Below are 72,089 nucleotides of genomic sequence, written 5' to 3'. Positions count from 1 at the left end.
TATGAGCAACTGTTACACTTTCTCCCCAATTTTTCTTGCAGCATCTTTAATTTTGAAGGTTTCCTACAATTCCAGAGATGCAGTGACATAATTTTAGACAAGAAAAACAAACCCATCAATGTCAGAAAGGATTTGAACCAAGAAGTTAATTTAAAACTAGGAGGAAAGTCAAAGACTCAGAGTGAGGGAAACAGAGAAAGAGAGACTGAAGGAAGGAAGAAGGTTAGGGAGGTTGCAGATGTTTCCTCTAATTTAATGTAACACCAGATAACTTTCTTCTAAAGATCTGACACCGGAATTTCTCAGATTTAATATGTGTGACACCAGCAACAAGAATGTAAATCAAAGCCCTTTGAGTTACAGTGACATAGCCACCAAGTTGCTGTCATAGCTAATTCTGCACACTCAGGCACCCACAGAGGATGAACTCAGGGGTACATCCAGTCTTCTCTAGTCTCTGTTAACTCAGTCCCGCCACATGTTGGATTACCAGAGTACCTGACATGCCTGAATAATGTCTGGAGCATTATCACAAAGATCAAAGCTGTTATTATGTTCTTGGGGTTTTCCAAGCATTGTGCCAAGAACAGAGCCTCCCTATCCTAGGTTCCTGTGTTCACCAAACCAAGCAGCTATTTAATAAGAAGTGAAATGGACTCATCCACATATTGAAAATGTTGCCACACATTTGAATATACTTTATAAATATACATAATAGTGTCACAAGTAAAATGTTTATATTAACAAAGCAAAAGTTTTGCAAGAATTTATAAAAGTACAGACTCTGGTTTTCTTTCCCTAAGCACAGGATCTTGTTTTCCTTTCCATAATTTTTCAGGTGAAATTAACTAAGGCTAAAACCTGGGTCAAGGAAACAGAAGTTAACACAGACTTCACTTTCCAGAATTATCTTCTAAGGACTTCTTTGCTCTCCCACTACCACTCATCTTTGCAGGCTGTTTGAGTCACTAGAAACACGGTTCTGATCCTCCTACATGCAACCTGTACCTCCTCCCCTGCCCTAGCTTCATCCTCCACCATCTACAAGACAGCCTCCAACTTCTCAAAAAAGAAGCAGCACTCACAAAAGGACTGTGGAGCACATATTTTCTTTCATTTGGCATCTTACCAGCTAAAACTTCCTCTTGGCTCCGGTGTCTTCTGATTGATCTATGGCTAACTGTCACCCTTCCAAGGGTATAAGTGAAACACCGGCCAAGTGCTAGGTTAGAGGTGGCTTGTTTTCTCAAAGCTCATGGTTTGTGCCATATATTCCACTACCAGTCCTGCAGAGCTGGCTCATACTGACTCACAAGAACCAATTGTTAAATTTTCAATAATTTTGCAAGTTGGTTGTTTAACCACTGGTAGCTAAAAATTCACCATGGTGGAGGTATTTAGACCATGGGAACTGGTAAAAACTACCAATCGGGGCTTTTTTGTTTGTTTGTTTTGTTTGGGGATTTTTTTGAGAGCTAATTTACCAGCACATCACTGTCTCTATCTGTGCCTTGAAAGAGATTTATCATTCTGAAATTCACATCTGAATATACCCCTACTAGATACAGCTATGAATTTCAGGCTTTGTTTTTCTTTTATAACTCAGATTCCTCCCACACTGAGAGGCACTCCCCTAAATGCAGGAACATAACTGGCTAACCCTTTCTGCCCTGCAGTGTGCTGAGCCCCCTCTCTTGTCCAGCCACTGTTAAATCTCCAACCACAGAGACCAGCCATCTCCCGAGTGGAAACCACCACCTTTTTCTCTTTGATGCTATATTCACCCCCAGGTCAATATCCCTCATCTATCAACCAAGAAACAAGGAGCTGCTGACAGTTCTGAAGAGAGTATTAAACAAAACGTTTAATGAAAACTATAAACGCACATACTGAAGAAACTCAAATAACCTCAACCAATAGGAAGAAAGATGAAAACCATAAGGGTCATTATAATAAAATTTCTTAAAACCAGTGATAAACAGAAATCTTAAAGCACCCAGAGAGAAAAAGACACATTATGTACAGAACCAACAGAATAAGAATTGCAAGAGACTTCTCAACAAAAAACAATGCAATCCAGGAGAAAATGGGTAGATAACTTTAGAGTACAAAAAGAAAAACTTGCCAACTTAGAGTTCTATATACAGCAAAAACAACTTTTCCATAAAAAAGGTGACATAATGTTAACAAAATTGGCAAAGTAAGTACTCTTGAAAATAAGTTTTACATCCATAAAAGCAATGAAAACACTGGATATTTTTTGTCAGAATTGTGGAAATTAAATAAAGCCTTTCAGCAATCTGGGGAGCATTTATTTGAGAAAAAATGGCTGAATCTTAGTAAAAAAATTGGTGAGATTTCTGTCTTTTTAACTTGTTTACTCCTATCTTCCTTTCTGTTCTGCTGTAGCCTTAAAAACCAACAGCCTGTAATGAAGGTGAAAAATAGGAGCTGGGCATTGAAGGAGCAGGACAGGATAGGATTTCCTTCAAAGCCCCATGCCCAGAGAATTACCGTTATTTGTTCGTTGATTGCCTGGAAGAGCCCACTAGCGATACTGTCTACATGATCTGACTCTGTGCTCATCCAGTACCAATAGGCCCCAGAAGAATTTGAAAAAAAAAAATCAAAGGCAATTGTAGAACATCACGGCTGCCAATGGTAATAGATAATAGTTGGGGGAAAACTGGCTGACCAAAAAGCTTAAAAAGAAAACATGAAGAATGAGATGTCCATGGCAGATTTGAAAAGTTCAAACATATTCCTGGGACTCTTGAAAGCCACGTGCATTGACAGGACTCTGTACATCCCCTGAGGTGTGTGCTTGCTCAGAAATGACCAGAGAAAGCCCTAAGCGTGCACTTCTGGCTAACACTGAGGCTCAACACAAGCAGGAAGTGAACGCTGAAGTAGAGTTGTACACTGCCGGACTGAAAGTTGAAGGACTGTCCCAATATGCAAACTGAGGCCCACAAAGAAGACTGGAAGTATTGGTTACAGGCACTTAAAGAAAACTCTCCAAAACATTAGCTGACCAATAAGCTACCTAAACAGACTTCAGCAGTGACTTATGACAAAGAATACAGACTTTTCAAAATCAGTCCAAGACAGTCACTAAAAACTAACAACAATAAGAAACAACTACAACAACAAACCCAGTGGACAAAGAAAAATCTGATGTCCCAATATTCTAAGCTGTATTATTTAAAGTGTCCAGTTTTCAACCAAAAATATTAAGTATGCAAAGAAATAAGGAAGTCAGACATATTCACAGGGCAAAAAAAACCCCACTCTACAGATCTATCTGTGAGGAAGCCCTCATGTTGGGCTTACTGGACAAAGAATTTAAATAAGCTCTTCTAAATAGATGTTCAAAGACCTAAAGGATATTATTTCTAAAAACTACAGAACAGTATGAGAATGATACCTAACCAAAGAGAACATCAGTAAAGAGACAGAAATTATTAAATAAAAAATGAACCAAATAAAAATTCTAGAAATGAAAAGTACCATATCTGAAATGAAAAACTTACTCAAGGAGCTAAACAGCAGTTGATGAAGCAGAAGAGTGAGCAAACTTGAAGGCAGATCAATTGGACTGTACAGTCTGAAGAATACAAAGAATAAAGAAAAATGAACAGAGACCTGTGGAATATCATCAAGTATACTCATATATGCATATGGGAGTCCTCGCAGAGAGGAGAAGAGAAAGGGGCAGAAAGAATACTTGAAAAAATAATAGCCAAACACTTCCCAAATTTGATAAAAAACATTAATCAATACATCCAGGAAGTTCAATAAGCTCCAAGTTGAATAAACTCAAAGAGATCTACATGTAAACACATCATAACCTAACTATCAAAAGACAAAGAAACAATCTTGAAAGCAGGAAGAAGTGATTCAGCAGGTATAAGGGACTCTGGATATGATTAACAGCTGATTTCACATCATAAAAAATGGAGACCAGAGACATCATAATTATAGTGGTGTGAGAGAATCACTTTATCTCTCCCCTTCAGTCTACACTGAGTAAAATATCCATAACCCAACAAAGGCTGTGTTGTTCAACACACCAGATGCCAGAGATATCTACACATCTGTACATAAAAAAGTCTGACGATGGGAGCACATACAGGAGGCTAAATGGGGGAAGAGTAGAGGTGATATCCAGGACCCTGGAACCCCAGCAGTGGCAGCTGACCCAGCTGCTCCTAGCCCCAGGGAAACTGACAGGCAGTGGCAAAGTCATGTGTGTGACTCCAGCCAGCTGGCTGCAGTGGCACCTGTGGTCACGGGGAGCAGAGCAGCAGCAAAGGTGGAGCCCCATGATCCTAGGCCCCTGGACACAGTTTAGACCCTGTAGCAGCAGCAGAGGCACACACAGAACTCCAACAACCCAAATTCAGTGGCGCCTGTGACCACAAAGTAATGGGCAATAGCAGAAGCAATGTCTCATGAACCCAGCTCCCTCCATCCCCTTCCCTTCCCACCTCCATGGCAGTGAAAATTCCAACCCAAAAGCGGTGGAGCTGTTAGCCATCCCTGTACCCCCAGCAGTGAACTCAGAGACCACAGTGACTTTGGCAACAGAAAGCCATCAGTGACCCCCAGGGACACAGGTGGAAATGATGAGTACTGGAGACACCACAAAAACAGGTGGTGGAAGGTGGAACATGCAGATCCTCAAATATAGGCAGAAGGAGCTTAGTCAAGAGAATCAAAAAACTAGTAATATAGTGCCACCTACTGAAAAACAAACGAACAAAAAAGCCCCTAGTAAGTTTGACTCAAAACAAACAAAGCTGTGCTAAACAAGAAAAGTGTTTGCTACAACAAATGCACCAGCACAAGAATAACTCAGCAAGCACCACGGCAGCCATGGTAACATAGTATCAAAAAAGAAACTAATTCTCTAGAAACCAAACATAAAGTCATGGAAGACTGTGATCCAACCAGTAAAGAATTCAAAATAGCTGTCTTGAAGGAATCCAACAGGCTACAAAAAAACGTCAGACAGGCAGTTTCAGGAGCTCAGGAATAAAATCAATGAACAAAAGGAACATTTTACCCAAAAGACTTAAACTCTAAAAAAAAAAAAGAAAAATTCTGGAGCTCAAAAAATGAGATGAAGAATGCGCTAGAAATCATTGGAAGCAAGCAGACCATATGGAAGAGAAAATTAGAAAGCTCAAAGATACAAACCTACAAATGATGCAGGGAGAGAAATAAGATTTTTTTTAAAATGTATACATTCAATGAAACTTATTTGACTCCATTAGAAAGAGTAACATAAGGAGGCTCAGAGCAAAATGGCGGGGTGAGCTGACCCGGGATTCTCTCCCCTCCGAAATACAACAAAAGATTGGAAGAACTGAATTTCAGAGAATAAACATAATGCCAGCTCGTTAGAGACCTACAATACCAAGAAGGCGGAGATCATAAACCTAGCTTTACACCCTCGGAGGCGCTGGAACGGTAGGAGAGAACATCACTCCCTCCCCTAGAGTCTGCGATCGCTGTGGTGGGTCGGGAAGGAGCAGGGGAGGGGCCGCGCGACCGGGGGATCATCCAGGACTCCTGCCGCTGATTCAGTGGAGACCCGCGGACGGGGGAGAAAGCTTCCGTCCGCGAGGACCCTATAAATCAAGGGCCTTGGGAGACCAGAGAACAGAACTGATCTGAACCCAGACCGGTGCATGTGAGTAACAGCCACCCCCCCCCCCAGCAAAGCCAGTGGGCGCAGCCATCTTGCCCCAAGGCGGAGAGCTCATAACACGCCACTCTCGACCCCCATCTAGTGGCGACAGGCTGTAACTGCAACTGAATTCTACCACCATGAGAAAAAACCACTCCTCTACCATCCAGCAATTTATAAAAGCCCCAGACCAGAAGGAAAACAATAAAAACACAGAATTAAGTCCTGAGGACTTGGAATTAGGTAAACTAAGTGATAATGAATTCAGAGCAGCTATAATCAAAAAACTCAATGAGGTAGAGAGAAAGATAGAGAAACAAGTCGAGTTCTGGAGTTACTTCACAAAAGAGATTGAAATCATAAAGAAGAATCAAACAGAATTACTTGAGATGAAAACACAATGGACCAGATAAAACAGAATACGGATTCCCTGAATGCCCGTGTAGACAACCTAGAGGAGCAAATCAGCATAATCGAGGACAGACAGGCTGAATGGCGCCAGAAAGAGGAAGAAAGAGAACTAAGAATTAAAAAAAAAATGAGGAAAATCTCCGAAAGATAATGGATTCAATGAGGAGTAAGAACATAAGGATCATAGGAATTCCCGAGAATATGGAAAAGGAAAATGGAGCAGAAAGTGTGCTTAACAAAATTATTGAAGAGAACTTCCCAAATCTAGGGATCAATGGAGAAATGTGTGTAGAGGAGGGTTTTAGATCTCCTAGATTTGTCAATGTAAAAAGACCCACCGCAAGGCACATAATAGTAAAGTTGGCAAATAGGAATGATAAGGAAAGAATACTCAGGGAAGTAAGGAAAAAAAAGAGAATAACCTATAAAGGAGCCCCTATCAGACTGTCAGCGGATTTCTCTACAGAAACCCTACAAGCTAGGAGAGAATGGAGTGATATATTCAAAGCTTTAAAGGATAAAAACCTTCAGCCAAGAATACTCTATCCAGCAAGAATTTCCTTCAGATATGAGGGAGAAATTAAATCTTTTCCAGACAAACAAAAGTTAAGGGAATTTGTAACTAAAAGCCCTCCATTACAAGAAATCCTCAAGAAGGCTCTCATACTTGAAAAAAGAAAAAAGGGAGAAAGGGGACACAATCCACAGACTAGGGAGACCGATGGATAGAACCAGAACAGGATAGCAAATATTCAACTATAGCATTAGGGTAAAAATAAGGAAACTACCAAAACAAGGACGATCTTAGCACTCTAACTACAAATTAATAAGACGAGTTGGAATAAAAAATGAAAATAATTATTTAGGAGGGGAAGAGCAAAGGGTCTAAATCAGTATTGGTTGAGTAAGAAAGAGACCACCAGAGAATAGGCTATATTATACACGAGATTCTAAATACAAACTTCAAGGTAGACACTAAAATAAAGTACAGAACAGAGTCACAAATCATAGATAAGGAAAAATCTAAGAAACCCAGCATAAGAAATTGCAGTATTAAATGGGTAGTCTAAAGCACACAGGAAAAGAAACACAGGAAAACAAGATAATGAGCGACAGATTGACAGCATTAAGTCCACATGCATCAATAATCACTCTCAATGTGAATGGATTGAACTCTCCAATAAAAAGACACAGAGTGGCAAAATGGATTAAAGAACAAGATCCAACAATTTGTTGCCTCCAGGAAACACACCTCAGCCCCAAGGACAAACACAGACTCAGGGTGAAGGGGTGGAGGACAATACTTCAAGCAAATAGCAAGGAAAAAAAAGGCAGGTGTTGCAATTCTCATATCAGACCAAGTGGATTTCAAAATAAGACAGGTAAAGAGAGACACAGAGGGACAATATATAATGATCAAAGGGACACTTCATCAAGAAGAAATAACGCTTATAAATATCTATGCACCCAACACAGGAGCACCAAGATTCATAAAGCAACTATTAACAGACCTAAAGGAAGATGTTAAAAACAACACAATAATAGTAGGGGACCTCAACACCCCACTCACATCAATGGACAGATCATCCAGACAGAAAACCAACAAGGAAATAGTGGAGCTGAATGAAAAACTAAAACAATTGGACTTAATAGACATATATAGATCACTCCACCCTGAAGGAGCTGAATACACATTCTTCTCAAGTACACATGGAACATTCTCTAGGATAGACCATATGTTGGGAAACAAGGCAAGCCTCTACAAATTTAAAAAAATTGAAATAATAACAAGCATCTTCTCAGATCATAGTGCTATAAGGCTAGAAATTAATTGCAAGAAAAAAGTTGAGAAAGGCACAAAGATGTGGAAACTAAACAACACACTACTGAACAAGCAATGGATCATTGAAGAAATTAAAGAAGAAATAAAAAAATACCTGGAAACAAATGAAAATGATAGCATGCCATACCAACTCATATGGGATACAGCAAAAGCTGTCTTAAGAGGAAAATTCATCGCAATACAGGCACATCTTAACAAACAAGAAAAATCCCAAATAAGCAACCTTAAAGCACACCTAACTGAACTAGAGAAAAAAGAACAAATGAAGCCCAAAGTCAGCAGAAGGAGAGAAATAATAAAAAATCAGAGCAGAAATAAATACTATTGAAACGACAAAGGCAGTAGAAAGGATCAATGCGACAAAGAGCTGGTTTTTTGAGAAGATAAATAAAATTGACAAACCACTAGCCAGACTTACAAAGAAAAAAAGGGAGAAAGCTCAAATAAACAAAGTCAGAAATGAGCGAGGAGAAATAACAACAGACTCTGCAGAAATACAACAGATTATAAGAGAATACTACAAAAAACTATATGCCAACAGAATGGATAACCTAGAGGAAATGGATAAATTCCTGGACTCCTACAGCTCACTCAAGAAGAGGCAGACAATTTGAACAGACCAAACACAAGGAAAGAGATTGAAACAGCAATCAAAAACATCCCAAAGAATAAAACCCCAGGACCAGATGGCTTTCCTGGGGAATTCTACCAAACTTTCAGAGAGGATTTAATACCTATCCTTTTCAAGCTATTCCAAAAAATTAGGGAAGATGGAACACTTCCTAACACATTCTATGAGGCCAACATCACGCTGATACCAAAACCTGACAAGGACACCACGAAAAAAGAGAACTACAGGCCAATATCACTGATGAACATAGATGCAAAAATTCTAAACAAAATTTTGGCAACCAGAATTCAGCAATTCATCAAAAGAATCATACATCAGGATCAGGTGGGATTCATACCAGGGACACAGGGATGGTTCAACATCCGCAAATCAATCAACGTGATACACCACATCAACAAACTGAGGAATAAAAACCACATGATCATCTCAATAGATGCAGAGAAGGCATTTGACAAGATCCAACAGCCATTTATGATAAAAACTCTGAACAAAATGGGCATAGAAGGAAACTACCTCAACATAATAAAGGCCACATACGACAAACCCATAGCCAACATCATACTCAATGGGCAAAAACTGAACCCCATCCCCCTGAAAACAGGAATGAGACAAGGATGCCCTCTATCACCACTCTTATTTAACATAGTACTGGAGGTCCTGGCCAGAGCAATCAGGAAAGAAAATGGAATAAAAGGAATCCAAATAGGGAGGGAAGAAGTGAAACTCTCGCTGTTTGCAGATGACATGATCTTATATATAGAAAACCCCAAAGAATCCATTGGAAAAGTGTTAGAAGTAATCAACAACTACAGCAAAGTTGCAGGGTATAAAATCAATTTGCATAAATCAGTAGCATTTCTATACTCCAGTAATGAACCAACAGAAAAAGAACTCAAGAATACAATACCATTCACAATCGCAACAAAAAGAATAAAATACCTTGGGGTAAATTTAACTAAGGAAGTGAAGGACCTATATAATGAAAATTACAAGGCCTTTCTGAGAGAATTGGATGATGACATAAGGAGATGGAAAGACATTCCATGTACATGGATTGGAAGAATAAACATAGTTAAAATGTCCATTCTACCTAAAGCAATCTACAGATTCAACGCCATCCCAATCAGAATCCCAATGACATTCTTTACAGAATTAGAACAAAGAAGCCTAAAATTCATATGGGGCAACAAAAGACCCCGAATTTCTAAAGCAATCCTGAGAAAAAAGAACAAAACGGGAGGCATCACAATCCCTGACTTCAAAACATACTACAAAGCTACAGTAATCAAAACAGCATGGTACTAGTACAAAAACAGGTGCACAGATCAATGGAACCGAATTGAAAGCCCAGAAATAAAACCACACATCTATGGACAGCTTATCTTTGACAAAGGAGCTGAGGGCATACAATGGAGAAAAGAAAGTCTTTTCAACAAATGGTGCTGGGAAAACTGGAAAGCCACATGTAAAAGGATGAAAATTGACCATTCTTTTTCACCATTCACCAAAATAAACTCAAAATGGATCAAAAACCTAAAGGTGAGACCTGAAACCATAAGGCTTCTGGAAGAAAACGTAGGCAGTACACTCTTTGACATCAGTATTAAAAGGATCTTTTCGGACACCATGCCTTCTCAGAGAAGGGAAACAATAGAAATAATAAACAAATGGGACCTCATCAGATTAAAGAGCTTCTTCAAGGCAAATGAAAACAGGATTGAAACAAAAAAAACAACCCACTAACTGGGAAAAAATATTTGCAAGTCATATATCTGACAAAGGCTTAATATCCTTAATATATAAAGAACTCTCACAACTCAACCACAAAACATCAAACAACCCAATCAAAAAATGGGCTGGAGACATGAACAGACATTTCTCCAAAGAAGATATACTGATGGCCAATAGGCACATGAAAACATGCTCATCATCGCTGATCATCAGGGAAATGCAAATCAAAACTACACTAAGATATCACCTTACATCCATTAGAATGACAAAAATATCTAAAACTAATAGCAACAAATGTTGGAGAGGTTGCGGAGAAAAAGGAACCCTCATACACTGCTGGTGGGAATGCAGACTGGTGCAGCCACTATGGAAAACAGTATGGAGATTCCTCAAAAAACTAAAAATAGAATTACCGTACGATCCAGCCATCCCACTACTGGGTATTTATCCAAAGAGCCTGAAGTCAGCAATCCCAAAAGTCCTGTGCACCCCAATGTTTATTGCAGCACTGTTTACGATAGCCAAGACGTGGAAGCAACCTAAGTGCCCATCAACAGACGAATGGATAAAGAAGATGTGGTACATATATACAATGGAATACTACTCAGCTGCAAAACAGAACAAAATCATTCCATTTGCAATAACATGGATGGACCTTGAGAGAATTATGTTAAGTGAAATAAGCCAGCGAGAGAAAGATAATCTGTGTATGACACCACTCATATGAGGAATTTATGGACTAAGAACAGTTTAGTGGATACCAGGGGAAAGGTGGGGTGGGGGGTGGGCACAAAGGGTGAAGTGGTGCACCTACAACATGACTGACAAACATTAATGTACAATTGAAATTTCACAAGATTGTAACCTATCAATAACTCAATAAAAAAAATAATAAAGAAAGAAAGAAAGAGTAACATAAGGGTAAAGAATATCCTAGAAGGAGAAGAGAGAAAGAAGGGAGCAGAGAGCTTATTTAAAGAAATAGTAGCTGAGAACTTAACCTTGGTAAGGAAATGGATATACAATCTATGAAGCTAACAGAAAATCCAGTTATCTCAATGCAAAACTTTTCTCCAAAACACATGAAAATAAAACTGTCAAAAGTCAATGACAAAAAATAATGCTAAAGGCAGCCAGGGGAAAAAAAACCCAATAACCTACAAGAGAACCCCTATTAGGCTATTAGCAGATTTCTCAGCAGAAACTCCACAGGCCAGAAAAGAGTGGAATGATATATTCAAAAGATTTAAAGATAAAAACTGTCAGCCAAGAACACTGTATCCAGCTAAATTACTGTTCAGATATGAAAAAGAAATAAAGCTTTCCTAGACAAAAAAAAAAAAAAAGAGGGAGTTCATTGCCACTACCTATCTTACAAGAAATATTGAAAAAAGCAGCTCTCCTACATGAAACAAAAAGGCAAAGGTATCAAAAGATTTGAGCAAGGTGACAAATGGACACAGAAGCATAAAACTGTGAGATTCTTGGGAAGACGGCAGCATAGAAGGACACTGAACTCAGCCTCCTCCCATGGACGCAACAAACTTACAACTACCCTTGGAACAATTACCCCTGAAAGAGAACAAAAAACTGGACACAAGAACCCTTACAACAATTTACAGCACTGACTGACGTGGAAGAGGGAGAAATACACTTCTAGAGAGGAAAAAGTCACATTCTAGCCACAGCACTTCATGGCTATGAGCAATCTTCAGGTACAAAGCTTTCCTGGAGGGCCAGGGGATCTGAATGGGAGAGCTTTACCACAATAAGCAGCTTTTGAACTCTGCACAACCAAGACAAGTGTCATAATATCTGGCTTTGTTGGCTATTAAAAACAATGGGGAACACCCCCAGTAAAGCTATCAAAAACAAGGAAAAGAAAATCCTTCTTTTAAAGGGCCCACACACAAATTCACCCATTCTGGAAAACAACACAAAATCACCAGAAAGAAAGGGACACAGTCCTTTGGTGAAAGAGACTCACTTGACAGGCTCTGGGTGTATCTCAGGGAGGCAGGAGTCAGCTGGAACCACCTCCCCAGGGACTGAGGCATCAGCAGCAGCCATTATTGTGACCTAGAACAGGCGTGCTGACAAAGATGATGGCAGACGCCATTGGAGTTCTTCCCCTGACCTGTTAGCACAGGGGTTTGCCCCACCCACTAGAGCACAAATTTAATCCAGCTTAGCCAGAGCAAGCAGCCCACCCAAGGAACTGGCCACATCCACCAGAAAGTCCTCAGGCAACCTGTGGACCTGCATAGGCAGGGTGTCTGAGACCCCTACAGCAGGACAAGTGGGCCCACCTCTGTGAGGCAGGGCATACACAAGGGGCAGGTCTGCATTGGGGATCGTGTGGGGCCCTTGCAGAAAGGCGACTGGATCTGCTTCAGCAGAGAAGGGCATGCAAATGGGGCAGGACTATGTTGATGGGGTGCATGGGCCTACAAATAGTGGGGCTTGTCAGCTGCAGCACATTTATGCTTCTCAAGCAGCCACATAGGGATCTGTTCCACCTTCCAACTACTCCTGAAACAACTCTGCTGCCACACATGGGGCTGGCCCAACCCAGCTGCACTTTTAAAAGAGCTGACAAAACCATCCGTACATGTGAGCCCATGAGCATAGCAACCAGCCATGCTGGGGACCTAGTCATTTAACAAACTGCAGAAGAAATGTGCTATTTAGACCTTGCACGCAACTGTGCTGGGGCTCCCCTCACCCAATAGTGACTGAAGGGAAAATAGCAGTCACATGCAGCTGAGCATTACAAACAGCTGGCCAGGGGGATAGCCTAGCTTCCCTGGCACCTGCAGCAAAAGCAACCCCATCACAATAGAAGAACACACGTAGCCCACACAGTGGACACTCTTGGAACAAGTGAACTGAGAAGAGGGAAGCACACTGCTCGTCCTCATAAGACATCTCATAAGGCCACATCTCCAAGATCGGGAGACATAGCTGATCTACCTCACACATAGATATAAGCAGACAGAAATAGGTAAAATGAGGAAACAAAAGAATATGTTCCAAATATGAGAACAAGAAGAACTCTCAGAAAAAGAATTAAACAAAACAGAGATAAACAATCTACCTAGTAAAGAGTACAAACTAATAGTCACAATGATGCTCACTGATCTGGGGAGAAGAAGAGATGAACACACTGAGAACTTCAACAAAGAATTGGAAAATATAAAAACAATCAATCAGAACTGAAGAATACAACAAGAGAAATGAAAAGTTCACTAAAGGAAATCAATAACAGAGCAAATGATACAGAAGAACAGATCAGTGAGCTGGATGAAAGACTAGAGGAAATCACCCAACCTGAACGGAAAAAAGAAAAAAGAATTAAAAAGAATGAGGACAGTCTAAGGGACCTCAAGGATAACATCAAGCATACTATCTAATACCTGTATTATAGGTGTCCTAGAAGGAGAAGCGACAAAGGGGCAGAGAATCTATTTGAAGAAATAATAGCTGAAAACTTTCCTACCATAAGGAAAGACACAGACATCCAGGTACAGGAGGCACAGACAGCACCAAACAAGATAAACCCAAAAAGGCCCACACGAAGACACATTATAATTAAAATGTCAAGAATTAAAGATAAAGAGAGAATCCTGAAAGCTGCAAGAGAAAGGCAGCAAGTTATATCCAAAGGAAACCCCAGAATGCTATGAGCTGACTTCCCAGCAAAAACCTTACAGGATAGAAGGGAGTGGCATGATATACTTAAAGTGCTGAAAGGAAAACACCTACGGCCAAGAATACTCTACCCAGCTAGGTTGCCACTCAGAATGGAAGGAGAGATAAAGGGTTTTCCAGCACAGTGTCAAGAGGGGGGCTTAGGCAGACTCTGAACCCACCTCCTCCCATGGAGACAACAAATTTACAACTACTCTTCAAACAATTACCCCTGAGAGAGAACTGAAAACTGGATAAAAAGAACCCCCACAACAAGGGCAGTGCTGACTGAGGTGGAAGAGGCAGAAATTACTTTCTGGTAAGAAAAAGTCACCTTTGCAAGATGCAGCACTTCATGGCCAGCTGGGATCAATCCTAAGGTATGAAGATTTCTTTGGGGGAGGGGGGGCCTGAGCAGAGGAGCGTTATCGCTATAAATAGACTTTTGACTCAGCATAATCAAGATGATTGTCACAATATCTGGCTTTGCTGGCTACAAACAACAATGGGGAATACCCCCAGAAAAGCTATTGGACATAAGGGGAAAAAAGCCTGCTCTTAAAGGGCCCATGCACAAGAACATACAATGGAGAAAGGGAAGTCTCATCAATAGTGTTGGAAAAACTGGACAGCCACATGCAAAAGAATTTAAGTAGACCATTGTACTACACCATACACAAAAAATAAATCAAATGGATTAAAGACTTGAATGTAAGACCCCAAATCATAAAACTTCTAGAAAGAAACACAGGCAGTATGCTCTTTGACATTGGTCTTAACAGCATATTTTTGAAGACCTGGCTGACCAGGCAAGTGAAACAAAAATAAAAATAAACAAATGGGCCTACATCAAACTAAAAAGCTTCTGTATGGAAAAGGAAACCATCAATAAAGTGAAAAAACAACCTAACAATTGAGAGAAGATATTTGCAAACCATATATCAGACAAGGGGTTAATATCCAAAAAATATAAAGAACTCATACATCTCAACACCAAAAAATTAACAATCCAATTAAAAACTGGGCAAAAGATATGAACAGACATTTCTCCAAAGAAGATATACAGATGGCCAACAGGCACATGAAAAGATGTTCAATATCGCTAGTTATTAGGAAAATGCAAATCAAAACTACAATGTGATATCACCTCACACCAGTCAGAATAGCTATAATTAAGAAGAGAAGAAATAACAACTGTTGCAGAAGATGTGGAGAGAGGAAACTCTCATACACTGATGGTGGGAATGAAACCAGTCACTATGGAAAACAGTACAGAGATTCCTCAAAAAATTAAGAATAGCACTACCATATGATCCAGCTATTCAACTGCTAGGTATTTATCCAAAGAACATGAAAACACAAATGCAGAAAGATAAATGTGTCCCTATGTTCATTACAGCATTATTCACAATAGCCAAGGCTTGAAAATAATCTAAGTGTCCATCAAGGGATGGAAGGAGAAAGAAGAGGTGGTATATATTCAGAATGGAATACTACTCAGCTATAAAAAGGTGGAAATCTTGCCATTTGAAAAAACAGGGATGGACTTTGAGTGTATTACACTAAGTGAAATAATACAGATAGAGGGAGTCAAAGACCATATGATCTCACTCATAAACAGAAGATAAAAACAATAACAACAGTAACAACAAACACATAGATACAGAGATTAGATTATGGTTACCAGAGACGAAGGAGAGAGGAGGATGAAAGGGGTCACTGAGCACATGTGTATGGTGATGGACAGTAATTAGTCTTTGGGTGGTGAACATGATATAGTCTAAACCTAAATCGAAATATCAAGATGTACACCTGAAATTTATATAATGTTATTAACCAATGTAAGCTCAAAAAAAAGTAATAATATTTTTTAAAAAGACAAACTAAAAAAAGGAATCAGAAAATTGCAACTCTATATCAGAAGAGGTTAGTAAACACTTTATTATAACATAAAGGCTAAAGGGAAAGAAAGTATCAAAAATAACTGTAACTCCTTCCACTTAGTAACAAACTCACACTACATAAAGGAATAATTTGTGACAACAAACTCATAGATGGAAAAGAAGAAAAGGATGGACTCTGTAAAGGCAAATGAAGATAAGATGCTATCAGCAGAAAAAGGACTATCACATCTAGGAGATCTTTTACACAACTTAAGGGTAACCACAAAACAAAACAAAGAGAGACAGAGCACAGGCACAAACATGAGAAAAGAGAAAAGTGAGAAACACATCACAGAAAACCACCAAACTGATATGACAGACAGAAACACAAGGAAAAAGAAACAATGGAAATAAAGAACAACCTGAAAAGAAGAGATAAAATAGCAGTATCAAGCCCTCATATATCAAAAGTCACTCTAAATGTAAATGGATTGAATTCACCAATCAAAAGACACAGAGTAGTTGGATGGATTAAAAAACATGACCCAAAAATATGCTGCTTCCAAGAGACTCATCTCAGCTCCAAAGAGAAACAGAAAGAATGGATGAAAGATGACTCTCCAAGAAAATGGCAATCAAAAGAAGGTGTAGCCATACTCATATTAGACAAAATAGACTTCCAGTCAAAAAAGATAAGAGCCAAAGATGGACATTATATAACAATAAAAGGGATATTCCACCAGGAAGAAAGAACATTTATAATACATACACACGTAAGATAGGAATATCAAAGTATATAAAAGAACTGTTAATAGATGCAATGGGAGAAACTGACAGCAAGACAAAAATAGTAGGGGACCTTAACACCCCATTAATATCAATGAATAGATCATCCAGACAGAGTCTACAAGGAAACACTGGCCTTAAATGAAACACTAGACCAGATGGACTTAATAGATATACATTCAAAAGAATCAGAATACATACTCTTCTCAAGTGTACACGGAACATTCTTAAAGATAAAGTATATGGTGGCAAACAAAACAAGCCTCAATAAATTTAAGATTGAAATCATATCAATCATCTTTTTCGACCACAATGGTATGAAACTAGAAATCAACTACAAGAAAGCTGGAAAAGTCACAAATAAGTGCAGAATAAACAAAATGCTACTGGACAACTACTGAATCAATGAAAACTTCAAATAAGCAATCAAAAGATACCTGGAGACAAATGAAAATATGACATAGCAAAATCTATGGGATGCAACAAAAGCAGTACTAAGAGGGAAGTATTTAGCAATACAGGCCTACTTTGAGCAACAGGAAAAACTTCAATCTAACACTATGCATTAAAAAACTAGAAAAAGAAGAAGAAAAAAGCCCAAAGCCAGTATAAGGAAGGAAATTTTAAAAGATAGAGACTAAAAAGACATGAGAAAGGATCAATGAAACTAAGAGCTGGTTCTTTGAAAAGATAAACAAAATTGACAAACCCTTAGCTAGACTTGCTAAGACAAAAAGAGAGAAGGCTCAAATAAATAAAAACAGAAATGAAAGAGGAGCCACTGCAACAAATACCAAAGAAATACAAAGGAGTGTAAGAGAATACTGTGAAAAGGTACACACTGACAAATTAGATAACCCAGAAGAAATGGATAAATCCCTAGAATCAGACAACCTCCCAAAACTGAATCAAAAAGAAATAGAGAATCTGAATAGATCAATCACAAGTAAAGAGATTGAAAGAGTAATGAAAAACCTCTGAAAAAACAGGAGTCCAGGACCAGAAAACTTCTCTGGTGAATTCTATCAAATATTCAAAGGAGATTTTATAATAATCCTTCTCAAATTCTTCCAAAAAATTGAAGAGGACAGGACACCTCCTAACTCATTTTACAAGGCCAACAGTACCCTGCTACCAAAACCAGACAAGGACAACAAAAAAAGGGAAAACTACAGACCACTATCGTTAATGAACATAGATGCAAAAATCCTAAAAAAATAAGCAAATTAAACACTACATTACATTAAAAGGATCATACATGACAATCAAGTGGGATTTATTCCAGAGATGCAGGGATGGTCCATGTTTGCAAATCAACTAATGTGATATACCACATAAACAAAAAGATTAAAAAACACAAGATCATCTCAATAGATGCAGAGAAAGCATGTCACAAGATTCAACATCCATTTATGATAAAGACTCTGAATAAAATGGGTATAGAGGGAATGTATCTCAACATAATAAAGGCCATATATGACAAATCCATAACAAACATCACACTCAGTGATGAAACTGAGAGCTATTCCTCTAAGAACAGGAACAAAACATGGATGTGCACTCTCAGTACCCTTATTCACCAAGTATTGGAAGTCCTAGTTAGAGTAATTACACAAGGAAAAAGAAATAAAAGGGATACAAATGGGAAACGAAGAAGTGAAATTGTCACTATTTGCAGACGACATGATCCCATATATAAAAAACTCTAAAGAATCCACCAAAATCTATCAGAAATAATTACCAGTAAATAACAGTAAAGTTGGAGGGTACGAAATCAACGTACAAAAAGCAGTTGCACTTCTATACACTACTAACAAAGTAACAGAAACAGAAATCAAGAATACAAACTCATTTACAATCGCAACAAAAGAATAAAATACCAAGAGTAAATTTAACCAAGGAGGTGAAAGATCTATACACTGAAAACTATCAGACATTATTGAAAGAAATTAAAGACAACATAAAGAAATGGAAAGAATTAACATAGTTAAAATGTCCATATTACCTAAAGCAACTTACAGATTCAATGCAATCCCAATCAGAATCCCAATGACATTTTTCATAGAAATAGAACACAGAATTCTAAAGTTTATATGGAACTAAAGATCCTGAATAGCCAAAGATATTCTGAGAAAAAAGATGAAAGTTGGAGGTATCAAATTCCCTGATTTCAAAATACACTACCAAGCTATAGTAATCAAAAGAGCATGGTAATGGCACAAAAATAGACACATACGTCTATGGAACAGATTGGGAGCCCAGAAATAAACCCACACATCTATGGACAGCTAATTTTCGACAAAGCAGCCAAGAACAAACAATGGAAAAAAGAAAGTCTCTTCAATAAATGGTGCTAGGAAAACTGGACGGCCGCATGCAAAAGAATCAAAGTAGACCATTATCTCACACTATACACAAAAATTAACTTTAAATGGATTAAAGACTTGAATGTAAGACCTGAAACCATATAACTCCTAGAAGAGAATACAGGCAGTATGCTCTTTGACGTCAGTGTTAAAAGTATCTTTTTGAATATCATGTCTCCTCAGGCAAGGAAAAAAAAAATAAACAAATGGAACTACAACAAACTGAAAAGCTTCTGCATGGCAAAGGAAACCTCAATAAAATGAAGAGACAATCCAGCAACTGGGCGAAGATATTTGCAAATTATAATGTTATACAGGGTTAATATCCAAAAGATATTAAAAAAAAAACTTACACAACTCAACAACAACAAAATACCCCCATCAAAAATGGGCAGAGGATATAAAGACATTTTTCCAAAGAAGATATACAGATGGCCATCAGGCATAGGAAAAGATGTTCAACACCACTAATTATTAGAAAAATGCAAATTAAAACTACAATGAGATATCACCTTACACCCATCAGAATGGCTAATATTAAAAAGACAAGAAATAACAAGTGTTGGAGAGGATGAGGAGCAAAAGGAATCCTTATACACTCCTGATAGGAATGTAAATTAGTGCAGCCTCTACAGAAAAAAGTATGGAGATTTCTCAAAAAACTAAAAATAGAAATACCATATGATCCAGCTCTTCCACTGCTGGGTATTTATCCAAAGAACACTAATTTGAAAAGATATATTCACCCTTATGTTCACCGCAGCATCATTCACAATAGCCAAGACTTGGAAGCAACCCAAATGCCTATCAACGGACAAATGGATAAAGATATGTTTTACATATACAATGGACTACTACTCAGCCATACAAGGAAGACAAAATTAGGCCATTTGCAACAATATGGATGGACCCTGAGTCTATTATGCTAAGTGGAATAAATCAGAGAAAGACCTGACTTATTTCCTGTCTGACATATAAATACCTATGACTTCACTCATATGTAGCTAATAAACACAGAAACAAGCACATACATAAGAACACATTGGTGTTTACCAGTGGGGAAGGGGGTGAGGGGAGGCCAACAGGGGTACAAGGTCATATATGTATGGTGACGGATGGAAACTAGACTTTTGGTGATGAACATGATGCAGTCTACACAGAAGTTGAAACTTGAAATTTACATAATGTTATAAACCAATATGACCTCAATGAAAAAGAGTAGTAAGAATAACTATAACAACAAACTTGTTAATGGAAACACATTAGAGAAAGTAGTAAAATCTGATTTCAATTACAGAAGGTGAGTGGGGAGATTAAAGTGTACAATATCTGTATGTGATTGAAGTTGTCATCCATTTAAAATAGACTGCTATGACTACAAAATATTCAATGCAAACCCCATGGTAACCACAAAAAAAATACAGTAGATACACAAAGAAACAAACAGAAAAGAATCAAAGCAGTCCACACAAATTAAAAAAATCATCAAACCACAAAGAAAGTCAACCACAGAAGGGACGAACAAGAGATCTACAAAGCAGACAGAAAAGAACTTACAAAATGGTGAGAGTAGGGGCTGGCCCCGTGGCTGAGAGGTTAAATTCTCGCACTCCGCTTCCGGGCCCAGGGTTTCACCAGTTTGGATCCTGGGTGCGGACATGGTACTGTTCACCACGCCACATTGAGGCCACGTCCCACACGTCACAACAAGAAGGACCCACAATTAAAAAAATATACAACTATATACTGGGGGGATTTGGGGAGAAAAAGCAGAAAAAAAAAAGATTGGCAACAGTTGTTAGCTCAGGTGCCAATCTTTAAAAAAAATGGCAAGGGTAAGTACTTACCTATCCATAATTACTTTAAATATAAGTGGACTCAACTCGTTAATCCAAAGACATGGGGTGGCTAAATGGAATAAAAAGAAAAAACCTACTATATGCCTTCTTCAATTAGATCTCTTGTGCACTGTTGGAGGGGATGTCAAATGGTGCAGCTACTATGGAAAACAGGATGGAGGCTCCTCAAAATTTAAGACGTATGTCAAATTTGACATATGATCCAACAATCCCACTTCTGGCTATATACCCAAAAGAATGGAAAGCAGAATTTCGAACAGATATTTGCACACCTGTGTTCACTGCAGCATTATTCACAATAGCCAACAGGTGAAAGCAATTCAAGTGTCCATCAACAGATGAGTAGATAAGAAGGTTGTTGTATACATACAATGGAAGGTTATTCAGCCCTAAAAAAGAAGGAAATCCTGACAGATACTACAACATGGATGAAACTTGAAGACATGCTAAGTAAGATAAACCTGTCACAAAAAGACAAATTCTACCTATATGAGGTCTCTAAAGAAGTCAAACTCATAGAATCGAAAGAATAGTAATTGCCATGGGCTGGGGGAAGGGGAAAACGAGGAGCTGTTTAATAGGTATAGAGCTTCAGTTTTGCAAGATGAGAAATTTCTAGAGATCTTTTGCAGAACAACATGAATATACTTAACACTACTGACGTATACACTTAAAAATGGTAAAGATGGTAAATTCTATGTTATGTGTTTTACCACAATTCTTTTTAAAGACAACTCTCTGGCAATCGCTAAGTCCTGTAGACACATTCATGGTTTTGAAGAGCTTCAGAGTCATCCAGGCTTCACATATACTAAGTTTTTTTATTGTGTCTAGTTTCTTAGCGAAAGAAAAATACTTAAAACACCATCTAGAGTAAGCAGGACAACTTTCATACTGTTTCCAGTTAAAAGATTCATGAATGGTTCCGTGGTACTTAGTAGACAAGGCAGATAATCTGTACAAGTGTTTCCCCGCTTGTAGAGTTAGTGACCGCCCATAGTTTCATTTGGTACCTTAAAATCTTCCTCTGAGAATATGCCAGCATGGAATGTCATCTGGCCTTGACAGCCAGCTATGATCCTCGATACTGTCTACACAGTCTTCTACCGAATGTTAGTTTTGGCTTGAGTTAGTGGCCTGGGGAAAACTGCACAGTCCCACATCTGTTTTTACAACCTGTAACTATATATCTTTCCCAGTGGCAGTATTTTCTTTAGCTCTTAAGGCAGGAGTCACAATTGGCCATTCTGTAGTTTCTGGAAGCTTTACAGACTGTTTTCACAATCATTTCAATTAATTCCTTTGGACTATCAGTAAGGTAAAAAATAGCTGGTAAGTATCGAATATTTATGGATCATCATGATGCAGGGGATGAAAACTGAAAAGCAGAAAGAAATTTGCTCAACAATTTCTTCTTAGAACATTTTAAAGTGACCAGGCTAGATTTCTAAAGATGGAAATGATGTACCAAAAGTATGAACACTTTTTTAACGTACATTTGGAAAATATTTTGGACCTACAAAAAGGTTGTAACAGTATGCACTGTTCCTTTTATCCATCTTCCCCAAATGCTGACATCTTGCATAACCACAGAACAGTTGTCGAACGCAGAAAATTAATATTTATAAGATAAAATTAATAAACCTACAGACCTTATTCAAGTTTCATCAGTTGCACCATTAATGTCCTTTTTTGAAATCTTTTTTGTGGAACCTGGGCCAGGATCACACATTGCATTTTGTCATACTCCTTGGTCTCATCTAATCTTGGATAGTTCCTCATTCTTATTGCCTTCTACAGCCTTAACACTTTCAAAGGGTATTAGCCAACTGTTTTTGTGGAGTGTCCCTCAATTTGGGTCTCTCATGTTTTCCCATGATTTGGAATTCAGATTGCATCTTCTGGGCAGGAACACCACAGTGCACCATACTTGGGGTTGGGATGAACATCTGTCGTCTATAGGTCTCGTCATTGGTGATATTCACTTTGATTGCTTGGTTGAGGTGGTGTCTGCCTGATTTATCCAGAGGAGTTACTGTTTATTCCTTTTGTAACTGAGGGGTATCTTGAGGAAATGCTTTGCCCCACTAAGTTTAGCAGCCACTGATACTTCTTGCTGCAAAATTACTACTGTGGTGTTTTCCAAAAGTATTTTATTTCCATCCTTCCTTCTACATTTATTAATTGGGATTCTACTGAAGGGAGGATCTACCCCTTCTCCCCTTTTATATATTTATATCACTATGGACTAAACATTTGCTTTATTCTATGGATATGAACATTTTTTAAGATTTTGGATGGACCTTAAATTGTCAGAAAGGTTGCACAGATTTACACTGCTTCAGGTAACGCATGATTCTGCCACCTTTCTACACCCACACCAACAGTAATAAGTACAAATAACAAATTAGTTTGATTAAAAAAGGGGATCTAGTAATTGCTTCTCTTGGCATCTTACTACCACCAGAGAGGAGCCTCTTACACATGTTCACTGTTCATTTGTTTTTTATCTTCCATCTTTCGTCTTTTCATATAACATTGTACATTTTACTCTTACCATCCATGTGTTTATGAGATCTTTATTCACTGAGGATACTATTACAAATGTAATAATGTGGAATATAGTTTCTCAAATTCTTTGCATTTTAACTTTAATAATGACTATCAATTTTACACTTTATATAGGTAAATATATTGTTGTGGTCCTCTTTAATAGTGCTGTACTAGAAAGTTCTTTCCCAAATAAAGAGAAGATATTCAACATATTGTCTTAGATTTCTGATAGGTCCAAATTTTTACATGTTTTTCTTTTATTCTGGATTATATTCCACTAGCCTTTCCAAAATAAAATTTTTTCTTTGTTTCAATACTTTCCCCCAAAGTTCAGGAATTTATAGAGGCAGAATCTAAATCAGTGGGAAAATACATATAACTTTTAATACAAAATGCTGACCTATCCATTTGGAGGAAAAACCAGATCCTTACACCACACTCTTTATAAAAATGGATTCCACATGGATACACGGGTATTAGGAAAATATTTTTATCAAGAAAATACAAACTCTACAAATCCAGTTGTCTGGATAAACACAAGGCAGATTATCTGTTCCTGGACAATTTGCTAACATTGGATTAAACTGAAGTAAATGATTAAGATACTTTCATCATACTGATACAACATTTACATACTAATGCCTATGTCTTAGATTACAATTGATAACATACAACTGTAAAATCTCTTTACTGTTCACCAAAGTTTCCGGTTACACTTGACTGTCCTTACTAGGACTCAGCTATACCTCAAAGCAAGATTTTTATTTGAGTAAAAAGGGGCTATAAGTTGAAACAAATAACAGAATAAAATACAGATTTACAAACATTTACAATTACTAATATAAATATTATATTAATTTGTCGTAACAGAAGACAATAAAAAGATAATTGTAACGGAGTTGGGGAGAAAATACAAGATCAAATCATCAGGGATTCAGGTCTCTTTTTTCCAACACAACAAAATTCAAGTGCTCCAACTACTATATGTAATTAGCTGTAAATATCTCATTATAAACCAAACATTCACAGGGCTCCCTCTGCCCAGTGGGAATCACCGGATGTGGTACTCCCTGAAGCACTTAGCATGGACGCCCTTCTGGCACTTCTCACAGCGGGTGTTGGTCTGTGAGTGGCAGAGGGCACACCGGGTCCTCTTGTCTTGGTGGACGATCCAGTGCCCAATCATGTCAAAGCGACTCTCGGTTTCCAGCCTCCTGCTTCGCCTCCCTTGGGATGACGTGTCAGCATTGCTCTCCAGGTACACACAGGCTACATATCTCCGGAAGGCCAGAAGGTCCACCTGGGCATCGTGGCTGCAGATCCTGTGCAGCTGCCACGCGTTGTTAAGGGCAGCGTCAATGACGTAGCCAATGAAGCTTGAGTACCACTTCATGCCACGGATCTTCACCTTGTACTTGGCAATGTTCTGGTCCATCCGGCCAACACCCCCCACCTTCTCCTGGTACAGTCTCACCAGGGACGGCTGATGGACCTGGGTCCGTGTTTTGGCTGCTCCTGAGTGATGACTGGTCAGCCCCACCGGCTCTATGCCTATGGCATTGGAGCAGATGTTGACCACACTGCTATCATGCCAGCGGCACACGATGATCTCCTCTCTCTCGTCAACTTTGTAATCAAATGAACCCCTTTTCATTTTCTTCAGTTCTTTGGGATCTTTGAGGGGACACCGCTCGGTCCTGTACTCACAAACAGTTCCTGTGGCCTTCACCCCCTTTTTCCTCAGAACAGACATCAGTTTGACACTTGTAAAAGCCTTGTCAAAAAATATGTGGTATGGCAGACAGCCGCGCTCCTGCAGCGCATCCACAAATTTTACCACCATGCTGCCTCCTAGGTCCAGGCCCCTGTCTGGCTTAGTGAACAGTGTGCCTTGCGAGGGCTCGAACCATACCAAATATCCCCTGCTGGTCGTCCCACACCAGATCTTATAGCCCAGCCGCAAAGCCTTCCCCACAGGCAGCTGCTTGGACCCCCGGTGTCCAAAGTACTCACACATGGACTCGCCAAAGCTGTAGAACTCTTCCAAGGGCGCGTGCTTCTGGAAATTGCAGTTCATCCGCACAATGAGAGGCCTGACCTTGGCAAACCTATCACTTTCATCCAGCTTGCTGTTATCTGCAAAATGCAGGTATGAGAAGATCAGTTCGAATCTGTCCCTTCTAATTGCATCGGCCACAAGATGATGATGTGAATCAGGAGATGTTTCCCAAAACATCCTTCTCCTCGGATAGGAGATATACCCACTTAAAATCAAAATGCCCAAAACACACTTCAATTCCTGGGCTGTGAGACCCAGGTTGACATTTTTCTGCCAAGCGTAACGATTGGTTTCATTAACAATGAAAGTAATTGTTCCTTCATCAAAAAACAATTCAAAGAGGCCTACAGGACTCAGTTCTTGGCTTTTGAGATCCTCCATATGAGGATCTGATGCTGTCCAATTGCTGAAGTCTGGTCGGATATCTCTTTTGGTCCAGACACGCTGAGGTGCCACTCCTGCTTTCCACCTCTTCATGGCTGGCTGCAGCTGCAGGTCATCCTCCTCCTCCTCAGTGCTGGAGTCCTCAGGCACAACAGAGGCATGCAGCACAGTGCCGGGAAGGTGGGCCCCTCGCTGGCCATCTTCATCACCTGAGTCCTCATCAGTGAAGTCACCTGCAGCATTATCAGGCGGTACAATGAAGATCTCCTCCTTGCTGCAACCAGACTCCTCCTCCTCCAGAGCATTCAGAACCTCAAGCAGCTTCATGGACTTCAGCTTCGAGCCGGCACATCTCCTGGCAGTGAGGACGCTGCAATGACAAGAAACGGAATGGGGAGAGGCCATGAAAGAGAGCCAGTGATTCAGCAGAAAACCCCGTTAAAACACTGCCTGAGAGGCAGGGACTCCCGCTGCAAAAGCATCTCAGACCCGGCCTCATTAGGCACAGTGCAAGATAAGTGAATTTTTCAGACAAACACAAATGCAGATGTATTTTAATGTTGGGAGGCATTCTAAAGAGGCATTCCATTCTTCCTTTCCCGCTTAAATAAAGTATTCTGAATAGAGGATCCCCTCTAGTGATGAATCCAGGCGCCACTGTCATCACCCAGATAACGGTAACTACTGATGACCTAAGACCAACAAATAGCCAGTTATTTTGCCAGCAGGATGGGTTTCTACAGGAACAGCAAAGAACTGCAATTTGGGACATGCAGTCTATGGCAAACCACATGCAAGGCCAGCAAAACAATGGAGAATAACGTTCTTTTATGAATTGGGAGGGGTTGCTGTAAATGAAGAGTCCACTGGAAGAGACTGGGAGTTCAAAGTGTAGCGTCTTTTCATTGGCTGAGTTACGGCAGTCTCCCACTGGCTGAGCTGTTGCTGGGCAAGAAGGAATTTCTTCCTTCCTTCTGCTAGGGTAGTAAGTAGTATCAGTCCCTACTGGAGACACAAGGCGCAGTCTCTTCCTGTTGGGGTCTGTAGCATGCATTGAGTGGCTCGTACATAAGAGTTCTCTCTTCTGGCCTCCTGACTCCAATTTATTTATTTATTACTTTTTCTCCCCAAATCCCCCCAGTACATAGTTGTGTACTTTAGCTGTGGGTCCTTCTAGTTGTGGCATGTGGGACCACCTCAACATGGCCTGATGAGCAGTGCCATGTCTGCGCCCAGGATCCGAACCAGCGAATCCCTGGGCTGCCGAAGCGGAGCGCGTGAACTTACCACTCAGCCACAGGGCTGGGCCCCCGACTCCATTTTAAATGAGGTTTCTGTTTATTAATTTTCACACCACTGATAGGAAGTCTGGGCCACTCGAGTACACCTACCGATGTCCCCTGACTCAGGGGCTCCAGCTCTGTTTTCATGCTTCTGTCCTACTTATCTTTTCCCTTTCTCTTATTCATTTGGCAAATATAAGTTTCCTCACTTTTCAAATTTTCAAACTCTCCCTACTTGAACTCACTACCCAAATTCAGGACCTGAAGAGATTCAGACAGATTTTCAGATGGCTCCATCAATATCTGATATCTTATTGCATACCAAGTGCAATTCAGGAGGCAAACAGATTTGGAAACATGGAAACCCTACTATTACAACTTTCCCTGTCCACATGGCAACCAAATGGACGGCAAGAGATACTTGTATTTAATGAGCACCAACCATGAGCAGGGGAGGCCCCGGGAATGCCCAGGGGCTGGCACTGGGCACACTCCACTCCCTACCTGCACAGCACTTCTTCTAACTGCAGGAGACAGACGATAGATCAAAAAACAAGTAGCTAGGCAGGACAGCATCAGATAGCGAGGAGGGCCACCCTGGATAAGGGACAGAGACTGCAGTGAAGGAGTAGGACTAGGGTGCTGTTTCAGATGATGATGAGCGAAGGCTCACAGGGCAGACAGCCTGAAAGTGAGGGAACGAACCCTGCAGACAGCTGGAGACAGTGTGCCCCAAGCAAAGAGAAAAAACTACAGGCACAAGGGCCTGAGCCTGAAGAGACTTGATATATGTGAACAGCAAGGATGCCAGTAAAGCTGCAGATGCAGTGGGGGAGCAGAGCAGAGCAGAAGTGGCCGAGATTGGGCCCCAGAGGGCTCCAGACGCCTTGATGAGGACTTCTGGTTGTATTCAGCTATCACAGGAAGTCCTCCAGGGAGATGGAGCAGGGCAGTGAAGGGTCAGATACGTCACTCTGATTGTCAGAACGGACTGGACGGGGAAAGCAGGCACTACTACTGCTCTGTGCCCCTCTCTGAGCCCGACCTGTATGTCAGAAGAGCCCCAGCCAGGGAGGACACAGGTCTTACCACAGAGACTACTTCCTGTGGACCTAGCCTTAGACTCTGGAGTTCAGGTTGCATTCGAGGTTCACTCCAACCTCACCTCCTGGACACTGACTCTGCCAGCCCTGTGCTAGAGGCTAAGGTGGAGGAGGTCTGATTCTGGAGAGGTAAGGTACTCCTCAGGCTCTGCATGGGCCAGGAAGAGAGCCCAGCCTTTGAGAGAGAGGAAACCCAAAGCCCTCCCCATGGACCTTGGACTAAGACAGGTTCTTAGAGGACAGCAGCCATTTTCACGGCTCCCCCAGCCTTGCTTGGTTCATATCCAGGCCTGCCAAGCCAGGGTCTCTGCTAGCCTCACCACTCGAGCTGCTCTTCTTCAGCAGGCCTTCACCCCTTCTGTACGTTGCTGTTCAATCCCTTGTCATGAGAAAGCCTGCAGGGACTGAGGCAGCCCTAGGGGCAACTGTCTTGTGTCTTAAAAATGAAGAAAGTGGGGCCAGCCCAGTAGTACAGGTTTAAGTTCGCATGTTCTGCTTTGGTGGCCTGGGGTTCACCAGTTCGGATCCTGGGTGCGGACCTAAGCACTGCTTGTCAAGCCATGCTGTGGCAGGCATCCCACATATAAAGTAGAGGAAGATGTGCATGGATGTCAGCTCAGGGCCAGTTTTACCCAGCAAAACGAGGGGGACTGGTGGCAGATGTTAGCTCAGGGCTAATCTTCCTCAAAAAATAAAACAAAGGAGGAAAGTAAATCACATTTTTAGATGAAGTGTAGACACTGAAGCTACACAGCTATACCCACACCACACACACTCCCTTGTCTGCCTCACCTTTTCTCTAATTTTCTCCTTTGTCTCCTTGCTCTTTCTCCTTTTTGCTTCCTAGACACCAAGTGCTTACTGAGACCAGCAAGACCAAGAGAAAAAGTGTCCTGGCTTGGCCTTCCAAAAACAGAAGAGTAATTACCTGCAGAAAGCCTGTCATCAAACAGCACCCCTACCTTGAGGTGGTAGCCATGATGAACTGGGGACATGGGGTTGTCTCTAAGCGCAGAGTCGGAGAATCTGTAAGACAATGGGAGTCAATTTTAAAAAGGATCTTCTCTACCATTTACAGGGAAAACATCTCTAGCTTATGGTTCACCAGCAGCCAGAGAGAAATGGATTGAACACACACAGGAAATGGTTATCAAGTTGACCGACTGGTCAGAGAGAAAAAGAACAAGCTCCCCATCCCACACCTCGCAACAAACTTCATCACAGGCAGTCTCCTACCCTCAGAACCACTGGCAGTTTGGGTTGGCCGAGTCTTTGTTGTGTGGGGCTGTCCTGTGTATCATGGGATGTTTAACAGCTCCCAGGCCTCTGCCCACTAGATACTAGTAGAACACCCACCCCCTAGTTGTGAAAGCCAAAAATGTTTCCAGACATTGCAAAGTGCCCACAGGAGGCAAGTCATCCTTTGTCGACAGCTACTGTTTAAGATCAGTGCTACCAACAGAACTTACTCTGAATATTTTGTACCAACACTGTCTAATATGGTAGCCATGAGCCACGTGTAGTTATCAAGCATTCAATATTTGGCTAGTGTGACAGAGAAACTGACTTTTTAATTTTGTATAATTTGAATTAATTTTAACTTAAATAGTCACATGTGGCTGGCTGATGGCTACTGTCTGAGATGGTGACATCCTAGACATATTAAGAACTAATTGTGAAAAAGCAAAACTTTTAAAGTATATTAAGGACCACAGAATAGGGAAGCCTTCTGTGTAGACAACACAAAGACTTAAAGGAAAATGAATAAATTTAACCATATCAAACTTCTAACAAATCTATAGTAGGCAGCTTCTCCGATAGCCCCCAAAGATCCCTACCTCCTGGTAGTCATGCCCTGTGTGCAATCTTCTCCCCTTGAGTGGGGTGGACCTTGTGACTTACTTCTAACAAACAAAATATGGTGAAAGTGATGAGATGTCTCTTCTGAGATTACACTACAAACAGACTAGGACTTCCATCTTGTGCACGCTCTCTCTGTCGCTCTCTCATTCACTGACTCTAAAGAAAGCCAGCTACAATATTCTCAGCTATCCAAGGGAAAGGCCCATGAGGCAAGGAACTCAGGGAGTTCCCTGGCCCACCACCAGAGGGAACTGAGCCCTGAGTCCAACCACCCACAATGAACTGAATCCTGAGGAACGCCTCTCACAGTCAAGCCGTCTGATGAGACCACAGCCCCTGCTGGCAGTCTGACTGCAACATAAGACGCTATGCCACAGGAAGTCAGCTAAATCATAGCTGGGTTCCTAACTGGCAGAAAACTTAAAGATAATAAATGTCTGTTATTTTAAGCTTCTTTGCTGTGGGATAATTTGTGATGCAATAATAGATAACTAATATAATATTTACACAACAAAGCACCAAAATCAAAAGTCAAAGCCATAGCTGTCAGAAGATATTCACAATGCATATAACTAGCAAAGAGCCAGTATCCAGAATATATAAAGAACGCCCACAAAACAATGAGAAAAAGATAAACAATCCTAATAGGCAAGTTAGTTTGTTAGCTACCTTTTGCCCTGAGGAGCTCTCATGAACCCTAGTGATACTGAGCTTCTATTTCTGAGGATTACACGGAATTTAAAGTCTAGAGGAGAGTAGAAACAGACTTAAATAAAGGGTTAATGAAACAGGACTACATTAAGACCCTGCCAAAGAGCTACACTTAGGATATAAAGATAAATGATAAATAATTCCATTGTGAGGGCCCACCCAATGGCCTAGTGGTTGAACTTGGTGTGCTCTGCTTCGGTGGCCCAGGTTCAGTTTCCAGGCACAGACCTATACCAGTCGTCAGTGGCCATGCTGTGGTGGCGACCCACATACAAAATTGAAGAAGACTGGCACAGGTGTTAGCTCAGGGTAAATCTTCCTCGAGCAAAAAGAGAATGATTGGCAACAGATCTTAGCTCAGGGTAACTCTTCCTCAGGAGGAAAAAAAAAAAGATAATCCCATTCTGTAGAAGTGGTCACACAGTAAACATGCTGACTTAACTTTAGCACTGCATTGAGGGGTGAGGGGGGCCAGATCTCCTAAGAATTTGTAACCAGGAACATTTATGAGGTCAATTCACATTTCTTAGTAGTCCCAATAACCTCAAGTGAAAATGTGAACTGAAAATGACCACTGGTAATGCCCTCCAGGGGAATAGTGGAGACAAACAAAACCTCTCAAGAGGACTATATCCTAAACAAAACTTCAAGGAACTCCATTGATAACAGTTCCAAAGAACATGAACTGACAACCTTGAAAAAAAATCACAAAATAACCAAGGGAACAAAGCACCATGAATAGGAGCCAGCAGAAACAAGACACAGCAGAATCAGACTCACGGACTCTAGATACTGTAAATACCAGAAAAATAATACAAAATAAGCACACTTAATAAGTTGAAAGAAACAGATGAACAAGAAACAAGGAATTTTAAATGAAATAAAAAGATCCATTAGAATTAAAAAGGACAAAATAAAAATTTAAAAAAGAAAAAGCCAAAAACAAATAAAAACAATACAGCAAAAATGAAAATAAACAAAAAAGACCTCCCCCAAGAAATGAAAAGGAAATAAAAACCAAATAACAAAAAAACACCAAAATACCAAATAATCAATACCAAACAAACAAAAAAGAGAAACCAATAAAAACAAAAGCCAATTCAAAATTTAAAAATACATAACAGCATATTGGGGCTGGCCCTGTGGCCGAGTGGTTAAGTTCAAGCGCTCTACTGCAGGCGGCCCAGTGTTTCGTTGGTTCGAATCCTGGGCGCGGACATGGCACTGCTCATCAAACCACGCTGAGGCAGCGTCCCACATGCCACAACTAGAAGGACCCACAACGAAGAATACACAACTATGTACTGGGGGGCTTTGGGAAGAAAAAGGAAAAAAAATTTTAAAAAATCTTAAAAAAAAAATACATAACAGCATATTAAAAAATCAAAAACAAGAGTGACATGGGCAAAACAAAGGACTAGAAAGTTCCAAGCTCTCACCCCCCACATCAAACTGAAAAAACCACCATAAACTGTCTAAACCAAACTTGTAGGAGCTCTGAAAACAGTCAGAGGTTTATAGCAACCAGCAAACGCTCAATCAATAAAAAGCCATCTCGGCACTTACCGGGCAGGAAAACTACTTTGTAGCCCACCCACTGCTGACTACAGCCTTCAGCCTCCAGGACCAGGAAATCTAACCAGAGCACAGGCACACTTACAGTGACACAAGAGCAGAAAGCACAACTCTGTCTACATAGCAAAACTGGTAGCCGCATCTGGCCAAGTAATTCAGTGCATGGTTCTACCTGATTTGGGTCCCTAAACAAGGAGCTATGATTGGGCCCATTCTGCTGCCTCACTCAAGTAGGAAAGCTAATTCATACCCTGCTTATTGTCAAGTACAGTACCCACTCCCAACTATCTAAGAAGCCTGACTGGAGAACCCAGGAAACCATGGAGCCCATCTACAGCCTCACTTGGACCAAGAACCAGGCCAGCAGTCCTATCCAACTGTCCTCAGCCAGCAGCACTCCCCATCTCCTGACCTCAGAGCTCAGGCAGTGGCCTTACCCAAAAATAGACCCTGATAGCCAGCCCCAGCTGCCCAAGGATGCTACCAGCTAACATGTCCATAACCCCAAGATGACCTAAGTATAAAGGGCAGATGCTGTCAAAGTAAACTGGTAATGTGCGGAAAAGGAGACCACATACTCAAATGCATAGACATCAACTTAGGGAAGCAAGGATGACAAAGAATCAGATAAACACGATATCACCAGAGGAAACTAATAATGCTACAATAACACACCCTAAACAAATGTAAATCTATGAGTTGTCAGACAAAAAATTCAGAATAATCCCCTTAAAGAAGTTTAATGAATTATAAGAACACAAAGACAGACAAATAAACAAAATTAGGAAAACAACACATGAATAAAATGAGAAGCTAGACAAAGAAATAGGAACCATCAAACAAACAAACAAACAAAAATCCCACAGCTGAAGAATACAATAAATGAACTGAAGAATTCAACAGAAAGCTTCAACAGCAGCCTTAACCATGAAGAAGAAAGAAACAACTACCTAGAAGACAGGCATTGACATTATCCAATCAGAGAAGTAACAAGAAAAAGGAATGAAAAAGAGTGAAGAAAGTCTACAGGATTTACAAGACACCATCTTATGGGAACCCCAAAAGGAGAAGAGAAAGAGAAAAGGGAGAGAAAGTACATTTACAGCAATAAAGGCAGAAACCTTTCCAAACCTGTGGAGAGAAATAGATATCCAGATCTAAGAAGCCCAAAGGACCTCTAATAGGTTGACCCTGAATAGGACTACACCAAGACACATAATAATTAAATTATCAAAAGTCAAAGTCAAAGAGAATTTTGAAATCAGCAAGAGAAAAGAGAGAAGTTACCTACAAGGGAGCCTTCATAAGACTAAAGGAAGATTTCTCTACAGAAACGATTCAGGCCAGGAGAGAATGGGATATATTTAAAATATTCAAAGAAAAAACTGTCAACCAAAAATACTATACCTGGCAAAACTGTCCTTCAGAAATGAAGGAGATAAAAAGACTTTATCAAACAAGCAAAAGCTACGGGGGTTCATCACCACTAGATCTGCCTGACAAGAGATGTTAAAGGTAGTTCTTCAAGTAGAAGTAAAAGGATACTAAGTAACATCACAAAAACATATGAAGATAATGTAAAACTCACTATAATGGTGATTATATAGTCAAAGGTCAGATTCTCTAATATGTTAATTCACTTACAACTCCAGTTTAAGAGTTAAATAAACAAATGTACTGAGGACCAGCCCCATGGCCTAGTGGTTAAGTTTGGCATCCTCCGCTTCGGTGGTCCGGGTTGGAACCTAAACCATTCATCAGTGGCTATGCTGTGGCGGCAACCCACATACAAAATAGAGGAAGATTGGCACAGATGTTAGCTCAGAGTGAATCTTCCTCAAGCAAAAAGAGGAAGATTGGCAACAGATATTAGCTCATTGCAAATCTTCCTCACCAAAAAAAAATAGTATTAAAATAACCCATAACTACAATAATCTGTTCATTGGATACACACATAACAAATAAGTAAACTGTAACATCAATAATCTAAAATGTGAGGAGAGGAGAAATAAAAATGTAAAGTTTAGGAATGCTATCAAACTTAAATTGTTAGTTTAAAATAAGGAGTTATAATTTTAAGATATTTTATGTAAGGCTCATGGTAACAACAAAGAAAAACCTACAGTAGTTACACAAAAGAGCATGATGAAGTCAAAGCTTAAGGATACAAAAAGTCATTAAATTGCAAAAGAAGACAGCAGGATAAGGAGAAAGGAACAAAGGACCTACAAACAGACATAAAACAATTAACAAAATGGAAATAGTTGATTCTCACCTATCAATAATTACTTGAAATGTAAATGGATTAAATTCTCCAATCAAAAGACACAGAATGTGTGAATGGATGCTCACTTTGACTTTTAAACACACACATAGACTGAGAGTAAAGGTGTGGAAAAAGATTTTTCAAGCAAATGGTAACCAAAAAAAAGCTGGGATAGTAATACTTGGACATAACCACCTTTTAACTCAAAATGGTAAAAAGAGAAAAAAAGGCCATTATGTGATGATAAAGAGGCCAAGACATCAAAAGACATAACAACTGTAAATATTTATGCACACAAGAACACCTAAATATATGAAGCAAATACTAACCAAACAAAAATGAGAAATTAACAGCAATACAATAATAACAGAGACTTTAACACTCTCAACAAGAGCATCCAGACATACAATTAATAAGAAAACATTGTATTTAAACACCATAGACTGAAAGGAGCAAACAGATAAAGAACATTTTATTCGACGATAGCAGAATAAACACTCTTCTCAAGCACACATGGAATATTTTCTAAGATAGATAATGTTTGGCCACAAAACAAGTCTTACCATACTCAAAAAGACTAAAATCATACCAATTATCTTCTCTGGCCACAACAGTATGAAAGAGAAATCAACAACAGGAGGAAAATTCAGGAATATATAGAAATTAAACAACACTCTCCTGAACAACCAATGGACCAAAGAAACTGAGGGGGAAATAAAAACATATCTTGAAAGGAATAAAAATAGAAACACAATATACTAAAACATATGGGATACAGCAAAAGGAGCTCTTAGAACGAAGTTTATAGCTAAAAACACATACATAAAATAGACAGATCTCAAATTTATAAAACTAACTTTATACCTCAGGGAACTAGAAAAAGAAGATTAAACTAAGCCCAAGGTTAGCAGAAGGAAGGAAATGAAAGATTACAGCAAAAATAGAGAACCGAGAAACAATAAAAAAAAAGATAAATTGGTACTTTGAAAAGATGAACAAAATTGACAAACCTCTAGCCAGACTAGTCAAGAAAAAAGAGAGAGGACCCAAATCAACAAAATTATAAATGAGAGAGGAGACATTATAACTGATACTACAAAAACACAAAGGATCATAGAGGCTACTATGAGCGATTATACGCCAACAAACTAGACAACCTAGAAGAAATGGATAAATTCTTAGAACATACAACTTACCAAGACTGAATCAGGAGAAACTGAAAATTTGAACAGTCCAATTACTCGTAAGGATATTGAATCAGTAATCAAAAATCTCCCAATAAAAAAAAAAAAGGCCTAGGACGACATGGATACACTAATAAATTTTATCAAACATGTAAAGAATTAATGTCAATCCTTCTCAAACTCTTCCAAAAAATCAAAGAGAAAAGAACATCATTGAACTCATTTTACAAGATCAGCATTACCCTGATACCAAAGTCAAATAAGCACATTACAAGAATATCCCTGATGAATATAGATGCAAAAATTCTCAATAAAAACTAGCAAACCAAATTTGACAGCACATTAGAAAGACCATACAGCATGATCAAGTGGGACCCATCACTGGGATGCAAGGATGGGTCAACATATGTAAATCAGTAAGAGTGATAAATCACATTAATAGAATGAAAGATAAAAATCATATGATTATCTCCATAGATGGAGAAAAAGCATTTGACAAAATTCAACATCCTTCATGATAAAAATGATCAAGAAATTAGGTATTGAAGAAATGTACCTCAACATAATAAAGGCCATATATGACAACTCACAGCTAGCATGACTCTCAATCGTGAAGACAGAAAGCTTTTCCTCTAAGATCAGGAACAAGACAAGGATACCCACTTGCAACACTCCTATTCAACATAGTATTGAAAGTCCTAACCAGAGCAATAGGTCAAGAAAAATAAAAAGCATCAGAATCAGAAAGAAAGAAGTAAAACTGTCTCAATTTGCAGAAAACATGATTTTAAATATAGAAAACTCTATAAAGAGATTTTAAAAACTGTCATAACTAATGAATTCAGTAAAGTTACAGAATACAAAGTCAACATTAAAAAATCAGTAATGTTTCTACACACTAACAACAAGTTATCTGGAAAATAAATAAAGATAATTATCCCATTTGCAATAGCAGCAAACAATAAAATACTTAGGAATAATTTAATCAAGGAGGTAGAAGATCTCCATATTGAAAACTACAAGATATTGATGAAAAAAATTGGAGAAGACTAATAAACTGAAAGATATCCCATGTTCATGGACTTGAAAAACTAGTATCACTACAATGTCCATGCTACCCAAAGCCATCTATACATTCAATGCAATCTCTATCAAGATTCCAATGGTATTATTTATAGAAGTAATAAAAACAGTCCTAAAATTCGGATGGAGCCATAAAAGATGCTTAATAGCCAAAGCAATCATGAGAAAAAAAAAAAGCCAGAGACATCAGAATTATTGATTTCAAACTAATTATAAAGTTATACTAGTCAAAACAGTATGGTACTGGCACATAGAACACTGGAACAGAATTGAAAGACCAGAAAAAAATCCATGTGTAATTAGCAAATATTTGACAAGGGAGCTAAGAATATTCAATGGAGAAAAGAAAGTGGCTTCAACAAATGGTACTGAGAAACCTGGATAGTCACATGTAAAAGAATGAAAATAGACCTCTTTCTTACACCATTCACAAAAACTAACTGAATAATTCAAAAGAAACAAAAGACTTAAGTGTAAGACCAGAAATCATAAAACTCCTAGCAGGAAACAGAGAAGAAAAGCTCCTTGGCATGGGTCTAGGCAATTATTTTTTGGATAAGACATCTAAGCACCAGCAACAAAAGCAAAAACCAACAAGAGGAACTACATCAAACCAAAATGCTTCTACACAATAAAAGAAACAATCAACAAAATGAAAATGCAAACTACAGAAGAGAATATTTGCAAACCGTATGTTGGATAAGGGGTTAATATCAAAATATATAAAGAAATCACACAACTCAATAGCAAAAAAACAACTAAGCCACTTCAAAAACGGGCAAAGGACTTGAATAGACATTTTTCCAAAGAAGGTATTTAAACAGCTTAGAGGTACATGAAAGCATGCTCAACATCACTAATCATTAGTGAAATGCAAATTAAAACCACAATGAGATTTTATTTCATGCCTATTAGAATGACTATCAGCAAAAAGACAAGAGATAACAAATGATGGCAAGGATGTAGAGAAAAGGTAAGTCTGGCACACTCTTGGTAGAACTGTAAACTGGTACAGCCACTATAAAAAAACAGTATGGAGTTTCCTCAAAAATTAAAAATAGAACTATCAGGAGCCAGCCCCACAGCCAAGTGGTTAAGTTCAAATGCCTGCTTCAGCAGCCCGGGTTTCAGATCCTGAGCATGGACCTATGCACCGCTCATCAAGCCATGCTGTCAGCATCCCATATGGAAGAGCTAAAAAGACCTACAGCTAGGAAAGAAAACTATGTACTGGGGCTTTGGGGAGAAAAGGAAAAAAAAGAGAAAGACTGGCAACAGATGTTAGATCAGAGCCAATCTTCCTCGCCAAAAAAAAAAGGCATAAAAAAAATAGAACTATTATGTGATCCAGTAATTCTCCTTCTGAGAACAGATCTAAAGTAAACAAAAACACTATGTCAAAAAGATATCTGCACTCCCATGTTAACAGCAGCATTATTTACCATAGCCACAAAGTAGAAACAACCTAAGTGTCCATCAACAGATGAACAGATAAAGAAAGTGTGGTCCTGGGGCCAGCCCCATGGCCTAGTGGGTAAGTTAGCTGCAATCTGCTCCAGTGGCCCAGGGTCGATTCCCAGCTGAAGACCTACACCACCTGCCGGCAGCCACGCTGTGGGAGTGGTGCACATACAAAATAAAGACTGGCAAAGATGTTACCTCAAGGCGAATCTTCCTCAACAACAACAAAAAGTATGGTATATATACAATGGAATATTGTTCAGCCATAAACAAGAAGGAAATCCTGCCATTTCTGACAATATGAATGGACCTTGAGTGCATTCTGCTAAGTGAAATAAAGACAAATACAGTAGGATCTCACTTATATGCTGAATCTAAAACAAAAAACAAAAAACAAAAAACTCCAAACTCAGCAAAAGAGATCAGAGTTATGGTTACCAGAGGCAGGGAGTAGAGAGAGAGGGAATTAAATGAAGGTGGTCAAAAGGGACAAATGTCCACTTATAAGATTTAAGTACTTGGGAAGTACTATACAACGTAATGACTATAATAATACTGCTATATGTAATATTTGAAAGTTGCTAAGAGAGTAAACCTAAAAGTTCTCATCACAAGGAAAAAAAGGGGGGTTTTTTTTGTACCTATATGAGGACACAGAAGTTAACTAAACTTACTACAGCAATTAATTCACAATATATGTATTTCAAGTCATTCTGTGGTATACTTTAAACTTACACAGAGCTGCATATCAATTCCATCTCAATAAAACTGAAAATAAATAAATAAAAAGCCATCTTCAAAATGACAGGAAAGTTTCAGAGTTCCCACCCTTGACCTACCTGTTCCCCAGCACTGCAGCAACCTTAGTCTTGAGCAGGCAGAAGCCCAGTTCCCAGTTCTCCCCTCAAACGAGAGGGGGCAGACATTATTTGAAAATTGTGTTATTTCTGTTCTAACCTGTCTTGGGGATACCTGAAAGACTGATAAAAGGCACTTGCCTGTTTTGCATAACTTGGAACAGATGTAGGAAAAGCAGCAGGTCCTACTGGTCAATGGTATGAGGTAGAATACAAATCCACACACAGAGCAAGAGATTACAGGTGCAAACATATAGTAGGCCATCTAAGGCCCAAAGGAGAAGCTGGGATGAGACTATTTGGGAATACAGAACATTCAAAAGCAGCCACATATATGTGAGAATTTAGGAAGCAACACGCAAGCCCAGGCAAGACATGTGCTCTCAAAACTGCTGAGAAGACCTTAAACTTTCACCTTGGGTTAATCCCAAGATTAAGGGTATACTAAAAAGCAATGTTACCTCAATAAGAAAAAAATAAACCAAATTAAAAAAAGTATCCTAGCTAACTAATGGAGTGCCCCAGTAAAGAGAAAATACGCAAAGGCAGGGAGAGGGTGCTGTTCTTTTTTCTTTTTATCAGTGTTTTGTTTGTTTCAGCTCCTGGCATTCAAGGAAATCTGTCAAAAGACTAGGTGAACATAAACTACAGAAACAGAGTCCTCAGTGATCACACATGACAAGATATAGTCTTGGCAAAAATAGTTTGGCTCTCAAAACTAATGGACTACAACAGCCTTCAACCATCAAAAAAAAAAAAAAAAGCAAACCCTGAGGAAGGGGAAAATCTAATTTCCAGAGTTACCACATTAAAATAGAAAAATTTCCATTTTCAACAAAAAAAAATCACAAGGCCTAAAAAACACGAAAGTATGGCTCATTCAAAGGAATAAAAGAGACAGAATCAACTCTGAGGAAGCCTAGACATCAGACTTACCAGACAAAGACTTCAAAATAACTGTCTTAAATATGTTCAGAAAGTTAATGGAAAACACACAAAAAAAAACTAAAAGGAAAAAAGCTAAAAAACTAAAGGAAATCAAGCAATCTATGAACAAAGCTGAAATGAAAAGTTCATGAGAAAAGTTCAACAGCAGAGTTGAGCAGGTAGAGAAAAGAACTGAACATAGGACTATTAAAATTATCAACACTTACAAACAGAAAGAAAAATAAATGAAAAAAAGTGAGCAGAGCCTAAGAAGCTGGTGGGACACCACCAGATGTACCAACATACATATTTTGGGAATCTCAGAAGGAAAAGAGAAAGGAGCACAGAGATTATTTGAAAAAATAATAACTAAAAATTTCCCAAATTTTTTGAGGTAAGACATGCATCTACAAATGCAAGAAACTCAATGAAACTGAAGTAGGAGAAACTCAAAGACATCTGCTCCAAGACAAATTGTAATCAAACTGCCAAAAGCTCAAGCAAGAATCTTGAAAGCAGGAAGGGAGAATTAACTCATACATACAAGCGTTCTGCAATAAGATATTCAGACAATTTCTTACGAGAAACTTTGAAGGCCAAAAGGAAGTGAGATACTTTACTTAAAGTGCTGAAAGAAAAAAAACTGTCAACCAAGATTTCTATATTCAGCAATACTATCCTTCAAAAATGAGGGATAAATTTAAGACATTCCCAGGCAAACAAAAGTTGAGGTAATTCATTACCACTAGACCCACAATACCAGAAATGCTAAAGAGAGTCCTTCAAGTTGAAATGAAGGGATACTAAACAGTAACTCAAAACCATACTGAAGAAAACATAAAAGTTCACCAGTAAAAGTAAATATACAGACCAATATAAAAAACAATATTACTGTCATTTTGATTTGTAACTCCACTTTTCATTTTCTACAGGACTTAAAAGATAAAAGCATAAAAACTATAAATTATGTAATTTGTGGCATCAGTAATATAAGGAGGGCTGAAATTTCTAAGAGAAGTATTCATGTATGCAATTGAAGTAAACTTGGTATAAGATGAAACTGGATAGTTAAAACACTAGGATATTCCATGTAATCCCATGGTAAACACAAAAAATACCTAAAGAATACGCATAAAGGAAATCAAAACATATCGCTATAAAAAAATTAACTAAACACAAACATAGGCAGTAATGGAGAAAATGAGAGGCAAAAAAGTTCTAAGACATATAGAAAACAAATAGAAAAGTGGCAAAAATAAGTCTTTCCTTATCAGTAATTATTTTAAATGTAAATAGATTAAACTGTGCAATCAAAAGGCAAACATAGGGGAGGTGATGCCAGCCAATGGTGGACTAGGAAGCTCCAGGCCCTCATTCCTCATAGAAACCCAAGTTAACAACAATATATGGACCAGAATACTTTTGTGAAAACTATAAAGACCACTTGAGATGGTGTAGTACCAGGCCAACAGAGAGCCAAAAAGGGATTCCATAGAAAAGAGTAGGAAAGTTCGTGGCAATTTTCACACACATCCATCTCCCCCTACTCAGTGTAGATAGGTGCAACTGGGGTAAACCTTCCATGTGGGAGCTCCTCCCTTGGGATGGAGACAAGAATGGATCATGTCTCCAACATTCTGGCTTGTCTAGGGGCTGCCTGATGGACCGATTGCTGTCTCACCAGACTTGGAGCACTGATGGAAATGGTGGCAGACTTTGGAAACCACTGAAACTGTAGGTGAGTGCCACAGCATAGTAGTGCTGCAGAGATTCTGCAGTTCTACAGGCAGATGCCAGAGACAGCAAGAGGTTACAAGCTCCTATGGAATCTGAGACAACTAAAACTACACACAATTCCAGAGAAGACACCACCAGAAAATGTTGGAGAGGTCCCAAACTTCTATGTGGACTGACTGGTGAAGGGATTCCCCTGAATGAAGCCAGTCTATAAAGACTGGGAGAGGAGGTTGTTTTTTCAAATGGTCAAATCTCAACAACAGATCACAAAGCATATAATGAAACAGGAAAACATGGCCCAGTCAAAGAAACAAAATAAAACTCCAGGCATGGATCCTAAAGAAAAACAGATTGCTGAATTTCTTGACAAAGTATTCAAAACAACTTTTTAAAGATATTCAATGAGCTAAAAGAGAGTACTGATAGACAACTAAACAAAATAAGGAAATGCATGAACAAAAAGAGAATAACAACAGACTACAAAACAGAACAAAACAGAAATGCTGGAGCGTAAAGTACAATAAAAGAGCCAGCATTACCCTGATACCAGAGCCAACCAAAGACACTAGAAGAAAACTAAAGACCAATACCCTAGATGAATATTGATGCAAAAGTCCAAACACAGTATTAGCAAAGTAAATTCAACAGCACGTTAAAAGGATTATACACCACAACCAAGTGGGATTTATTTCTGGAATGCAAGGATAGTTCCACATATGAAAACTCAACCAATGTAATATGCCACATGAACAGAATGAAAGACAAAAACGATATGTTCCTATCAGTTAATACATAAAAAGCATTTAACAAGATTCAACACTGTTTCATGATAAAAACACTTAATAAACTAGGAATAGCAGGAAACAATCTCAAGATAATAAAGGACATAGGACATATATATAAAAAAAAAATAACAGCTAACATCATATGAAATAATGGAAGACTGAAAGCTTTTCCTCTAAGAATAGGATCAAGACAAGGATGCCCACTCTGGCCATTCTCTTCAACATAGTGCTAGAAATCCTACCCAGAGCAATTAGGCAAGAAAAAGAAAGAAAAGGCATCTGGGAGGAGTAACGTCAGCATCATGGCAGAGTGAGCTCTCCCCTTGAACTCTCCTCTCTAAAATACAACCCAAAGGACATTCATAGACCAACAGAAGATATTCACACAACACAAAAAACGTCTGAGAGACCCATGCAGCCACATGTCTGAAGGTAGTGGTGCTGGATCCCCCAGAGGAAATGGAAGGTGGTAAGGGGTACTTTTCTCTTCTCAACAGCAGTGACCCCAGGACTGCATGTGGTTCTGAAAGGAAAGGGGGGAGGGGCAGCCCTCCAATGAGAACATTGCTCTCCAAGTTCCCTCACAGCCCATGAGAAAGCCCAATACATAGAGGTGACTTAGCTATTGCAGGGGTGTCTTCATCAAGATGGCACCCTAGGAGAGCAGTTAGTGAGGGCCGAGAGAGAATGCCCCAGGATTGTGCAGGAGAAAGTGCTCCTCCCCCAGCTCAGCACTCCAGCTCTACAATCTGACAGAGCGCTGCACAGAGGACAGCAGCAGCTGGGGGAAGCCCAGATGAAACAAATTCCCCTTTCCTCACCTAGCACTCCAGCTCTGCAATCTGCCAGAGCATCACACAAGAGAAAAGGAGTCAGCAGCTCAGGGAAGCATGCAGATGAAAGAAAGAGCCCCTGCCCTACCCAGCACTCCAGCTCTGCCATCAGCTAGAGTGCAGCACAGACAGAAAAGGAGTCAGCAGCTGGAGCCAGGGAGCCATGGACCATGCCAGGCCCAGAACACATAGGGCCTGACACCCAGCCAGTGGTGGTAGGAGGAAGCTGCAACCAGAAAATATCACTCTGCAGAGGGAAAAATCCACACCTCTAAGCAGTATGAAAAAGTATACTAAATTTCCAGACCAGAAAGAAAATGACAAGTAGCCAGAAACACACCCTGAAGACACAAGAATTCATAACCTAAATGACAAAGAATTCAAAATAGCTATCATAAAAACACTCAATGAGTTATAAGAAAATACAGAAACACAATTCAACGAAATCAGGAGCATCTTCACAAAAGAGACTGAAACTATAAAGAAACAATCAAGGTCCAGCCCAGGGCTGAGTGGTTAACTTCACACACTCCACTTCAGAGGCCCAGGTTTTCACCAGTTTGGATCCCGGGCACAGACATGACACCACTCATCAAGCCATGTTGAGGTGGCATCCTACATAGCACAACCAGAAGAACTCACAACTAGAATATACAACTATGTACTGGCCAGCTTTGGGGAGAAGAAGAAAAAAAAAAGATTGGCAACAGATGTTAGCTCAGGTGCCAGTGTTAAAAAAAAAAAAAAAGAACCAATCAGAACTGTTGGAGATGATGAACACAATGGATGAAATAAGAAAAATCTGGATTCTCTAAACAACACAGCTGACATCATAGAGGACTGAATTAGCAATTTAGAGAACAGAAATATACAAATGCTTCAGATGGAAAAAAAGAAAAAACTAAGACTAAAAAGAAATGAAGAAATTCTCAGAGAACTATCTGACTGAATAAGGAAATGCAACATAAGGATTATAGTTATTCCAGAGGGAGAACAGGAGAATGGAGCAGAAAGCTTGTTCAAAGAAATAATACCAGAAAATTTCCCAGATCTGGGGAAAGAGCTGGAAATACAAGTGAATGAAGCAATAGATCTCCTAACTATATCAATGTAAAAAGACCTACCGCAAGGTATACAGAAATAAACCTGGCAAAAGTCAATGACAAAGAGAAAATATTAAGGGCAGAAAGTCAGAAGAACATAACTTACAAAGGAACCCTTATCACGCTTTCAGCAGATTTCTCAACAGAAACCTATAGGCTAGGAGACAGCGGAATGACATATTCAAAATTCTGAAACAGAAAAACTTTCAGCCAAGAATACTCTATGCAGCAAAAATACCCTTCACATATGATGGAGAAATAAAGTTTCCCAAATAAACAAAAGCTAACAGTCATCACCACAAGACCGCCCCTACAAGAAATCCTCAAGGCGGCCCTCATACCTGAAAAAAACTAGGAGAGGGGCCGCAAAGCCCTGAGCAAGGAGATGAATACGTAGGCAATAATCAGAAAATGGCAGCTCTCTATTAGATCAGGTTAGTAAACACTTAAGTATAATGTTAAAGATAAAAGAAGGAAAATATCAAACTAAAAATAGTCTTGTCATTTTAACCACAAACTCACAATACAAGATAGAATAAGATATTAATAATAACTTAAAAAGATAAGAAGAAAGGGATGGGATTCCCTTAGTCTAAGGAAATAAGAGGCTATCAGAAAATGGACAATCTCATCTACAAGATTTCTTATACGAACCTAACAGAAGTCACTAAACAAATGATTAGAACAGAGACACAAATGATAAACAAGGACAAAACTAAGAAAACCTTAATAGAAAACTACCTAACCAAAGTGACAGCCCGAAATACACAGGACGAGAAACGAAATGCAGAACTGGAAAATGAGCAATAAAATGGCAGCATTAGGCCCCCACATTTCGGTAATCACTCTAAATGTAAATGGATTGAATTCTCCAGTCAAAAGACACAGAGTGGCAGGATGGATTAAAGAACAAGACCCAACAACATGCTACCTCCAGGAAACACATCTCAGCTCCAAAGACAAACAGGCTCAGAGTGAAGGGATGGAAGATGATACTCCAAGCTAATGGCAAACAAAAGAAAGCAGGTGTTGCCAGACTTATATTAGACAATGTAGACTTCAAGATAAAACAGGTAAAGAGAGATGGTGAGGGGCAGTATATAATGATAAGACGGACACTCCACCAAGAAGACTTAACACTTATAAACACAGATGCACCAACACAGGAGCACCAAAGTACATAAAGCAACTATTAACCAAACTAAAAGGAGATATTAACAACAACACAATAATAGTAGGGGACCTCAACACCCCATTTACATCAATGGATAGATCATCCAGACAAAGAATCAACAAGGAAATAGTGGAATTAAATGAAAAACTAGACCAGATGGACTAATAGATATATATATAGAACACTCCATCCAAAAACAGCAGAATACACATTCTTCTCAAGTACACAAGAAACATTCTCAAGGACAGACCATATATTGGGAAACAAGGCAAGCCTCAATAAATTTAACAAGACTGAAATCAGATCTAGATTATTTTCCAACCATAATGCTATGACCTAGGAATTAACTACAAGAAAAAAGCTGGGAAAAGAACAAAAATGTGGAGACTAAACAACATGCTACTGAACAACCAATGGATCACTGAATAAATTAAGGGAGAAATCAGAAAACATCTGGAGACAAATGAGAAAGAAAACGCACCATACCAGTTCACATGGGATGCAGCAAAAGCGGTCCTAAGAGGGAAACAGCAATACAGGCCTATGTTAACAAACAAGAAAAATCTCAAATAAGCAATCTTAAACTACACCTAACAGAATTAGAAAAAGTACAAGCAAAGCCCAAACTCAGCAGGAGGTAGGAAAAAATTAAAATCAGAGAATTAAATGAAATTGAAACAAAAAAAAGACTGTAGAAAGGATGAAACAAGCTGATTCTTTGAGAAGATAAACAAAACTGACAAACAGCCAGACTCACTAAGAAAACAAGAGAGAAAGCTCAAATAAATAAAACTAGAAATGAAAGAGGAGAAATTACAATGCATACCACAGAAATACAGAAGATTATAAGAGAATACTACAAAATATGCCAACAAACTGGAAAATCTAGAAGAAAGAGATAAATTTTTAGACTCCTATAACCTCTCAAAACTGAATCAAGAAGAAATAGAGAATCTGAATAGAGCAAACACAAGTAAAGAGACTGAAAGAATAATCAAAAACTTCCCAAAAAATAAAAGTCCACGACCAGACGGCTTCTCTGGAGAATTCTACCAAACATTCAAAGAATATTTATTACCTATCCTTCTCGAACTATTCCAAAAAATTGAGGAAGATGGAACAATTCCTAACACATTCTATAAGGCGAAAATCACCCTGATACCAAAGCCTGACAAGGACAACACAAGGAAAATTACAGGCCAATATCGCTGATGAAAATACATGTAAAAATCCTCAACAAAATATTGGCAAACCAAATAAAGCAATACATTAAAAAAATCATATGCCATGATCAAGTGGGATTCATACCAGGGACAGAGGAGTGATTCAACATCCACAAACCAATCAATGTGATACACCACATCAACAAAATGAGGAAAAAAAACCACATGATAATTTCAATATATGCAGAGAAACGATTTAACAAGCTCCAACATCCATTCACGATAAAGACTCTTAATAAAATGGGGATAGAAGGAAAGTACCTCAACATAATAAAGGCCATCTATGACAAACTCAATGCCAACAGCATACTCAACGGGGAAAAACTGAAAGCCATGCCTCTGAGAACAGGAACAAGACAAGGGTGCCCACTCTCACCACTCTTTTCAACACAGTACTGGAGGTTTTGGCCAGAGCAATTAAGTAAGAGAAAGAAATAAAAGGAATCCAAGTAGGGAGTGAAGAAGTGAAACTCTGTGTGCAGATGACATGATTTTATATATAGAAAGCTCTAAAGAATTGGAAACCTATTAGAAATAATCAACAACTACAGCAAAGGTGCAGCTTACAAAGTCAACTTACAAAAATCAGTGGCATTTCTGTACTCCAATAATGAATGGACAGATAACTCAAGCATACAATCCCACTTCCAATCTCAACAAAAAGAATAAAATATCTAGCAATATATTTAACTAAGGAAGTGAAAGACTTATACAAGGAAAACGATAAGACATTACTGAAAGAAATCAATAATGACATAAAGAGATGGACAGAGATTCCATGCATATGGATTGGAAGAATAAACATAGTTAAAATGTCCATACTACCTAAAGCAATCCCAATCAGAATCCCAATGAGAATCCCAATGACATTCTTCATGGAAACAGCAAAAAGAATCTTAAAATTCACATGGGGCAACAAAAGACCCCAAATAGCCAAAGCAATCCTGAGAAACAAGAACAAAGCTGGAGGCATCACACTCTCTGACATCAAAATATACTGCAAAGCTATAGTAATCAAAAAGCATGGTACTCGTACAAAAACAGACACACAGATCAATGGAACAGAATTGAAAGCCCAGAAAAAAAAACACACACACATCTATGGACAGCTCCTCTTTGACAAAGGAGCCAGGGACACACAATGGAGAAAGGAAAGTCTCTTCAATAAATGGTTTTGGGAAAACTGGACAGCCACATGCAAAAGAATGAAAGTAGACCATTATCTTTCTCCATAAACAAAAACAGACTCGAAATAGACCAACGACTTGAAGGTATGACCTGAAACCATAAAACTTCTGGAAGAAAATATAGGCAGTGCACTCTTTGACATCAGTCTTTAAAGGATCTTTTCAAATACCATGTCTATTTGGGCAAGGGAAACAAAAGAAAAAGTAAACAAGTAGGACTTCATCAGACTTAAGAGCTTCTGGAAGGCAAAGGAAAGCAGGAGCAAAATGAAAAGACAACCCACCAACTGGGAGAAAATATTTGCAAATTATATACCTGACAAGGGGTTAAATCTCCATAATATACAAAGAACTCACACATCTGAACTACAAAAAAAAACAAACAACCCAATCACAAAGAGGGCAGAGGATACTAACAGACATTTTTCTAAAGAAGATATACACATGACCAATACGCACACGAAAAGATGCTCGACATCACCAATTATCAGGGAAGTGATAATCAAAACTACACTTAGGTATCACTTTATGCCTGTTAGAATGGCTATAATCACCAAGACAATAAATAGCAAACGGAGACAACGTGGAGAAAAGGGAACCCTCATACACTGCTGGTGGGAATGCAAACTGGTGCAGTCACTATGGAAAACACTATGGAGATTTCTCAGAAAGTTAAAAACAGAAATACCATATGACTCAGCTATCCCACTACTGGGTATTTATCCAAAGAACTTGAAATCAACAACACAAAAGGACTTATGCACCCCTATGTTCACTGCAGCATTATTCACAATAGTCAAGATGTGGAAACAACCCACATGCCCACTGACTGAGGACTGGATAAAGAAGACGTGGTACATATATACGATGGAATACTACTCAGCCATAAAAAAAAGACAAAATCGTCCCATTCACAACAACATGGATGGACCTTGAGGGTATTATGTTAAGTGAAATAAGCCAGATAGAGAAAGACAAACACCATATGATTTCACTCATTTGTGGAAGATAAACAAACTTATGGACAAAGAGAACCGTTTAGTGGTTACCAGGGGAAGAGGGTTGGGGGCTGGGCACAAGGGGTGAAGGGGAGTAATTACATGGTGATAGACAAGTAATAACGTACAACTGAAATTTCACGTTATAAACCACTATGACCTCAATAAAAAGGAAAAAAGGCGTCCAAATTGGAAAGGAAGAAGTAGAATTACCTGTTTGCAAATGACATAATCTTATACGTAGAAATCGATAAAGATTAAAAAAAAACCATTAGAATAAACAAATTCAGCAAAGTTGCAGAAATCAAAATCAACACATAAAAATCAGTTGTATTTCTATACACTAACAACGAACAATCTGAAGTGGAAATTAAGAAAACAACTCTATTTACCACAGCATTGAACTGAATAAAATATTTAGAAACAATTCTAACCAAGGACATGAAAGAGTTGTACACAAAACTACAAAACATTAATAAAAGCAATTTTTTAAAAATACATGGAAAAGAGGCCAGCCCAGTGACGCAGTGGTTAAGTTTGCATGCTCTGCTTCGGTGGCCTAGGGTTTGCGGGTTCAGATCCCAGGCGCAGACCTACACACCACTCATCAAGCCATGCTGTGGCAGCATCCCATATACAAGTTAGAGGAAGACTGGCACAGATGTTAGCTCAGGGCCAATCTTCCTCACCAAAAAAAAAAGTGGTTAAGATGGTAAATTCTATTTTATGTTTTTACAATTAAAAATAACATAAAATAAGATCAAAAAACAGAAGCAATGTCAGAGAGAAACAGGGTCACTTCACAGGGAAAAAAGTTTTGACTCACCAGAAAGACGCAATAATTTCAAACTTTATGCATCTAATAATATAACTTCAAAATAGAATAAAAATTAACAGAACTATAGAAACTGACAAGTCCATAAAAATAGTGAGCGATTACAACACATCTCTTTCAGTGATTAATGATCAAGCAGACATGTTTGATTCATGCTAAATAAACAAAGACAGGAAATGATGTCAGCAAGGTAGTGGAATAGCAAGTGACCCGCCTGCATCTCCCTACACAAGCAATGATTTGGCAGCCAAACATGAAGAAAAGTGTCTCTGCAGGAGCTCTGGGATCTGGAAGGAGGCTGCAAAACCCCAGTGAATCCCAAGACCCAGGAGAGTTGCTTCGAAAAGGCAGATCTGAGGGGCTGGCCCCGTGGCCGAGTGGTTAAGTTCGCGCGCTCCGCTGCAGGCGGCCCAGTGTTTCGTTGGTTTGAATCCTGGGTGCGGATATGGCACTGCTCATCAAACCACGCTGAGGCAGCATCCCACATGCCACAACTAGAAGGACCCACAACGAAGACTACACAACTATGTACTGGGGGGCTTTGGGGAGAAAAAGGAAAAAAATAAAATCTTAAAAAAAAAAAAAAAAAGGCAGATCTGAAGCCTGGTGGCAAGCTCACCAAACGTGGTTCCACCTGCAAACTGAGAGCAGCCCCGACTCCCGATGGACTCAGCTCCAGGCCTGCTTGGCCATGGTGCTGCAACCAGGCCCACCTGCCAAAGGATCCAGGAGGAGCCACGCTGTCCGTACCCCTGGTAACAGGCCTACCAGCCTTGGATCAGACTACGGATCCTAAAGCAGCCCTGTGACCTGGCTCTAACCCTGCTCTCAGTCCTGCTCACGCAGGGACCCAGCAACAGCCATCCATGCCCCTGGTAGCAGGCCCACCGACCTCAGTGCTGGCTGCGGAACCTAAGCGGCCCTGAGACTTTGTTTCAGCCTGACTCTGCCACGGCCTAGGGGAAGTCCTGCCTTCCCAGGGAACCAGTGGGAGACATATTCATCCGAGCCCCCAGTGGCAGGCCTGATGACCTTAGCCCCAGCTGTGGACCCTGAAGCAGCCCCGTGACCAGCTCCAGCCCTGCTCGAGTGCAGTCCCAGAGGCAGTCTCGTCCACCCCTGGGGATCCGGCAGGAACATCTACCCACAAAACATTCACCATAAAGAAACTGATTGATAAATTCTACCACATTTAAATTAAGAACTTTTCTCATCAGAAAAAATTCATAAATAGGAAAAATTATTTGCAACAAATATAAGGGCTTAGCATCTAGAATATATAAAGAATCTACGGCATACAAAGAAAGCCCAGAAACAACTAAGAAAAACAAACACCACAACAAGATAACGGGCAAAAGGATATCAGGAGGCACTTCTCAAAAGAAATACAAACAGCAGAGAGACATGAAAAGATGCTCACTCTCATTACTATTCAGGAAATGAAAAGTAAAACTACAGTGAGATATCATTTCACATATACCAGTTGGCAAAAATTTTTTTTTAAAGATTGGCACCTGGGCTAACAACTGTTGCCAATCTTTTTTTTTTTTTTTTCCTGCTTTATCTCCCCAAATCCCCCCTGTACGCAGTTGTATATCTTAGTTGCAGGTCCTTCTAGTTGTGGGATGTGGGACGCCGCCTCAACGTGGCCTGACGATCGGTGCCATGTCCGCGCCCAGGATCTGAACCCTGGGCCGCCGCAGTGGAGCACGCAAACTTAACCACTCGGCCACGGAGCCGGCCCCAGCAAAAATTTTAAAGGCAGGAATTATCAAGTGTTGGAGAGGACAAGGAGTAACACAAGAGGCCATACACTGCTGACAGAAGTATAAACAGGGCGTTAGTAACTACTAAAGTTGAACTCCCCTCCCACCCAGTGGTCCACCCCAGGTATTTACCCCAGAGCACGAGTTCTCAGTCCCAGCACTGGCATTCGGGGTAGACAGTTCTTTGGTGCGTGGGAAGGTTGGAGGAGGAGGTGGGGAGGCTGTCCCGCGCACTGTGCCATGTTTAGCAGCATGCCGGGCCTCTAGCCACTAAAGACAGTAACACCCCACCTCCCAGTTACGACAACCAAAAGCGTCTCCCTTCCTCCCCTCACCCCAGACCCCAAAACACCATTTGAGAACTACTATACCTGTGCACCAGGAGACCGGGACCAGAATGTCCACTACAGCACTGTTTGTTTTCAACAGCAAAAACTAGAGACTGCCCAAATGGCCATCGATAGAAGGGATGTAATGGAATACAACAGAAAAAGGGAATGAAGAACTTCAGCCACACACCACTGAATAAATCTCAAAACCACACTGAGAGAAGAAACCCAGAAAACTTGCTACACGATTTCATTTTATAAGGACCAAAAGGTTAAACAAAACTAAAAAAAAAAATATATATATATATATATATATACACACACATATATAATCTAGAGATACATACATATACACACAGTAAAACTATAAAGAAAAGCAAAGAATGATTAACAGGAGCTGCAGCACTGTGGTTACCTTTGAAGAGAAAAGATGCAGTTAGGGCAGACACACAGGGGACTTCTAAGGTTTGATAAGGTTCTATTCTTAAACTGACAGGATATTCAAAGTTGTTTCATTATTCTTTAAACTGTTCCCATGCATTTTCTATATTTTTGAATGCATATTTGGCACACTCACACAGATACAGACTAAGGCACAGGGATACTCGCACACAAATGAGCAAATACTATTAAGCTGACGCACTCACCACCCCTTGGGCAGACCGCCGTCTGCAGACGGGGAATGGCAGGCAGAAGGCGTTCGTCTGTGGTGTTCCAGAGCACACATATCTTACACCGCTAAAGGAAGAAAATTAGGACACAGTCATCTCTCCACTCTACAGTCTCAGGAAAAATCTCCTTATAAAATCCTTATGAAATTGTTTACCCAAATTTCTTCAAAGCCCAGCCAGCCTGCACCCTAGCTTGTTCCCTTGACATTGCACTTAAATTCCTCTACAGCTTGTGAGAAAAGCTCATTGCCCAACCAGACCACAAGATTCAGACATCACGGAAATGCGTCCCCACAGGCCCTCAGTAAATCAGAGTATGTGACCGTGACCTCTATGGGGCTCCCATCTCCCTTCTCTTCTGACCTTCCTTGCACTCAGGCAGGCTGGCTGCAGAGGCGAGGTGTCTGAAACACGGGAGAAAGGCCTCGGTTCTCCAACAACCTCCCCTCGCATTCACGAGTCTGCCATCCGGTAAGAATGTGGACTCTGGAGCCATAAGTGACAAGCTATGCGAGTCTGGGCAAGTCACTTACCTTCTCTGTGCCCTCATCTCCTCACCTGTAAAATAGGATCTTCAGGGTAGTCACTCTGACAGTTGTCGTGAGGACAAAAGTCAATGCACGGGAAACACATACAACAGCCCTGGCTCTACAAGTGTTAGCTACCATTTCAGATCCACTATCCCATACCCACAATTTTCAGAAGTCAAAAATGTTGTGAAAAATGAACAATTTCTTACAACTTGGTGACAAACTCTGGCAGCAAAATCTGAAATGATCTGAGGCTCTTTATAATCTCTGTTTACATTATTTACTGTAGACATCCATACATCTGGCTGCGAAAATTCTGTTTGATTACAGGGTGCTTCAGTGTAACTCTGACAAAATTCAAACATTCTCTTTCCCATGTCCGGCCGGGTTTGGGTCAGAGACCTGTGTCGCCACTTCACAGTCACTCTTACCCTCAGCAGCTCATTTCGTCACCTCTTCCTCTGTTGTGCCCTAAGCTGTCCCTCATCCACTCGATAACTTTCAGTGACAGTCTTCAACCAGTCATTCTGACACCAGCCTATCCTCACAGCCTGGGCAGACCCTCCCTGGGCCATAACCCCACAGGCCCTGAAATAAGGTCAAGGCCACTCACAGCCTGGTCCCCAGCCTCCCCCTAACCAGTCCCTGCCTCAGCTCTGGCCACCTCACACCCTGCAACGTCCTTCTCCAAGTCAAGCCTTCCTCTGTCACAGCTTCACCTTGATTACTGCATGTTGACTCCCACCACACGCCCTATGATGGCAGGACAGGTGCAGAATTTATTCAGTTGTATCCCCAGAAGCCAATATGGCTATTTATTCAGTTGTATCCCCAGAAGCCAATATGGCTCCAGGGATGCAAGAGACACCCAATAAATGCTTGCTGAACTGACAAGTCATGCTGCAGAGCAAATGACCGTAGTCCAGGCAAACCCATCTACCTCATCCTGCAGGCCTTCATTTTCATCTCCACGTTTTGGCTTTAAGGCAGCTATTTAGAACAGAACTAGGAACTCTTGATATACAATTGATACTAAGCAAAACATATTCCTAAAGATTCTCTGAAACCCTGCACAGGAAATGTCTGTCAATGGAGAGTCAAATAATACAGCAGACTCGACCAGGGTAAAAGGAGTAGCTAGGCTGGACGGGCGGCAGCAGCCATTTCTCCCTTTCAGTGGTCCTTGGGCTGTGCTCCCCAGGCCCTCCATCCTTCTTGCCCTGCCTAACAGAACCAAGAGAGGAATGGGACAAGAGCAAGCAGGTCCCCTGCCGGCTAAGCAAATTCCCAAAGGGAATGATGTCCAGATAGAGACTGTTGGGCAGCTATATTAAGTAGCCCATCATTTCTTCACTTATTTGGCAAACATCAAAAGCGTCTACTAGGTACCAAGCACATATGTATAAAACTGCCACTATAACAGGGGTAGCAAAGAGAGGAGAGATCAGGACCTGGACCTAGTCAGGGAGGTCACAGAATGCTTCCCTAAGGAAGGGATGACTAGACAGAGATCTGTGGGAAGAGTAAGAATTCCCTGGGTAGGCAGGGAACAGAATCCCAGGGAGAGGAAACAGCAAATGAGGGGGAAAGCAAAGCCAGTCATGCTAGAGCAGGGAATGCAAGGGAGAAGGGGTACAAGAAGAGGCTGGACCAGCCGTGCAGGGCCTTGAAGACACCTTTAAGGAGACTTGCCTTTATCCTAAAGCAAAAAGAAATTTAAAAAGATTACAAGCAGAGCATGACACAATCAGGTTTATATTTTAACAAGCTTATTCTGATCGTGGTGTGGACAACTGAGTAAGGGCACCAAAATGGACACAGGGAGACAAACAGCAAGGCAGGATGGTGGTGCCTATAGAGGAAAGTGGGCATGCCCAAGGGGGAGGCAAACAGTAAACCCCCAAGTCTGAACTGATTGGGGAGGAGGGGAAGGGCTTATCCTGGGGTTCAGGCTAAGCGGTTGGGATAGGGTGGTGCCATTCACAGAGGCTGGGAGCACAAGAAGGGGACCAGATGTGGGTGAGCTCGAGCTATGTCCTGCAAGTACTGAGAGGGAAATGCTTCAAGATAACGCAGAAATACATCAGGTAGGCCATCGATTCTGCGAGTCTGGGACAGACAAATGGCCTGGGCTGGAGTCATAAAGGAGTGAGTTTCCTGAGTATTCATGGAATGCTCAAAGCTGCAAGAACCCTAGAAACCACAAGACATGACCAAGAAGGAAGCCTAGACTGAAAGAGAAAATGGCCAAGGAAGATGCCTTCAGAAATCTAAGGGCAGAAAGAGACACGCCAAGGAGAGGCTGAGCAAGTTGCCTGAGACAGATGGGTTAAGGCGCAAAAAGTAACCTCCCGTGCCAAAGCTGCCCAGAGGCCCCAGCTGGACATTCTAAACAGGCCCTGGCACCCAGGAAGAAAAGGTTCTTTGATTGGAGACCTGGTGCTCCCAGGACCAATCTGAAGGGTTTGGGGGGCGAGGTGGGGGAGGGGGACCTCTACTGTTTCAAACGGAAATTTTTCCAATGAGACACTACAACTAAATGCAGCTAAATCCTAACTTGGATCCTATACCACAGAAAGGAAATGGGTGGCACTAGCAGACAAATCTAAGTGAAACTTGTATATGTTAGTGTCCTGGTTTTGCTAATTATTCTGTTAAACAAAATATTAAAATTTGGGGAAGCAGGTGAATAGGATGTGGGAATTCTTTGACCAATTTTTTAACATTTTTTTTAATTCTGAAATTATTTCATAATGATTTTTTTTCAAATAAGACACTTTATAAGTGTGGACATCTCAAAACTGAGCATGGTGTAAAACTGCTCAAGAAAGGCCTCTGTGATAAATAGGCCCCCTCCCTTTTTCTCTTCTCTATCTCAATACCAAATGACACAGAGGAAAAGCGGAAAACCAAGACCCTCCGCAACCTCGGCGATGCCAGCATCCCAGAAGGAGGCAGAAAAGCCAGAAATGCCCTGCACCCAGCGCGTCCCCCGCGGAGCCTCTCCCAAGGGGGCGCGGCGGGGAATGTGCGCGCCCACTCAGCCCGCCCCGGCCCCGCCCACAGGCGTCCGCCCACTCCGCCCTTAGCCCATCGCGCGGCAGCCCGCCTCCCCAACCCCGCCCACAGTCCGTCCTCTCAACCGGCCCCGCCCCCGACTAGGCTAACGGGTCCCGCCCACAGGGCTGTGAGCGCCTGCCTCAGCCTGGCCCCCTGGCCCCGTCCCCTACCCCACCCGAAGTCCCACCCCATCCACGCTAGCCCCGGGCTGAGCCCGCCTCGGCCCCCGCCTCGCCTCCCAGTCCCGCAGCAAAAGCGCCCCGGTGCGGCCCTCGGAGCTCGGCGTCCAGAGGCCCATTGTCCCCGTCCCGGTCCCGCCTGCCTACCGTCCGCGCACAGCTTTGAGGGCCAGTGCCTGGGACGCCGTTGAGAAAACGCAACGCCAGGCCTCGCCGCTCCCGCACCCAAGCTGGGCCCGGTCGGTGGCGCAAGCTGAACAACGCCTACCTGCTCTGGCCGGGCGGAGCCTTGCGGTGCCGCACCGGACACCAGGAGCAGGGCTGAGTCTGGAACCCCGCGTCCGCGCCGGCGTCGGACGTCGCGGCCGCGCAACGTCCGGCACGAGAGCGCTTGGCTTGCTTTGGCCCGCCCACCGCGCCCCGGCCAGGCCACGCCCCCGACCCGAGCGACCATCGAGACGCAAGGACCTCCACGGAGCCTAGAGGGAACCCAGAAGTGCCTCTGGGCACGGACCGGGACGGCCAAAGTGCGCCTCGGTCTTCCCGCCACGTCCGCTCACCCTGCTACCGTCCATGCTAGCCCACACGCTTTACTCGCTCCTACTTAGGGAGGCGCGAAGCGTTTTCTGTCTCTAGGGTAGTGGTTCTCCAGTGTGGCCTCAGATCAATAGCAGCTCCACCTGGGAACTTGATAGAAACGCAAATCCTGGGTCCTCACCCCAGAGCTACTAAATTCCCGGCCCAGGGTTTCACCGGTTTGGATCCTGGGCACGGATCTAGGACCGCTCATCAAGCCATGCTGAGGGGGCATCCCACTTGCCACAACTAGAAGGACCCACAGCTAAACATATACAACTATGTGGGGCGGCGGTGGCGGGGGAGGGAGCACTTTGGGGAGAAAAAGGAAAAATAAAATCTTCAAAAAAAACCAAAACAAAAAGAAACTGAGGGCAGGCCCAACAATAGAGGTGATTGTGGCGCAAACTAAGGTTAGAAAACCGTCTGTCCTGTGGCAGAGTTTCTTAGCTTGCGCACTCTGGACTCTTTGGCCTGGATAATTCTTTGTTGTGGGGGCCTATCTTGTTACGGCACAAAGGGCACAGTGCTCACCAGGAGACCGAAGCCAATCATCAAGAGCCAAGATGGTGGCAGAGAAAGGGCATTTTAATACAGCTTACTAGTAAGAGGGAAGATGGCCCACTCACGTCTGAAAGAACCATCTTAAGGGAGGCACAGAATCTTGAAGCAGTTGTATAAGCGGGTAGGTTATAGGGGAGGGAGTTAGGAATGTCAACCCTGGAGTCGCCACACCAGATCTTTACTTTTCATCAATGATGGCTATCCCCATACACTCTCTGGTGGTTATCATTTTGCTAAGGAACTCAAAAAAATGAAGTTATCCTTTTACCGCAGCTAGGAGGTATATGCATAAGCAGGGTGTCATAAAATCTAGAGAGCAGATGGATCTCCTGAAGGGTGCAAATCCAGCTGGGTTAGTAGAGTTCATTCGAGGTTACAATATGGTCTGTTTTCTACAATATGGCTTCACTTATGTCAACCTTGTGTTAAGCTAGTTTCAGTCCTATGCATTGTAGGTGCACAAAATAAAATACAGGGCACGCAGTTAAATTTGACTTTCAGATAAACAGTGATGTTAAAGTAAGATTAAAATTTAACTGGTAGTCATGTATTTCATCCAGAGACCCTACCCACAGGTGTTTTTATTTGCTAAATCTGGCAGCCCTCATCATAGGCTATTAAGCATCCCTGGTGTGAAAGATAACATAAGTGGAGCCATGTTAAAACAGAGATGAGCAGCCATTTCGGAGGGATTCCTCTGCACATCTTATCTTCCAAACTGAACCAAACTGCCAACATTACAAGACATCAGTAAGAATGAGAATATCCTGTTTGACCTCATCTGTCAACCTTCAAAAACAAAACCAGTTTAAGAGGCAAATCGTTTATTTGGGATCGAAGAATTGCAATTCAGGGAGCACAGATTCAGGTAGAAACCTAAACAGTGTCTCGATGAAGGGTTCAGGGTTTTTGTGGGGAAAAGGGAGGAGCATGAGGTGAGTTGTATTAAAGAAGAGTTCATTGGTGCTGGATGAGGTAAGGCTAGGTTTGTCCTACATAGATTGGCTTGAGATTCAATCATCAGGCAAAAGGCTAGACTAGGACTTCATTGTTTGGTTAGTGATTCAGTCATCAGCAAAGTCCAATTTCATCAGTCCTTACAAACAGGTGTAGGGGAGGAAGACAATTCCTCTATCCACTGTAGGTTCTTCTGGCTGGGATACGAATTAAATTGACATGAGACAGAATAACAGGAGAAAAATTGAAGAAGTTTAATAACATGTATATATGGGGGAAACCCAGGAATACTGAGCAATTTGGCCATCTGGCCAAAGCTACCATCTTAAATATTATCTTCAGTTAAAGGCAAAGGAGGATGTTGGATGTAGTGGTTTTGGATTTCCGGGGGGAGGAAGACAGTTTACATGGAGATAGAAATAGAAATGTTTGTTAAACAAGTTCTGCTGGACCAAAAATGGGCTTGTTGGTGCCTTTCTGTCACACCTGTTTTACATCATACTATAGCTGTCTCACGGTATTAGCTCCTTCCTGGAACTGGCCTTATACGTTAAATTCTTTCAGGCAGTTTGGGAGAAGGTTAAATGTTCTTCCTGAGTCTTCTGAACCTTTATTGTGACAAGACATTTTCACATATTGAGGCGTATAGGGTAACTATTCGAGTTCAAAACTGACTCAGCTTGAACTAAAAAGCCTGACTTATAGCCTGTCAAACATACATTGTACATCTGCTTAACCATTAAAGTAAAGAATGTACTCTCTTAAGATAAGAATGCATACTTCCCCTCCTATGCCCTATTGATAACACTCTATCGGTAATACTCAGATTAGTCCCTTTCCTGGCATCTTGGTCAAGCTGACCTGCTAATTTGCAACCAGATACCTCTTTGAAAATGTATCCTGGGTGTGTTTAATGTATCTTCTTTTTTCTAAAAAGATATAAGACTGTACTGAAACCCATGCTTCTCTGGAATGCCTTCTAAAGCCTTCCTGGGTTATAATCCTCACTCTGGCTTATAATAAACTCATCCCAATTTTGATTTATAGGTTGGTTATGTATTATTTGTGTCAACAATTGTCTTCAGCTCAAAATAATCTTCACCAGAGTGGGGATTCTTGGGGCAGCCTGTCCTAAACGCCGTCACAGGATACTCTTGTCCGTACTGACTTCTTGGAATGTTGGTGGTTTGGTCCAGTTTGGAAGATGAAGAAAACAAGACGTGCAAGGCAATTGCTCTGAAATGGCTGCTCTGGCTCTATTTTATGGCCCCACTCATGTCATCTTTTGTGTGTAACTGTAGGCCATCCAGGATCAGTTCAACTGACACCATCTCTTATCAACAGAGTGATTAAGAATTGCCTTTCAGAAATTCTGAGAAGTCAGAGCATGTGTAAAAGAAGAAATTGTGACCTGAAACAACCTCAGAACTAAAGATCCTCCCCCCCATGGAACTCAAGGACCAGGACGCGACCGGAATTTGAAAGTTGGATTCTTATCAGAAGCAAGGGGTCCCTCAGAAAGAACTAGAGTTAAAATTTCTTCCCCTCTTCATCAAAAATGTTTAGAACCCCATCATAAATGTATAACCCTGTCATAAGTGTTGAAAACCTTACCATAAATTCTTGAAGCCCACCAATCAAACCCTGTCCCACCAGCATTTCCACATGCCAGCCTGTTCTCTCTAACCTCTTAAATTTCATCCCAAATCCTGAATTGGGTAGACGGATCTGAAGGCACATGCCCCCTGTCTTCCTGCAGATTGATCTCACAGAATAAAAGCTCATTTCTCCCCCAAAGGCTGATACCATAGTTAGTAGGCTTGTTTATGTGCATTGGGCAGAGAATCCTGATTTTGTGTGGTAACTCGCACACCAATGAACTCTTCTTAAAACTTCTTACTTCGTCTTCCTCCTTTTTCCCATAAAAACCCTGAGTCCCTCTCCTGTGATTGGGACAGTGTTTGGGTTTCTACATGAATCTGTGTATGTTGAATTGTAATTCTTTGATTCTAAGTAAATGCTTGCCTCTCAAACTGGTTTCTGACTTTTATAAGTTGACACTGGCCTCTACCTACTAGGTGCCAGTAGCACACCACACCCCCACCCCTCCAGTTATGACAACTAAAAATGTCACCAGACAATGTCCCTTGGGGGGCAAAATCTCCTTTACACTCTAGCCCACCCAAACCCTTTCCTCCCACACACACAATGAGAGTCGTTGCTCTATCAGGTATATAGGACAGAGTACTTCACAGAAAAGGATGCCTTGAATTCCAGGGGTTTGCCTAAACACAAAAATTCCTGGGACCAAACCATAAAACATCCAAGAAGAGGGTCAAGTAGAGAAGGCTTCATATTTGCTTCTCCAACCTGGCGCTTCTGCATGAGGGATTTTTGGTCACTGTAAAATACGTTTCAAAACACCCAGGTTAGAAAAATAAATCATCATTCCCATTTGTGAGATTCTGGAGCCAAAGGCACACTCAAGTTTGTCATTGTTCATTCCATGTGTTTTTATGGAGGCCCTGGGCGCAAGATATAGCAGAGAACAAATATTTCTTGTTCTCATGGGATTTGTTTTCTCATGGGGGAGGCACTCAGGAAACAAATAGCATGTGATGTGTCAAAAGGTTATAGCTGCTGTGAAGAGAAATAAAGCAAATTAAGGTGAGAGAAGATGAGCCCTGGGAAAACAGGGCACTATTTTAGGTATGTCACTGGACCCAAACACGAGTTTGTTTCTCTGCCACGTAGTAGGGCCAATAAAGAAAAAAAATGAAACACCAGGCTTGTGGCAAGAAAAGAGGTTTACTTTTACTATTATTGAAAGGCAGCCAGACAAGGAAATGGGAGTTAGAACTCAGATCCACCCTCTCAAAGGGAAAAAGGTAAAGGTTTTTATCTGGGGTTTTGGGTAGGGGACAGAGAGCATGTACAGGGGTTTTAGGTGGGGGAGGGGAAGCATGTAGCCTTGCTGGTTGGTACCTTCCCACCAGTCTGTGTTTGGCCTTGAAGGCTAAATTTCTTTCCCTTGACCGTCTAGACTTTTGTGGTTGGTTTTCATTTTCAACCTGCATTTGGCCTTGTGAAGGCTTGATCTTGATGTCTGGACCTTGACTTCCTGGGAAAGACAGCTCAGTCATATACTAAGGAGAAAGACCTGGTTAGTTTTAAACAACAGTTGATTATGCTGAATATGCACAGCTTCAGTTAGCAAAGCTTATCTCAAAGTTTTTTTCTCTTCTGCTAGCCAAGAGAAGATTTTTTTAACCTCTTCGTCCTTGGTTTCAGGTAATGTAGGGGCAGTGTTTTCTACCTTGCTTTCTTCCCCAGAAACTGCATCTCATTCATTCATTCAATTACCAAATGTCTTAATTAGTGCCCATTCTGTGACAGTTACTGCTGCAGGCACTGCTGTTAGAACATTGGGGGAAAAGAGACCAAAAAAACTTTTGTCTTGATGGTGCTTATGTTCCAGTGAGAGAAGCAGACAACACACAAACAAGTAAAATATATAGTATGTCAAAGTGGAAAGTGCTATGGAGAACAATAAAGCAAGGAAGGGGGATAGTGAATCCAGTTTTAAATAATGTGGTGAGGGAAGGCCTCACTGAGAAGACTACATTTGAGGGAAAAGCAAAAGATGTGAAGAGCAAACCATGCAGAACTCAAGAAGAAAAATACTTGAGGCAAGGAGAATGGCATTTTCAAAGGCTCTGAGGTGAGAGCAAACTTAGCAAGTTTGAGGAACAGCAAGGCTGGAGCTTAGTGAACAGGGAGAATCAAAGAAATGAGGTCAGAGAGGTGATAGATAATGTACCGGATGTGTGGGGCTTTGTATGCCGCTGCTTGCCTCAGCATTCACTCAGGGTGCTGAGCAGAGGAGGAATTCAGTCTGATGTAGCTTTTACAAGTGCCCTCTGGGGTGAAGCAAAAGCAAAGAGCCAGACAGGTGGCTGCTGTCATGGTTCAGATCAGATATGATGATGACTTGTATGAGGCTGAGTATGGTGGAGGTGGAGAGAAGTAGGAGGTTTTTGGATATATTTTTGAAGGTTGAGACAAGAGGATTTGCTCATAGATGGGATGTAATATGTGAGAGAAAGGAGTCGAAGAAGACTCAAAGGTTTTGGCCTTTGCAAGTAGAATATTTTGCTAGCAGAATGGGCTTATTTGGGCAGAATGGGTTTATTTGAGAATAGCAAAGAATTGCAATTTCAGACATGCCATCTATGGTGAACCATGGGGAAGTCCAGAGAACCCGTTATTTTATGAAGTTGGGAGTGGCTGTTATAAATGAAGAGTCCATTGGAAGAGACTGGGAGTTCAAAGCATAGTGGCTTTTCATTTACTGAATTATGTCAGTCTTTCATTGGCTGAGCTGTTGCTGGGCAAGGAGGAATTTCTTCCTTCCTTCTGGTTGGGTAGTAAGTAGTATCATTTCTGTTGGAGTTGCAAGGTACAGTCTCTTCCTGTTGGGGTCAGTAGTGTGTGGTAAGTGACACATGTGTGAGAGTTCTCTCTTCTGGCCTCCCAACTCCATTTTAAATGAGATTTCTATTTATTCATGTTCACACCATCAACTGAGAAGGGGAAAATGGCAGAATGAGCAGATTTGATGGGAGGTCAGGAGTTTGGTGTTAGATGTGTTAGATATGTACTGGAATCCTCATTCTTTTGGGATCTTGCTTAGCAGGTTAGTGGAGGTCACTGACAGGCTTGTCTTTTCTAGATGGAGAAATACCTACCTAGTTCATACCCACCTTTGTCTTAATTAGTAGATAGGATCCCAGCCTAAGCCATTTTGTCCTGTATAAGTGCTCAGTAAAAAATGTGAGGTCTTGTTTGAATGACTGGATTCTTCCACTCAGAATTTAAGGCTCTTCACCCCCATATGAATAATGTAAATGTTCACAACCCCTGGCTAATTCATAGAGTTTAACCTGGGGAGGAATTACACTGAACCTTCACCCTCCACTCGAGCTCCTCACTTCCCTCCTTCTCAGATAATAGAAATGGCAGGTGGACGGACTTCACTATTCATATGGCAATTCATGTGCTGGAGACTGTGGCTGTTCATTCGTGAATGACCTCAAATAGAGGAGGGAGGAATCTGAAGTGAGAGGCCAACACTCCTCCAGATGATGAATAAACGGAAAGCAATAGAATATATTGTAGAATATGGGGAAGCCATGTGGTTTAAAACTAATATGGTCTGACCTTGTTTTTCCAGAAAAGCCTGATGTGGCCTGTTGAGCATGCATTGTAGATCTGTTCTAAACACTTATAACGTCCTAAATCCAAGAATGATGCCCTTAGAGATAGGGATATTGCCTCTCCCATATCAGCATTTCTTTAAGGATAAGCATTTCTTCCTTGAAACTAAGGATTAATTAGTGCCCTACTTTAAACTCATGTCATGACCACTGACCTGCTGACCACTGACTAGCTGTGCTCACCTTGTGACCACTATCCTGCTGTACTAACAAAGCATCTTGTGACTGTTGTAAAAAAGATATTTCTGTCATATGTGAGTTATGCTCTTTGTTCCAAGATGGTATACAACCACTTCGTACACCCCATTTCTTAGGAGTGCTTCTTTCCTTGGGGAAGGAAGCCCCCAGGCTATAGTCCTCGGATCTGTCGTACAGTAAACTCACCCCAATTTTGGTTTATAGATTGATTATGGATTATTTGTGCTGACATAGAATAAACGAGCACACCAACCACCAGAAATTTCAAGTCCCTTTTATGGACTATTAAGGGTTATAGAGATCTGGGGAAGGGGGAGTTTAAGATATAGGGAGAAATAAATATAGGCCAAAAATAGATGGAGAATAAGATAGTCATGGAAAGATGGACTAAAGGTGGAGAAGACAAGGAAGAGGAGAATGATGGAATTGGTGCCAGTGTCCTCGAGGTGAGTCCCTCTAGTGGCTCAGGAGATTTCTCCTCGACTGGGCTGCTTCCTTGGAGGGCATTGAAATAATTTTTTTGAATAAAGAAATCCTTGCTTTGCTTGTGGTATTAGAGATGTTAGCCAGCCCTGTAGTGAGTTGAATGGTGCCGCCTCAGAAGATATATCCACCCAGAACCTCAGAATGTAATTGTATTTGGAATAAGAGCATTTGCAGATGTAATAAAGGTGAGGATCCTGAGATGAGGTCATCCTGGATTAATGTGGGCCTTAAATCCAATGATGGATGTCCTTGGTGTTCTTTGGCTGGTGGCTGCATCACTCCATTCTCCGCCTCGGTCTTCACATGGCCTTCTCCCTGTGTCTTTGGGTATCGTCTCCTTTTCTGTCACTTATAAGGGCACCGATCTTCCCATCTTTGCATTTTAAGCTGTTGCTCATAGTATTCTGGCGAAAAAAAAAAAAATTGTTCTATTAGTTGTTTAAGTTAAGGGCTCAGCATAGTGGGGTCTTAGTTATCATGTATTTAGAAATGTTAAAGTCACTTTTGTAGCTTGCTTTTATTTCAGCTGGAGCTTTTTACATCTTTGGTTAAAATTTAACTTTATTTCTTATTTCCCTTAAATACACTTTATGCCAAATATTATTGAGTTAATCATGTGACCACAGTGACTGGTATAAAATTTACCAACCCTTATATATGCTGCTTAGTATAAGTCAGTCAAACTTTCATTCATTGCTTAATTTTTATTGCTGCTGTTTTCCATAGGGGTCAATTGAGCAAGGAATAATGAGCTACATAAATAGAGTGCTCAGTGCCTGCTCCTTTCAGATCTAGAAATGATTCTCGCTGCAATGTGGACACTAGCATATACAATTTTATCAAAAATTAATAAAAAGATCAGAACCAAGTCTACATGTTTATGGAGATCTGAAGCACCCATCTATGCATTTTCAGTGGCTTGCTTTGAATTAAGCTACATCAACAATTAAAAAAGTCAAATCTTTAGACAAAGATTTTATGCAAATTGATTTTATACCCTGCAACTTTGCTGTAGTTGTTGATTACTTCTAACAGTTTTCCAATGGATTCTTTGGGGTTTTCTATATATAAGATCATGTCGTCTGCAAACAGCGAGAGTTTCACTTCTTCCTTCCCTATTTGGATTCCTTTTATTCCTTTTTCTTGCCTGATTGCTCTGGCCAGGACCTCCAGTACTATGTTAAATAAGTGTGGTGATAGAGGGCATCCTTGTCTCGTTCCTGTTTTCAGGGGGATGGGGTTCAGTTTTTGCCCATTGAGTATGATGTTGGCTATGGGTTTGTCGTATATGGCCTTTGTTATGTTGAGGTAGTTTCCTTCTATGCCCATTTTGTTCAGAGTTTTTATCATAAATGGCTGTTGGATCTTGTCAAATGCCTTCTCTGCATCTATTGAGATGATCATGTGGTTTTTATTCCTCAGTTTGTTGATGTGGTGTATCACGTTGATTGATTTGCGGATGTTGAACCATCCCTGTGTCCCTGGTATGAATCCCACCTGATCCTGATGTATGATTCTTTTGATGAATTGCTGAATTCTGGTTGCCAAAATTTTGTTTAGAATTTTTGCATCTATGTTCATCAGTGATATTGGCCTGTAGTTCTCTTTTTTTGTGGTGTCCTTGTCAGGTTTTGGTATCAGCGTGATGTTGGCCTCATAGAATGTGTTAGGAAGTGTTCCATCTTCCCTAATTTTTTGGAATAGCTTGAAAAGGATAGGTATTAAATCCTCTCTGAAAGTTTGGTAGAATTCCCCAGGAAAGCCATCTGGTCCTGGGGTTTGATTCTTTGGGATGTTTTTGATTGCTGTTTCAATCTCTTTCCTTGTGATTGGTCTGTTCAAATTGTCTGCCTCTTCTTGAGTGAGCTTTGGGAGATTGTAGGAGTCCAGGAATTTATCCATTTCCTCTAGGTTATCCATTCTGTTGGCATATAGTTTTTTGTAGTATTCTCTTATAATCTGTTGTATTTCTGCAGAGTCTGTTGTTATTTCTCCTCGCTCATTTCTGATTTTGTTTATTTGAGCTTTCTCCCTTTTTTTCTTTGTAAGTCTGGCTAGTTGTTTGTCAATTTTATTTATCTTCTCAAAAACCAGCTCTTTGTCTCATTGATCCTTTCTACTGCCTTTGTCGTTTCAATAGTATTTATTTCTGCTCTGATTTTTATTATTTCTCTCCTGCTGACTTTGGGCTTCATTTGTTCTTTTTTCTCTAGTTCAGTTAGGTGTGCTTTAAGGTTGCTTATTTGGGATTTTTCTTGTTTGTTAAGATATGCCTGTATTGCGATGAATTTTCCTCTTAATACAGCTTTTGCTGTATCCCATATGAGTTGGTATGGCATGCTATCATTTTCATTTGTTTCCAGGTATTTTTTTATTTCTTCTTTAATTTCTTCAATGATCCATTGCTTGTTCAGTAGTGTGTTGTTTAGTCTCCACATCTTTGTGCCTTTCTCAGCTTTTTTCTTGTAATTAATTTCTAGCCTTATAGCACTATGATCTGAGAAGATGCTTGTTATTATTTCAATTTTTTTAAATTTGTAGAGGCTTGCCTTGTTTCCCAACATATGGTCTATCCTAGAGAATGTTCCATGTGCACTTGAGAAGAATGTGTATTCAGCTCCTTCAGGGTGGAGTGATCTATATATGTCTATTAAGTCCAATTGTTTTAGTTTTTCATTCAGCTCCACTATTTCCTTGTTGATTTTCTGCCTGGATGATCTGTCCATTGATGTGAGTGGGGTGTTGAGGTCCCCTACTATTATTGTGTTGTTATTAACATCTTCCTTCAGGTCTGTTAATAGTTGCTTTATGAATCTTGGTGCTCCTGTGTTGGGTGCATAGATATTTATAAGCGTTATTTCTTCTTGATGAAGTGTCCCTTTGATCATTATATATTGTCCCTCTGTGTCTCTCTTTACCTGTCTTATTTTGAAATCCACTTGGTCTGATATGAGAATTGCAACACCTGCCTTTTTTTTCCTTGCTATTTGCTTGAAGTATTGTCCTCCACCCCTTCACCCTGAGTCTGTGTTTGTCCTTGGGGCTGAGGTGTGTTTCCTGGAGGCAACAAATTGTTGGATCTTTACACAAAGATTTTAAATTGGTGGCAGAAAGGAAAGAAAAAACCCTACATACTAGGAATTAATAAATTCAGCCCATTAAACCAGAATTCTTTCTAAAAATGAAAATTTTGAAATTGTCTTTAATTGAGAAATAGGCTAAATAAGTTTTAAAGAAAAATTTTTATTAAAAAATATTAAAATTAACTTTATTATCTTGTGAGTAAATTTCATATAAGCCTTATGATAGCTTATTTATAAATACTGTCTTGCTTTTAAGGGGTTGACAAAATTTTTTTTAAAAAGTTGCTTATAAAAATGCAGTTAGAGGTATTTAAGGAGCAAAAGGGGTTTGGGTAATTAAACTTATACCTTTATTTATGTATCTATGCCATGATTTTGTTTATTTCGTGTGTGCATGTATGTGTATGTGTGTACATGTGTACATGTGGGGTGAAATTTTATGTATAAAAATTCTCATGTCCATCAAGCATTGGCTAAATAACACTTTATGGTTGATGATATTTGTAAGTAATATTCAATTAAACCTCCGATATAAGTTACTTTTTTTTAAGATTGGCACCTGAGCTAACAACTGGTGCCAATTTTTTTTCCTTTTCTGCTTTTTCTCCCCAAATCCCCCCAGTACACAGTTGTATATCTTAGTTGTGGGTCCTTCTAGTTGTGGCATGTGGGATGCTGCCCCAGCATGGCCTGATGAGCGGTGCCATGTCTGCGCCCAGGATCCGAACCAGTGAAACCCCAGGCCGCCAAAGCGGTGCCCACGAACTTAACCACTCGGCCACGGTGCTGGCCACTGATATGTTTCTTGACTACATCAAGGCCTTTGACAGCCATAAACAAAATCGCAGTCTATCCAATAATTAATATTGCCACATGCATGACACTACAATTGTGTGGGATTATGAGCATATTAGTCATCTGTTCATTGAGATGTCTTACTTATGGGAATGAGAGGAGATTTTAGGTGAGATGGCTCTGAAGAAAGAACTAGATGCCAAATAGAGCGTCAGGCTGGGGGCTCCTGCTATGAATGGGCTCAGGGCAAGAAGAGGGACATCAACGAAGAGGCTGCTGGTTTCTCAAAGCTTGCTTGTTAAGGAATGATACTGGAGGTGAGATGCATGCTGACAAGAGTTGAATTGATTGGATGCACTACATACAAGTAAGGATTTAATGTCTTATATAAAGCTAAGAATTACAATCCGTAAAGAATATCTGTGGGGACAATAAATGTATGCATGACTAAACATAATATGTATTATCTAATATCAAGAATACAATGTACATGCTTATATTAATGTACTCCATGATATTTATGTACAATAATACACAGTATATACTGTGTAAAATTAAAAATATAAAGTATTGATACAAATATAAATGGGGAAAGGTACTGAAATGCAGTGTTCAAAGGAGTAAATTATTCATTTCCATGTCTTCAATACAGACATCAAAGAGTTGCAATGACTATAAAGAACTCATTCCTTTGATTTTTTTTAGTATATGTCCCTTATATCAAAAGAACATTCATTATCCAAAATTCAAATTGGGAGTCCTACAACCCATAGTATACAGTGCTCTTACCTTTAGGTAAAGATGTGAAGGAAATAGGATCTCCAGCTGCTGTGTTGACACTAGACAGAGAAAGACAGTAGATGCATGGAGAGAAGGAGAGAAGCTGGAAGGCTATGGAGATATCCAGAAAAGAGAGGAAGGTAGATGGGACCAGGGTGGGAGCAATGGAGGTGCTACCAAGTGGTGGGTTTAAGTTACATTTTGAAGGTAGAGAAATTGCTGATGTAAGTGCAAGAGAGGTATTCAGGGTGACCCTCCAGGTTTTGTCTTGAGCAAGTAGAAATGTGGAGGTAGCATTAGTTAAGAGCAGGAAGATGGTAATGGGAGGAGCATGTCAGGGCTGGGGTGGGAGAGATCAGGGGTTCAGTTTGACCTCTTCCACGTGAGGCACCTGTTAGACGTGCCAATAGACCCATCTAGAGGTCAGGGAGGAGATCCTTCCTAGAGAGAGAAATTGGCCAGAACATAAATGGTATTTAAAGCTGCAAGGCTGGATGAGAGCATCAGCCATGAGGGTGAGTGGATTGGTTTGCAGGGAGGAGTGGAGCCCCTTCCAGGCTGCCTGTCCTCCCCACTAGGGTGGCTGAACTAGGTAAACCTGGATCCCTAAGCCAGCTCATGCATGCAGCCAGATCTCTACTGCCAAGCTGGAGAGGACAAGACACAAACCTCCTAACCTGGCCTGGGAGCCCAGGCAATTCAGACAAATCTCAAGGAAGGAGCACAGAGTTCTGTATTCAACTCAAGTTTCTGTTACACGGAGATAAGACAGAAACTTCTGGTTGAACTCTTCCTGAAACACATTAATCTGTTTAGAGTACAGTGACTATCAGTAAGTTACTTTCGAATAATTTATTTTTAATGTAACAGGGCCCTTGAACTTGGACCCCCTCAATGGAAGCCAGGCTGCCTCAGGCTACAGTTCCCTAATCCCTAAATTAGCCCATTTCCCTGTAATTTAACTCCCTGTACCCAGAGGAATATCAGAAAGCAATTTTCCAATTAGTTGAGAGTTCCGATTAATGGAGTTCTGAGAAAGCAAGCCTTGACTTTGTTTCTCCTGGTCCACCAAGGGCAGAGCAGAGCCTCTCTCCGCCCTCGTCCCTATGCTCCTGTGTCTCTCTCGGCTGCTTTCTTGGGGTCAGAGCTCTTCAGTCATGATGTCCCTAAAGGCAGTCTTGCCACAACTTGGCTCCCTTGAGTAGCAGACCCCTGCCTGCTCACACTCACCTCCTCATTGCCCCAGTATGTATCCAGCTGGGCTAGTGGTGTGGACTCCATGTTTATGGGGGCCACTAATCACCATGGAGTAGGCCTAACACTGCATAGGCAGAACTGATATCCATGGAGGCAAGGCAAAACCAGACAGCAGCCGTGGTTATATTCCTCTTAATTCTTTCTGTTTGTTAAGTTCCCAAACATTGGCCTATTAGGGGGGTTCCCAAGACCACCCTAAGTTTCTTTTTTTTTCCACCATAAGTTTCAATAGAAGGACTCATAAAACTCTGAAAAGCTGTTATACTCAAGGTTATGGTCTGTTCAGATTAAAATCAGCAAGGGTAAAATATACACGGTCCAGGAAAGACCAGGTGCAGGCTTCCAATTGTCCTCTCCCAGAGGAGTCATACTGACAGCACTTAGTTCTCCCAGTGCTGATGTGTGATCAACACACACGGAGTACTCTCAGTCAAGGAAGTTCACCTGAGTCTTGGTCTGCAGGGTGTTTATTGCGAGCCAGTCACATGCATATGACTGACTGCCTGGGTAGCCGACCGTAGTCTCCAGTCCCTCCAGAGGTAAAGCTGATTCCACATGGCTCAAGGCCTCCAAGATGAGTCAAATTGTTGGCATAGACTATCTGGGGTGGCCCAAGCTGTGGGTAAACAAAGACACTATTATCAGGCAGGCTATTCAAGGGCTTATAGATTATTTCCCAGGAGCCAGGCAAAGCCTTTTTTGCAATGTGCAGGGTTTGGACACTCCAGACCTGCTGAGTCAACTCTCTGCTACAAAGACCTCACAAAGGGCTTAGGAATTTTCATTTTGTTGGTCATTGCTTAGAAAAGTACAAATTAGCTATAAAGACTTTGGTTACAAGGGATTGGACTTTTCTTCAAAACATTTTTTAGAGGTATCTTAGGCCATCCTCCTGTGAATCTCCATCCAAGTACATATTTCTTATTAAGCAAAAGAGATGATAAATCACTGAATCAAGCATCTTCAAAACTTACATGGGGAAATTCAAAAAGTGTAACCCATGTTCCACACTCATAATTGCAGATTTTCTCAAACTTGTCTGTGGCACAGCCAGTCCTCACTGTCCTCATCATCAGGGTCCCTCTGCTATCTTGCCCCATGTTGACACATAAAGTAGAAGATAATGTGAGCATCTCTCAGGCTAGTGGGGTGCAGGCAGGGTTTTCCCACCCTTTAACAAATGATTCATATAGCGGCAAAGTCTAGCATTTGTAAATGAAATGGAAGAAAACTCAAAATTTCTGTCACACCTGGTGCAAGTTTTGTTTCAGTTCTGTGACTATGTGAGTGTGTGTAACTGTGGGTGTGACTGTTTTTGTAAGTGTGTGTGAGAGAGTGTGGTTGTGTGTGTGTGGTGTGTGTGGTGTGTGTATGGTATGTGTAGAGTGTGGTGTGTGTGGTGTATTTGAGTGGACTAGGTCTTTTCACGACGTGGATTACTCTTACGGTTTTTCAGCTGATTGGAGGCAGTATAGTGTGTGGTGAAGGGTCAAACTCTAGGGC

General features: G+C 40.6%; 1 protein-coding gene across 5 annotated transcripts; it reads right to left on the bottom strand.

The window, feature by feature from the left end:
- Positions 1-23,806: 23,806 nt before the first annotated feature.
- PGBD2 (piggyBac transposable element derived 2) lies at positions 23,807-57,083 on the bottom strand. 5 transcript variants are annotated; one of them, XM_014855318.3, is made up of 4 exons: positions 56,883-57,083; positions 52,822-52,912; positions 29,240-29,303; positions 23,807-26,261 (listed from the first exon to the last, which is right to left on the bottom strand). In XM_014855318.3, the coding sequence occupies exons 1-4, from the start codon at positions 57,066-57,068 to the stop codon at positions 24,500-24,502; spliced, it is 2,103 nt and encodes a 700-aa protein (XP_014710804.3). In that variant the 5' UTR covers positions 57,069-57,083; the 3' UTR covers positions 23,807-24,499. The 5 variants fall into 5 exon arrangements, with proteins under 5 accessions (XP_014710804.3, XP_070375645.1, XP_014710805.1 ...); XM_070519544.1 differs by having other exon boundaries at positions 29,206-29,303; positions 56,883-57,003; XM_014855319.3 differs by having other exon boundaries at positions 56,762-56,962.
- Between the last annotated feature and the right edge of the window lie 15,006 nt (positions 57,084-72,089).

This window comes from Equus asinus, chromosome 10 (genome assembly GCF_041296235.1).
Source record: "Equus asinus isolate D_3611 breed Donkey chromosome 10, EquAss-T2T_v2, whole genome shotgun sequence".
Classification (NCBI taxonomy): Eukaryota; Metazoa; Chordata; class Mammalia; order Perissodactyla; family Equidae; genus Equus; species Equus asinus.
This window is presented reverse-complemented; position numbering and strand designations above follow the sequence as displayed.

Excerpts from the sequence above, each read along its gene's own strand:
- PGBD2 (XM_014855318.3), bottom strand. The coding sequence starts at position 57,068 with ATGGTCGCTCGGGTCGGGGGCGTGGCCTGGCCGGGGCGCGGTGGGCGG. Across the intron at positions 52,913-56,882 it reads GCTCCGCCCGGCCAGAGCAG|CGGTGTAAGATATGTGTGCT; the intron begins GTAGGCGTTGTT and ends TTCTTCCTTTAG. Across the intron at positions 29,304-52,821 it reads GGCGGTCTGCCCAAGGGGTG|ATTCTCCGACTCTGCGCTTA; the intron begins GTGAGTGCGTCA and ends ATTGTCTTACAG.